General features: G+C 35.9%; 5 pseudogenes; all 5 read left to right on the forward strand.

Annotated features, from left to right (window-relative positions):
• Window positions 1-24,208: 24,208 nt before the first annotated feature.
• Window positions 24,209-25,102, forward strand: LOC125136908 (olfactory receptor 4L1-like; annotated as a pseudogene).
• Window positions 25,103-32,857: 7,755 nt separating this feature from the next.
• LOC125136432 (olfactory receptor 4N5-like) lies at window positions 32,858-33,799 on the forward strand (annotated as a pseudogene).
• Window positions 33,800-44,137: 10,338 nt separating this feature from the next.
• LOC125136718 (olfactory receptor 4K13-like) lies at window positions 44,138-45,116 on the forward strand (annotated as a pseudogene).
• A 4,552-nt stretch (window positions 45,117-49,668) lies between these two features.
• Window positions 49,669-51,953, forward strand: LOC125136719 (olfactory receptor 4L1-like; annotated as a pseudogene).
• Window positions 51,954-60,814: 8,861 nt separating this feature from the next.
• LOC125136720 (olfactory receptor 4K17-like) lies at window positions 60,815-67,394 on the forward strand (annotated as a pseudogene).
• The last annotated feature ends 4,695 nt before the right edge of the window (window positions 67,395-72,089 follow it).

Here is a 72,089-nt window from a genome sequence, read left to right on the forward strand (position 1 = left end):
AACACACATGAATCTTGAAAACTTTCAGCTCAGTTAAAGAAATGGGTCACTAAATACTGCACATTGTATGAGTCCATTTGTATGAAATGTCCTGAATAGGCAAATCTTTACAGGTAGAAAGTAGATTAATGGTTTCCTAGGTCCATGGGGTGGGAGGGGAATGAGGATGTCATTTTTTGAGGCTGGCTTCTTGTTTAATGTTTTCAAGATTCATCCACATTGCAACATGTATCAATACTTGATGCTAGGAGTGACGTGACATCAGCAACATGGGAGAGGAGGAATCCCTGGACTCTCCTTCCTCCACAAACACAACAATTCAGCAACAATTCATGGACAAATTTTCTTCATGAGAAATCAGAAAATAATGGAACTTCTCCTGCATTCCAGGAGAATGAAAAATCAGACTCACCAAGGCAGGTAAGGAGACTGAAGTCTTGCTGGTCTTGGAGCTCTGGCAGATCTGTCACCGTCTAGCTGCTTGAGTCAACATATGTCACTGATCCTCCATAACTCAGTGCAGAGTGAGTGGATAAAAAATTCCAACTCTCAGCTTCACCCTGTAAAGGAAAAGAGTCAATTTATGCATCTAGTACCCCAATTTCCAAGAGGCTTCCCAAAGAACTAGCACTCATCTCACCAATCCTGGAGTTCTGACAGCTCTGGCACAGTCTAGATGTTGGAGGGAAATGGAGATGGCAGCTTGGACCCCCAGATACCATAGCTCTACCTCCACACCCCATCATGAGCTCAGCACAGCATGTAAAAGTGAAAACCATTGCCCAGAGGCTGTCTGCTTCCTGATGGGGAGGAAAAACATTGACAAAGGACCTTGAAACTCAGGCCAGACTTATTACTGAGGACCTTTTCCAGTACAAAGCCAATCTGTGAAGACTGGGAGGCTGCACTGTCTAATGGGTAGAAATGAACACAGAGTATCAAGGAAACAGAGAACTAGCCAAAGATGTTTTAAACAGAGGAACCAGAGAAATTTCTAGAAACTGACCCTAATGAAACAGTCATATGATTTCTTTGACAGAGAATTAAAAATAGCTACCATAAAGATGTCCACCAAGGTCAAGAGAACAGTGCATGATGAAGGAAACCTCAACACTCCCTTCAACAATAGTCCCATGGTTCCTGCCAGAACATGCAAGTGAAATCTTACAATTATGTTAGTATAAAATCTCTTTCCTTCCTGATCAGCCCCCAAGTGGCCTAGGGGTTATTCTGGGGCTCTACTCTATTTATCACCTGGAGGGGAAGTTAGGCCAGGCCTAAAATGTTATGTCCTGCCTTGCAGAAGAGAAGTCTCTGAAGCTCCTAGAGTAGGAGAAAGTTCGAGCTCTTACTAAGGTGAAGAAGTCTGAAGAACCAAAGTCTGCAGAGACAATTATCCAGATATACCTATATCATATTTCAGGGTTTTAGATTTTCCCTGTCAGTGCCCTGACCATAGCTTAATACACATGCTTTGACTAAGTGTTTGCATCTCTCTGGAGCTGTGTAACTCTGCTCGATCTTTAGTCTCCTACTTGTCTACTTACCACAGGAGACAAGAGACTCTTCTTCAACTACCAAGGAGTTCATAAATCCTTAAACTTAACTTTTAACTGTTAGTCACTTTCCACTGTTACTTCAAGGCACCACTACAACTTATGACAAACAAACAACTCTACTCATTGTAGGAATTTGTCTCCCCTTATCCTCCTTTTTTTTGTCTTTATTTTTGCCATTTCTTTGGGCCGCTCCCATGGCATATGGAGGTTCCCAGGCTAGGGGTTGAATTGGAGCTGTAGCCACCGGCCTATGCCAGAGCCACAGCAACGCGGGATCCGAGCCACGTCTGTAACCTACACCACAGCTCACAGCAACGCCGGATCGTTAACCCACTGAGCAAGGCCAGGGACCGAACCTGCAACCTCATGGTTCCTAGTCGGATTTGTTAACCACTGCACCACGATGGGAACTCCCTCCCCTTATCTTTCAAATGACTGAATCATTCACCTGCAGTAGCCTTCCTTTCCAACAGGATGTATTCCTACATCACCGCCTGTGAAATCTTCAGCAAATACTATGCCACATATACTATGTATACACATATACTATGTGTATACACATATACACATATACTATGCCAGAGCTCATCTGTGTCCTATCTACCACATGCAACAGGGTCCTATTTATCCATAAAGGTAGTGAGTGAGCCAGCTACAAATTCTCATTAACCATCTGATTCTCAGACCACTCCCAGTACCAATTAAGTTAGTTTAGGTCAACTGAGAAGTAGGCATTAAGATGGGGTTAGAGGACATTTACTCAGTGAAATTCTACCCAGTAATCAAATTTTAAAAAATAAATAAATTTGTACATGAAACAAATGGCATCTATTTCTCAAGGACAGTGATTTTAGGGGGAAGATAATCAAAAGAGTACATATTATAAGATTTTATTTAAATGAAATTCAGCAATAGATAAAACTGATATTTTGTGAGAGAAATGAGAATAGTCCTTATTTCTGCTGGTGAATGTTTACTGAAAAGAAGCCCAAGGGAAAATTTTGGTGTAAGAGAAATATTTTGCAATTTGACAAGGGTGATGGTTTCATAGATGCATACACAAGGAAAACAAAATTTTCAGTCTATATGTTTTAAGATTTGTCCATCCTAACATCTATAATGTCTCATATAGTTAATGGAATTAAAAAGATGAATTAAAAATGAATGGCAAAAACATCAGAGTTGTTTGAAGTTATTTGGGATGGTATCCTTTCAGCAGTAATGGCAATAAAATAAAACTTTTGGGTGCATTGTGTTAATAATATTAATAATAATAATAAAGCAATATCTTGGTTTGTTTTCTTACAGGAAACCTCCTTTTTCCCCTTCCCTTGGGGAGACAGCTATATGTTCTTATAGCAATGTCTAATTACATTCTCCAAGGTAAAAGTAGGCCTTAAGGAGAGGAATTCTAAGTTGGCTGGCCTTAACAGATACCTTATTATTTCTTTGTTTTTTAATTCTAGCTTTTTGGTATGTTTGTGTGCTGTATTTGTCTCTAATTTTTTCTCATGCAGTAAATTTAAGTAGCAATGCATTTTAATTAATAGTATTTTCAAATTTTCTATTTTCCTTTCAGTGAAATAGGTGTGATTCACTAGTAAATTATCTATCACCTAATTCTTTCTTTTTTCCTGGCACTAAGACCTCTATAAATGAGTATATTTTATAAATTAAAATGAGGTTTAGAACATTTGACTCACAGTCTATATTTGCATAATATATATATTACATATATATGCATATATATATGTAAAATTCTCAGTTCAAACTGAGGAACATTAGTCATCAAAGGTATAGATCATTTCATAGGATGTGATAGAGCTTCAGTTTTCTTATTTGACAAGGTAATTTGTCAAGCTTCTGAGAAAAACAGATTCTTGGACCACAATTTTATTAGAAATAAATATGAATGGATAATAAGAATCCAGAGGTTCTATTTATCTTAAAATATTCAAATTATTAATTGATAACATAGTTGGCAATCAAGGTCCAACATGGAATGGTGGCAGATAGAGTTTTTTCTTTCATACTGATTTATCTTCTATGATGAGCTGATTTTTTCTTTAATACTAAGGTGACTTTTAAGAATTTGAATGTCAGTTTTGAGTTATAACTTCAGAATATTGAACTGACTTCTCTTTACCTGGAAATGATTAAAAAAAATTGACTTATCCATAGGATTAAACATTTATCTAATAAGGAGAAATAAAGAATGAAAGAATGTATACATATATACACAAAAAATGAAATTACATCATACTTGTAATGATATTCAATATGAGAGCCTCTATCTAAACAAGACTACTTATTTTGTTGCCCTATATATATATATATGTATGTGTATATATATATATGTATGTATATATATATATATTTATGTATGTGTGTATATATAAATATATATATATAGTTACTTCATGAATCTAGAATTAAAGTCACTAGAAAGAGATCACTGCCTGATATGATCTCCAACATCAGTGTAATGCTACCACAGAGGGATATTTTCTTCAAAATTTTCAACTTGGATTAAACAAGAAAAAATAGAAAATTATAGGGTAATGAAGTGTTATCAAATTCTAAGTAACATGAATATATAGGAACTAAAATAGAAAGAAGAGAAAGAAACTTCTGGAATGCTAGAAAGCAATGAGCTAGGCTGAATTATGAAGAACCTGGCTGTTGCAGAAGCTTTTAAAAGGCTGGGTAGTGCAGGAGAAACAAGTTTCAGAGAACAGCCTCACAGTTATCCATTATTTTGCTTGTTGCCTCCAAGTCAGCCAGTAAAAACTTGCTAGTGAAACACCAAACTTATAAATTACCACCACTGTCTCCTCCTGAAATCTTTTTAGGTTTCTTCTATCTTTTATTTTCTAAACTGCTGATTATCTTCTGATCTCATATCAGCAACTTATGATTAAGTAAGATTTTTAAGTCACAGATTGTTGTACACTGTCAAAAATTCTATGACTTGCCTAAAATATTATCTTTGCAATTTTTTAACCTGAATATAAACAAGTGTTTGCAATTATATCTTATAAAAATGAAGATAAATTATTTTTAAAAATAGAAATACTTATCTTAAAGCACAGGATACAATAACTCATCTTAGTAAAACTGAAAACATGAAAATGATAAAGAAGAAAATAAATACCATTCCATAGAAAGGGATTTTTTCCCCCCAGATTTGGAGAAGTGTAATCTACACAGTTCCCACTGATTAACAATCTAGTTGAATACTCATGTGTTGCTCCAGTAACTAATTAACCATTGTTAAATAAATGGAAGTGGAGAAAAACTAAAAAACTTTCTAAGGCAAGAAAACATAACCCAAAGATTTCACATCTGGGAAAATAGCCACTTAGAATTGAAAAATAAACATTTTTTTTCTAATGAAATAACTCATTAAGAATTATTTCTTAGGAAGCTGTTAGAAGAAATTAAGGAGAGGTGGATCAAGATGGTGGAGGAGTACGACTTGGAGCTCAGCTTCTGCCACAAACACATCCAAAAAACACATCTACATGTAAAACGACTCATACAGAGCATCTACTCAATGCTGGCAGAAGAACTTAAACTTTCAAAATGGGCAAGAAACCCTTGACATAACTGGGTAGAACAAAAGAAAAAGAGAGAGAGAGAAAGGGAATCAGGATGGGACTAGCATTCCTGAGAGGGAGCTCTGAAGATTAAAAAGAACACACATTCTGGGAAGCCACCCAACCTACCAGGAGATCAGCCCGGACAGAGGGACCTCAGAGTCATGGAGAAAAGTGCAGCAGCTGGACTGAGGTCAAAGCAGAGTGAGAGCCGCACAGATCATCTGCACCACCGCCTGGACATCGCAGCCTGAGATGCTTGGGCGGGGGCTGGGCACTGAGAGTTAGGCTCCAGAGGTCAGTCCCAGGGACAGGACTGGGGCTGGCTGTGTGGGGACAGCCTAAGGGGCTAGGGAGCAGTGCGCCATGGCGGGAGCAGTGTGCTACCGGCTGGGGGGTGGAATGCCATGGCAGAGGGAACCTGGGAGAAGGTCTGAGGCTACAGGAGAAGTGAGGCCGCCATTGTTGGGGAGGGTGAGAGGAAGAGGAGTGGGCCGCATGCGCACTAGGGCTCTCAGAGGGTGGAGCGCCTCTGGCTCAGGCTATGAGTGGCCAGAAGCCACGTGTTCTGGCTATGGGAGACCAGGTGTTTCTGATGGAGACTACAGGTGGCTGGGAACCTCTTGTGTGGGCTAAGGGCAGCATGGGGCTAAGTGCAATGTGGTGCCTCTTGCGTGATCTACAGGCAGCGGGAACGGACCATGGTAGTGGTCTTGGAGGCCAGAGGGAGGCATGGCCTGCCACCACTGGGGGCCTGTGAGTGGGCTCTGCCTACGGCCCCAGTCACCTCAGGAGTGGGCAAAAAAAAAAAAAAAAAAGAGAGGGCACTGCAACCAGGCACCACACGTTATTGCTCTCGCCCTTCTGGGAACATACCTGCCCTGCAGCTGCCACTGCTTAACGCTCTGGGCAGAGCTCAAACACTCGATCACTGTCCTTTCCCAAGACCTTACAACTAGGGGAAGCTGATGCAGCACCCCCTGTGTGGGCTAAGTGAGATGGGGTGCTTAATGCATGGTCTTCAGGTGGGCAGGGGCAAAACACAGCAGTTATCTCTGGCTCCAGACATGGGCATGGCCTGCCACCACTAGGGGTCCGTGAACAGGAACCACTTGTGGCCCCAGTCATCTCAAGGGTACAACAGAGGAGGGCACTGTGACCAAACACCACCTGTTGTTGCTCTCCAATCCCTGGGAGCACACCCGCCCTATTGCTGCCACTGCTGAATGCTCTGGGCAGTGCCCACACCCTTGATCTCAGTCACTTCTCAGGGTCACTTCTCAGGGTCCCACAACTAGGAGCAGCCTGTGCTGCACCTCCTTTTTGGGCTAAGTGAGACAGAATGCTTCTTGCAAGGTCTACAGGTGGTGGGGGCAAACCACTGCAGTCATCACTGACTCCAGAGGTGGGTGTGGCCCGCTACCATTAGGGGTCCCTGAACAGGCACCACTTGTGGCTCCAGTCACCTCAGAAGAGAGCATTGCAATCAACACTGCATGTTGTTGCTCTCATTCCCCTGGGAACTCACACAGCCTGCTGCTGCCACTGCCACACGCTCTAGGCACCTTATAAATCTGCCTAGGCTCATTACTAATTCCCAGGGCCCTGCAACTAGGAGGAGCCTGCACCACCTTCCTGAAGGTCCTTGCTGCTCTTAAGAGCCCCAAACCAGGCACTGACTACTAGCCCTACCCACTGCCTCCTCCCTGGAAACACATTCAGCACCCTGGGGATAACAGCCTGCTCACACCAAAGAAAGAGACAGCAAATATTCAAACTCCGAAATAATTTATCGAAATAAATAGTAACCCCCTTCAAAATGCAAAGGGGAGCTCTTTCATAGAAGTAGCCCTCCAACACTATAGTTTGGCTTCCCTAAACTCACAGAAAGAGAAAACCAGAAACAAAGTGAAGAAGCTCAGGAACAATTCCCAGTGAAAAGAACAGAATTCGCATGAAGCAGCAAACGATGAAACAGACCTCTGCAGTCTGACAGACACTGAGTTCAAAAGGGAGGTAGTGAAAATACTGAAGGAATTAAGGCTGAATATCAAGGAATTAATAGCAGATATGACCAGTAATGCAGATTCCTTTAGAAAGGAACTAGTAAATATAAGGAGGAACATAGAAAAATTATAAAATTCATTTGCAGAAATGCAAATTGAGCTAAAGGCACTACATAGCAGAATGAATAACGCACAGGAATTAGTGACTTGGAAGATAGAATAATGGAAATCACACAATCAGGACAGCAGACAGAAAACCAAATGAATAAACATGAGAGCAATATAAGAGATCTATGGGTTAATATAAAGTGGAATAGGAATAGGAATTTCAGAAAGAGAAGAAAAAAAAGGGGGATTGAAAATATATTTGAAGAATATAAAATTGTCACTCTATGCAGATGACATGATACTATATATAGAAAACCCGAAGGACTCAACCCAAAAACTATTTGAACTGATCAACAGATTCAGCAAACTATCAGGATATCAGATTAACATTCAGAAATCAGTTACAGGTGTTGCTGGGAAAACTAGACAGCTCCATGTAAATCAATGAAACTGGAACACACCCTCACACCATGCACAAAAATAAACTCGAAATGGCTTAAAGACTTAAATGTAAGGCAAGACACCATTAGCCTCCTAGAAGGGAACACAGGCAAAACATTCCAATATCAACTTTATGAATGTTTTCTCAGGTCAGTCTCCCAAAGAACAGAAATAAAAGCAAAAATAATCCAATGGGAACTAATCAAACTGACAAGCTTTTGCACAGCAAAGGAAACCATTAAAAAAACCCAAAAAGACAACTTACACAATGGGAGAAAATAGTTTCAAATGATGCAACGGACAAGGGCTTAATCTGTAAAATATACAAACAACTTGTACAACTCAACACCAAAAAAGCCAACAACCCAATTAAAAGATGGGCAAAGGACCTGAATAGACATTCCTCCAAAGAAGATATACTGATGGCCAACAAGAACATGAAAAAATGCTCAACATCCCTGATTGGTAGAGAAACGGAAATCAAAATTACCATGAGATACCACCTCACACCAGTCAGAATGGCCATCATTCATAAGTCCACAAATAGCAAGTGCTGGAGGGGGTGTGGAGAAAAGGAACCCTCCTGCACTGCTGGTGGGAATGTAAATTGGTACAGCCACTATGGAGAACAGTATGGAGGTACCTTAGAAAATTATACATAGAACTACTATATGACACATTAATCCTACTCTTGGGCATACATCCAGACAAAACTTTACTTGAAAAAGACACATGCACCTGCACATTCATTACAGCACTATTCATTTATTTATTTATTTTCCACTGTACAGCATGGGGACCAAGTTACACATACATGTATACATACTTTTTCCTCCCATTGTCATGTTGCAATGTAAGTATCTAGACATAGTTCTCAATGCTACACAGCAGGATCTCATTGTAAATCCATTCCAAGAGCAATAGTTTGCATCTGTTAACCCCAGGCTCCCAATCCCTCCAACTCCCTCCCTCTCCCCCACCCTGGGAAGCCACAAGTCTATTCTCCAAGTCCACAATTTTCTTTTCTGTGGAAATGTTCATTTGTTCTCTGTATTAAATTCTAGATGTAAGTGATATTATATGGTATTTGTCTTTCTCTTTCTGACTTATTTCACTATGAGAGTCTCTAGTTCATCCATGTTGCTGCAAATGGCATTATATCATTCTTTTTTATGGCTGAGTAGTATTCCATTGTGTATACATATATATACCACCTCTTCCTAATGCAACTGTCTGTCAATAATTGGATAGAGCTGCAATGAACATGTGGGTGCATGTGTGTTTTTTAAGGAAAGTTTTGCCTGGATATATTCCCAAGAATGGGACTGCTGGGTCATATGGTAGTTCTATGTATAGATTTCTAAGGTACCTCCATACTGTTCTCCATAGTGGCTGTACCAATTTACATTCCCACCAGCAGTGCAGGAGGGTTCCTTTTCTCCACACCCCCTCCAGCACTTGCTATTTGTGGACTTATGAATGATGGCCATTCTGACTGGTGTGAGGTGGTATCTCATGGTAGTTTTGATTTCCATTTCTCTACCAATCAGGGATGTTGAGCATTTTTTCATGTGCTTGTTGGCCATCATTACACCACTAGTCACAATAGTCAAGACATGGGAACAACCCAAATGTCCATTGACAGATGATTGGATTAAGAAGAGGTGGTATATATACACAATGGAATATTACTCAGCCATAAAAAGAACAAAATAATGCCATTTGCAGCATCATAGATGAAACTAGAGACTCATACTAAGTGAAGTAAGTCAGAAAGAGAAAGACAAATGCCATATGATATCACTTATATCTGGAATCTAGTATAGAGCACAAATGAACATTTCCACAGAAAAGGAAATCATGGACATGGAGAACAGACTTGTGGTTGCCAAGGGGCAGGGGTAGGGAGTGGGAGGGACTGGGAATTTGGGGTTAATATATGCAGACTATTGCCTTTGGAAGGGATAAGCAATGAGATCCTGCTGTATAGTGCTGGGAACTATAGCTAGTCATTTATGATGGAGCATGATAATGTGAGAAAAAAGAATGTATACATGTATATGTAACTGGGTCACCTTGCTATACAGTAGATAAATGACAGAATATTGCTATAATGGAAAAAATAAAAATAATTAAAAATTAAAAATTAAAAAAAGACAAGAAATTAAGAAGAAACTGCATCTAATGGTGGTAGGTTGAAAAAAGATGACTACATTTCTTTGAAGCTACTTCCATAGGGTCCATATTCTCTGTTTTGCATCTTGTCTGTTTCTTTCTTTCTTTCTTTCAATTGAAGTATAATTTATTATAATGTCATGTTTAGTTTCAAGTATACAGCAAAGTGATTTGTTTGTACATACATACATACATATCTATTTTTTCAGACTGTTTTCCCTTGCAGGTTATTACAAAATATTGAGTATAATTCCCTATGTTATACATGAGATCCTTGTTGGTTATTTTATACATAGCAATATGTATAAAATTCTTTATTTATTCTGCCTCCCCTCATCTGGTCTGTTTTTGCAACATAAATCACAAAACCATTAATTAGAGCAATGGAATTCAACCGAAGAGTTTTTACAACAAATTTCTCTCCCTCTCTGCATGAGTTTTTCTTTGCAATGTGGCTTTGCCATTCCTGTATTAAAAAGGTGGATTCTGGAGTTCCTGCCATGGCACAGTTGGTTAAGAATCTGACTGTAGAAGCTCAGGTTGCTGTGGAGGTACAGGTTCAATTTCCAGCCTGGCACAGTGGGTTAAAGGATCTAGCATTGCCACAGCTGCAATGCAGTTCTCACCTGAAGCTCATATTTAATCCCTGACCCAGGAACTTCCATATTCCACAGGTGTGGCCACAATTTTTTTCTTTTACAGGTGGATTGTATTTCTCTATGTCCTTGAATTTGGACTGCCTTAAGGACTCCTTTGATTAATAGAATTTAGTGGAAGTAGTATTCTGGAATTTCCAAGATTAGGCATTAAGGATAATTGAAACTACTTCTTCATACCCTTAAAAATCTGAAAACACCAAGGCTATAATGAATCTCCTTTCAATTTTTATTAAAATGAGAGTCCACAAGTAGATAGAGTTTCTGAATGAAGAAAGAACACGTAGAGTAAGAGGCCCAGTTGATGTGCAGGGCATGAGGGTAGCCATTTTTTAAAAAATCTTTTTAGGGCCGCATCCATGGCATATGGGAGCTTCCAGATAGGGGCTGAATCGGAGTTGCAGCCACCAGCCTATGCCATAGTCACAGCAATGCCAGAACTGATCTGAGATGTGTCTGTGACCTACACCACAGCTCACAGCAGTGCTGGATCCTTAACCCACTGAGTGAGTCCAGGAATTGAACCCACATCCTCATGGATACTAGTTGGGTTTGTTATTGCTGAGCCACAATGGGAACTCCAGAACACTGAGGGTAGCCATCTTTAAATTGTGCTCAGTTGCTCAACCTAGTCAACACCACCTGAAAAAGACTCGAATGCCCATGCTGAAACCCTGCCACATCCCAGAATCATGAACGTCAACAATAACAAATTATCATTTTTTAAAACACTAACTTATGGCATAATCTTTATGCAGTTAAAACTTGCTGTTCTGGGAATCTGTCCTTCATATCTATGCATTCAAAAATGATGCATTTAGGTTTAATTATTGCAGAATGGATATCTCCCCAAAATTTTAAATTCTCTTTATGTTTCTCACAAGTTTTTAAAAAATGTTTTTGTCTTTTTAGGGTTGCACCCATGGCATATGGAGTTTCCCAGGCTAGAGGTCGAATCAGAGCTATAGCCACTGGCCTATGCCACTGCCACAGCAATGCCAGATCCGAGCCTCGTCTATGACCTACATCACATTTTATGGCAACACCAGATCCTTAACCCACTGAATGAGGCCTGGGATCTAACCTGTACCCTTATGGATATTAGTCAGATTTGTTTCCATTGAGCCATGATGGTAACTCCCCATATGAACTTCATATAAAGAGTGAGGAACTCTTTACATAGAAAATTCCCCAATATGTATTGTAAGTTAAAAATGAAATACAAGATATTGTATATGATATATTTCAAATGTATGTTGAAAAGAAGAAAAAAATGCTAGGTTTCGATCAAGAAGTTGGTGTAGGAAAATCCTGAGATTACCTCCTCCCACAGACACACCAGGACTACAATTACATATTATCAATACATAAAAGTATCTTTTAAGTATCTCCAGGAATGACCAGAAGACTAGCAGAACAGATTTTCCACAACTAAAGATATAAAGCAAAGGCCACATTGCAGAGGGTAAGAAGAGCAGAGAGGCAGTCTAGGCAGAACTCACACTCCCAGTGTGATGACACACAAGTAAGAGGAATATCACAACTGCGGAGGACCCCCTTGAGGAGCAAGTGTTCTCTGCCCCATGTTGGGCTCCCCAGAGTGGGAGACCTATACTTTGAAGATGAGACCCCATAAGTCTGGCTTTGAATATCAGTGGCACTTAAATCCAGGAGACCAGAGGGCTATAGGAAACTGAAACTGCTTTTGAAGGGCTCATGCACAAACTTACCCACTATAAGTTCTTGCTCAGAGGCAGAAGCTTTAAAAATATCTGGGTCACGCAAGAAGGAGATTCTTTGACTAATTTTAGTAGGGGCAGAGGTATGGTAGAACTTCTTGTGGGGATAAGAATGCTGGAGGGCACCGATTTTTTTTATTCTCCTTTGACTAGATGGACTGGACCAGTACTAACAGGTACTATTTATATTAGTCTTCATCAACCTAGCTAACACTGTGCCTATCCCTGTGTTCTCTTGAGGACCAGCCTTGTCCAACTTGGCAGGCTGTCTTGATCAGCACCAGCTTCCCTCCAAAGTTACTCCTGCCCGACACAATGGATGGCCCTAGCTGAAACAGCATCCTTGCAAAATGGTTTCCACTCCAAGTAGTTAACTCTGCACACAAGTGCGTCCACAGTAGCCATAAGCAGACCTCTCAGCTAGCCAGGGCAATGGCTACCCCTGACCACAAGTGTACCTGTAGCAGTTATGGCCAGGCCTTATATATAGCTGGACTGAAAACCAGACTGCCCACCAGGATGTCCAAAGAAGTCATATCTAAGCAATGCACACACTAAGCTTGGGGACAAACTCCTTCCAGTGGTGCACCTGCAGAAACTGTGACCCAAATACAATAGGAGGGTTCACACAGCCCACACAGAAGTTACCCTAGGAGCACCTGGACCGGGTGTCCACAGGGAATGTGCCACTGGGCCCCATAGGATACCTTCTTTATAAAGTCACTCTTTGAAGACTGAAAGGTGTGGTTGGTGTACCTAATAAAGAGAAATAAACCCAGAGAGTTAGGCAAAATGAAGAGACAAAGCATTATCTTCCAAATGAAAGAACAAGATAAACCTCAGAGAAGTGAATAAACAAAACAAAGATAAGGATTTTACCAGATAAGGAATTTAAAGTAGTAGTCATTAAGATGCTCACCAAGCTCAAAAGAAGAATGGATAATCTCAGACAGGACTTCAACAAAAAGATAAAAAATATAAAAAAGGACCAATGAGGACAGAAAAATACAAGAGAAATAAATAATACACTAGAGGGAAGATGAAAAGATGCAGATGAATGGATCAGCAATATCAAAGACTAGGTACTGGAAATCACCAGTCAGAGCAGCAAAAATAAAAAAATAATTTTTAAAAATGAAGATAGTTTAAGGAACTTCTGGGATAACTCAAGCTTACTAACATTCACATTATAGGAGCCCAAGAAGGAGAAGAGAAAGAGAAATGTACCAAAAAACCATTTGAAGAAATAATGGACTAAAACTTCTTTAACCCAGTGAAGGAAATATATATCCAAATTCAGGAATCACAGAGTCTCAAAGAAGATGAACCTACCTCATCAGATATTTTAATTGAAATATCCAAAATTAAAGATAAATAGATAAAAGTAGCAAGTGGAAAACAACTAATTATACACAAATGAATTCCCATCTGTATGTCAGCTGACTTTTTAGCAGAAATTTTGCAGATCAGAATTGATTGGCAAGATGTATTCAAAGCACTGAAAAAATGAAACAAAACAAAACTTACAACCAAAGTTATTCTACCTGGCAAGTTTATCACCCAGAATTGAAGGACAGATACAGTTTACTAATAAGCAACAGTAAAAGGTGTTTATTATCACTAAACTACCCTTTAAAATGTTAAATTCTTTAAATGGAGAAGAAAAGGTCATAACTTGAAATAAGAAAATTATGAAAAAAAAAGTCTCACTGAAATTCAAATATATAGTAAAGGTACTAGATCAACCATCTATAAAGCTGGTATGAAGGTGAAAATACAAAAGTGCTAAAATCATCTATTTCTAAAGTAATTAAATAAGCAATACACACAACAATATGTAATGTATGAAAACAAAAACATAAAATATGGGCTAGGGTCAGTAAAAATATAGTGCTTTTAAAATGTGTTCAAACATCAACTATAACAGAATTCTCTCTCTCTGGTATGATGTATAAACCTCATGGTGACCACAAGCAAAAAACTTGTAAAAGAGAAGTAAAAAAATAAAGAGAAAGGAATATAAACAAAAATGAAGAAAATGGTCAAACCACAAATGAAAGAAAAACAAACAATGATAGGACTCAAAGAAGAACTACCAAAACAAGAAACAATGAAATGGCCATAAATAGAGACCTATCAACAATTACTTTAAATGCAAATGAACTAATGCTTCAATCAAAAGACATGAGGTCAGATTTAAAAAAAAAAAAAGAAAAAGGCCCATACATATGTTGCCTACAAGAGACTTATTTCAGATTAAAACAAGCCACTGAAATTAAAATGAAAAAGACATTCTATTCAAATGGAAAGGAGATGAAAAAGCTGTGGTAGCAATACTTCTATCGGGCAAAACAGAGTTTAAAACAAAGACTAGGAGTTTCTGCTGATGGCTCAGTCAGTTAGGAACCCAACATAGTGTCCATGAGGACACAGGTTCATTTCCTCACCTTGCTTACTTAAGGATCTAGCATTGGTGGACATTGAAGTGTGGGTCACAGATGCTACTTGGATCTTGTGTTGCTGTGGCTGTGGTGTAGCTGCATCTCCAATTCAACCCCTAACCCAGGAATTTCCATATGCCACAGATGCAGGTTTAAAAAATACATATAATTGACAGGTTAATATCCCCGATGAATATAAATGTACATTCCTCAACAAAATATTAGCTTACAAAATTTAACAATACAATGAAAGGACGCTACAGCATGATAAAGTGGGATTTGTTTCAGGGATGCAAGGATGGTTATGAACCAATCACTCATATGCAAATCAATCAGTATGATATACCATATTTAAAAAATGAAAGATAAATGTCATCTGATCATCTCAATAGATGTATAGAAAGCATTTGGAAAAATTCAACATTCATTTATGAAAAAAAAAAACTGACAGCAAAGTGGGTATAGAAGCATGTAGCTCAAAATAAGGAAAGCTATATATGACAAGACCACACATAGCATACTCAATGGTGAAAAACTGAAAACTTTGCTTCTAAGATCAGTAAAAAGACAAGGTTGCTAACTTTCACCACTTTTACACAACATAGTATAGGAATTATTAGCCATAGTAGTAAATAGGCAAGAAAAGAGATTAAAAAGTTATTCAAATTGGAAAAAAAGAAGTGAAACTGTCACTATTTGAAAATGACATTATTTTGTATATAGAAAACCCTAAAGACTTCATCACAAAACTGTTAGAATAAAAAAATTCAGTAAAGTTGCAAGGTACAAAATCAATTGCATGTCTATAAACCACCAACAAACTATAAGAAACAAAAAATTTTTTAAATATTACAATTGCATCAAAAAGAATAAACTACCCAGAAAGAAATTTAACCAAGGAGGTAAAAGTCTTGTACACAGAAAACGTTAGGACACTGTTTAAATATGAACACACATAAAAAGAAATATACTGTATGCTCATGGGTTGGAAGAATTAATATTGTTAAAATGTCTATATAAAACAAAGCAATCTGCAGATTCAGTGTACTCCCTATGAAAATTCCAACAGCATTCTTCACAGATATATAACTAACAATTCTAACATTTGTAAGGAACCACAAAAAACACCACATAGTAAAAGGAATCTTCAGATGAAAAATAAAGCTAGAAGCATCATGATCCCTTTCTTCACACTATTGTAAAGCTGTAGTAATCAAAAAGTATGGTATCGTCATAGAAACAGACATGTAGATAACTGGAACAAAACAGTTCAGATATAAACATATGCATATGAGATCAATTAATTTAGGACAAAGGAGGCTGGAATATATAATGGTGAAAGGACACTTGAGTAAACTGTGTTGGTAAAACTGGACAGCCACATGAAAAAGAACTAAACTACACAACTTTTCGATCATACTCAAAAACTAACTCAAAATGAGTTAAAGATTTGAATATAAGACATGAAATCATAAAACTCCTAGAAAAAAACATAGATGGTAATCTCCTTATCACTAACATGTGGGACAACATCAAATGAAAAAAGCTTTTGTATAGTAAAAGAAACTCAGTAACAAAATGAAAAGACAATTTACTGACTAGGAGAAAATAATTTCAAATCATTTATCTGACAAAATGTTAAAATCAAATCTATATTTAAAAACAGATACACTAAAAAGGAAAAAAAAAAACCTTTAAAATCTAACTTAAGAAAAAGATAGTGAACCCAAAGCCTTTTTCCAGTGAAAACAAACAGATGGCCAACATAAGATAAGATGTTCAACATCACTAATTATCAGGGAAGTGCAAATCGAAACCACAATGAGAAATGACCTCACATTATCAGAATGGGTATAATCAAGATGACAAGAAATAACCAGTTTTGGTGAGGATGTGGGAAAAAAGGGTACTCTTGCTGGGAATGTAAATTGCTACAGCCACTATGGAAAACATTACGGAAAAAATTAACATTAAAAATAGAACTACCTATATTATCTAGAAATTCCACTCTGGTTAAAACAAAAAAAATAATTAAAAAATACATATGTCCTTATGTACATTGTACCATTATTTCCAATAACCATGATAAGGAAAGAACCTAAGTGTCCATCAATGTACGAATGAATAAAGAAGGTGACATTATATATATACACACACACATACACTCGGCCATAAAAAAGAATGTAATCTTACAATTTGCTGTATGGTTGGGCCTGGAGTGTATTATGCTGAGGGAAATATGTCAGCCAGAGAAAGACAAATACAGTACCATTTCACTCATATGTGGAATCCAAAACAAACACACACATAAAACTTACAGATATAGAAAACAAAATGGTGATGAACAGTGGGGAGGGGGTTAGGGAATGGATGATATTGGTGAAGAGAGTGAATAGATATAAATTCCCATCTAAAATAAATAGGTCATGGGGATACAGTGTACATCATGGCAAATATAGATAATAATATTGCATTGTATATTTGAAAGTTTCCAAGATAGACTATCTTAAAAGTTCTGTTAAAAAAAAATAGGGATTTACAATTGTGGTGCAGTAGAAAAGAATCTGACTAGTATCCATGAGGATGCGGTTCCATCCCTGGCCTTGCTCAGTGGGTCGAGGATCCAGAGTTGCCTTGAGCTGTGGTACAGGTTGCAGATGAAGCTTGGAGCCCACGTTGCTGTGGCTGTGGTGTAGGCCGGTGGCTAGAGCTCCAATTTGGCCCCTAGCCTAGAAACTTCCATATGCCACAGGTGTGGCCCTAAAAGGAAAAAAAAGATAGATAGATAGATAGATAGATAGATAGATAGATAGATAGATGATAGACAGATAGATAGATAGCTTGCATAGTGAAAGATGGTAACTAAACTCACTTTGGTGGTCATTTCACAGTGCATACAAATATCGAATCATTATGTTGTTCACCATGAAGCTAATGCAATCTTATATAAGCTATACCCAAATAGAAAAAAAAAAAAACAATTAAAAATAACTTATTGGAGTTATCATCATGGCTCAGCAGTTAACAAAACCGACTAGCATCCATGAGGATGTGGGTTCGATCCCTAGTCTTGCTCATTGGGTTAATGATCCAGCGTTCCTGTGAGCTGTGCTGTAGGTTGCAGATGTGGCTTGGATCCCTCATTGCTATGGCTCTGGCACAGGCTGGTGGCTACAGCTCTAATTGGACCCCTAGCTGGGAACCTCCATATGCCACAGATGCGGCCCTAAAAAGACAAAAAGACATAAAAAAGTTATTAAACCTATTGTCTCAAAGGAGGGGAAATACATTTTAAGCTACCTAAAACCAATGAATGAGTCATGGTGAAAAATGAGAATATCCATGTATGTGTCTTTTAAATAGAAAATATAAATTAAATAATCTGTAGTAATATTTAGTACACATATTATTTTATACTCTAAATTAATATGTACAGTACCTGGCCATGTTACATATGGCATTTAAAGCTTCCTGAAGGTGTGAGTTAAGCAAGAGATGTTGAGAGCAGTTCTGTTTGTGGTCATATACTTGAACATATTCTTATGCATAAAAGCTTAGTTTTGCCAAAGTAAGGGGGAGGGAAGACTTACATTATAGTATGTTAATTCATCTTCCAACACTTCATATGGGGCTTGAAACTACTTTTGCAAATAAACTTTGGACTGATGATCATTATAATTATTAAAACTCATGTAAACAATTATAAAATGGCAGAGTTGACAATTCTACTCATAAAATGAAGTCTTAGGCAAGTAAATCACAAAGAACAATAATCTATCATAATTGAAAATTAGGCAAAAAGCATTTTAAGTTATTACAAAACATTATTTTACAATATAAATTTACTTCCATCATTATTAACAATGAATTGACAGTCTATAATGTACCATGATATACTAGCTTCTGCTCACAATTAGCAAAACATTTGAAACATAAATATGTAAAGCATAAAATAATTTTTATAATTTTCTTTGAAATATTAACATGGTAATCACTGGAAGCCTCTAAATTTTTCACTTGATGTAGTAAAAAGTGTTCTTTTTTTTTAATGTCTTTTTAGGGCTGCACCTGCAACATATGGACGTTTCCAGGCTAGGGGTCTAATTGGAGCTGTAACCACCTGCTATGCCAGAGCCACAGCAACTCAGGATGTGAGCCACATCTGTGACCTACACCACAGCTCACAGCAACTCTGGATCCTTAACCCACTGAGCGAGGCCAGGGATTGAACCCACAACCTCATGGTTCCTAGTCAGATTTGTTTCCGCTGCGCCACAACAGGAACTCCCCCAGTAAAATGTGTTTTTGAATGTTTCTCACTAATAGCAAAGAACAACAAAAGCCATGTTCCACAGAGAAAATACTTATTTTTTGCCGTTCTATAAAAAATGTCTAAGATGAGCAATGTAACAATAAATAAAATACATTCCTAATCAGCAAATAGTATTGAAAAATACATAGAAACCGTTTATGAAGCTTTCCAAATATAGTGATAGAAAATATTAGGTCTTTTGGGCAGGAGTTTTGCCTTATATAAGAGTATGGAAGATTTTAACATTTGTATATAAAAATTCTCAACTATAATGACTCTTGTAATAAAAGAAATGTTAATGAAAAAAAATTGACATGAAGCCATAGGTTAAATGATGAAACTGACTTGAATTAATAAGGATTTGGAGAAAAGGAACAGAGATGTCAACTTATTTGAAAGTTACTCATGACAAGTTATTGAAAAAGACTTTGAAGGCTATGGTACAAACTATACCAGAATCATCAATACAATAAATTTAGTAAAGGTATCACCTCATAAAAGAAGAATTTATTGTAATATTTTATAGTAAAAGGAATACTGATTATGAAATTTTATAACCTTTGAAAATCTCATAGCAAGACACCTGAATTTAAAAAATATTTATTATATCTTTAGTTAGCATTAAAGAGCTGTACCATTAATGATATCAAGTTTAAATGACTTGACATATTTTACTTCAATTTTGTTTTAAAATTTCTACTTCCAGAATATAAATATATGTTTTGAGGAACAAATTTATAACATGCATAGATCAATTCTTAGGTTAAAGTTGTAATGCACAGAAAAGTTTGGAGATTATTCATCTAAAAAAATTACCACAAAGTTATTGGAAGGAAGGTAAGAAAGTAACTTGGGAGTAACATATTAAGAAAGGAAGTGCCCATTAAATCAAAGATGTCTGCACTAACTGTATCACAGCCAGTCAACCAACACTCTCATGCCTATTTTAATCATTTTTCTGTTCAAGGAGAGTGACAGCATAGCGCAGGGCCAGAAATGAACATCTCTCTGTGGCTTCAGCATTTTAACTACTCCTACTGAAATTTGGATTCCCAGAGCTGCAACAAATCTGCCTCCAAAGTGGTTCACATCTTTATAAAAGAAGCGGAAATTACTATGCAGAACCACATAAAGGATATCACAGAATGAATAGCAGATTTCTAATTTCGAGTAACTCCTTGAACATGTTGTTGCTCACAGACTGCCTTTAGAGCAAGTAAGTGAAAATTTAAGAGCACTATTTCATTAGAAGGTTAGTACACAGCAGATGGTATTTTAATTAATTCTGTGTTGGTGGGAAGGAAAAGGCTATGGCTTCTGAGACATGAAATCACATACCTATTTCACAATGAGCTATAACTAATAATTTCCTGGAAAATTTACAGGATATATGCTCTCAAATTGATATGCAGAGTAAAATTTGGCAGTAGATGATAAGTGATTAAGAATGATGAATAAAATCAACAAAAGTAAATTCTAGCATCCAGATAATTCAAACTATGGTTGAAAATAATGGAAAAGCTAGAAATTTGCATTTTTTTTTTGGCAGAATAGTGATATTGTTCTTTTAATTAGGTTTCAGATGCTGGTAGACCATGTAAATATCTGTATCATAATGGCGGTTGAAGCAGGAGTTGGCAAGGAAGAATTAATGACCAAAACAAGATATTTAGAAAATCTCTGTGTAAACCTTACTGTTAGACCATATGTACAAATGAGGTCATAAAGGGATAAAGAGGGAGAAGTCCTTACGGGATGTTCACATACAAGAGAATGGAGGAAAATGTCAATACTTCAGTGAAAGCCTTATGGGTATTCGAAATATTAGGCAAAGTATCACAAAAACAATTTAACAAAAACAGAGAAGCGCAGATTTCCAAATATAAAAGGCAGTCAAAACTATAAATTCAAATAGAGAACATAAATACATTTATTTATAGCTAGACTGGATTGTATTGTGGTATGTTAGTAATTATCTCATAATGAAATATTTGAGTACAAACATCTGGAGAGTTCTAGGAAAAAGTACTTTGAGATGGTAAATTAATATATTAAATATAATTTTTAATTAAGAATAAGGTAAATGTATAATAATTTAAGTTTTATTGAATATAATTCACCTACTATAAAAATCACCCATTTTAGGTACACATTTCAAAGATTATTTGTATACTCACATTTTTGTGTACCTATCACTACAATCTGATTTTTTAAATTTAAATTATTAGCATCACCAGTGCTCATTTTCACTCAATTCCCCACTCAAGGTAACTGCTAATAAACCTTCTGTCTATATAGACTTATGTTTACTAAATACTTCATAGAATGAAATTATACATGTGGATTTTTTTTTTTTTTTTGCATTTTAGAGCCATACCTATGGTATGTGGAAGTTCCCAGGCTAGGGGTTGAAGTGGAGCTGCAGCTGCCAGCCTACACCACAGCCACAGCAATGTGGGAGCGAGCTGCGACTATGACCTACACCACAGCCATGGCAATGCCAGATCCTTAACCCACTGAACAAGGACAGGCATCGAACCCGCATCCTCATGGTTCCTCGTCGTGTTCATTAACCACTGATTCGTGAAGGGAACTCCCAACATGTGGTCTTTGTGTTAGGCCTTTTTCTTCAATTGTTTTTGAGGTCCATTTGTATTTTAGGATAAGTATGTATAGTTTTTGAAAAACAATCAATATTGAAATCATGTTTATTTTCTTAAAATGTCTATAATGAAAGGGGAAGAAAGTATTTCCTTAAATTAATTATGTTTATATTAAATGATGTGTATTGTATACATATGAGCAAGAGCAGAAATATTCACACCCAATAAATTAATGGAACTAGTCTTGGCTCCTTACTTTCCTAATAGGTATTGATATAAATAATTCTCAGGGTTGTAATCTTGAATAACTAAGATTCAACACATGCTTTCTCAGTGCTTGTTCTGTGCCCAGCCAGGAGCTTATACCTACAGCATCTCAACTAGTACTTACCACATATCCTTGGGGTGGTCCTGCTTCTAGGACTTGAGGAGATTTACTTAATTGTGCACATCTCAATTTTTCACTTACTAAATAGGATGTGGAGAATGATTATAAAGATCCCTCATATCTCTCACATATTATTATTTTACCTTCAATTTCCTCTGGAGTCCATCATCTACTGAGTGAAAACAATTAAATGAATGGGAGTTTTACATAAACTATATGATAATTTCTTTCCTTTCATTTGTATTGCTTTTGTACTCTCATAATATATAAGACCAGGTGTATTAAGTGCAGGCCAAATAAATATTTTGAGGAAGCTTGCATAGAAAGGCAGGAGAGGGATAAGAGAAAAAAATGCTGTGTAAATAAAAAACATAAAAGAATGCCAGTTTTCCCTCTGAGAGAAAACAAGAGGCCCAAATAAACCTCTCTCAACCAATTTATGCTTAACTGAATTAATTTCATATGCAGGGTTTTCTGTTGTTACTTGTATTTTGGGTCATAAAATTCCATGTAGCATAGGAACTATGTGACAAATACAGTCCCTTTTTCATTAATAGGAGCAATTACAATAAAAACTTTTCTCAAAGATTAATAACAAGTTAGAAAATAAAATTTTGGAAATTAAAAAGAAATCCATGCAAAAAAGGTAATTTTCCCCAAGTTATATCTGGCACATTCATTCTAATAGTTATCAAGCTGAGTCATTTTTCCAAGATGCATTTAATTATAGCAGTTACTGTCATGAAGATGTCACCATCAATATTTCTGCCCACTCACATGATAATCACCTGACACCACCCTCCATAGAAGACATGGTTTGGTGCTGTCCTATGTGTCCCCTCCAGGTCCACTGTCCACGGTTTACACCCATGCTGTACACTCCTGGAGGTTGACCTATAGGAACTACACCATTTTCATTTTTATCTCCCCTAATTGGTAGGCACTAGCCATTTCTTGACAATTTCTAAGAAAGCAATTCAGGGAATTAAGGTTGGATAATAGTGATATGGTATTTTGACAAGACACTGAGCAGAACTGAAAATGAGAAGAGAAGTACAGGTCACTAGAGAAAAGAAAACAGACACTTCCTAAACATTTTAAAACTTTAATTCAGTTAACTCCTCCAAATATACCACTCTTTCTATTCCCTGAGATTAATTATTTTCTTCTTATAAATGTTCACACATTCTCTAAGACTCGCCCTTTTTGTTTACTGACCAGGAGCACTCTACTTACTTTTTAAGTGGTTTGATGATAGGAACAACCAAGCTTGAAGCTGTATCTAGAAAGTAATACATGGAATTGGTCTCCATTTTTAAAAATTCTTAACATTTTTCATACAACATGTGCTAAGCTAAATATTTTCTTATATATTTTATTGCTTGTTTTTCTTCTATAATCTCTCTAGATAATAAATTCTCTAGATACAGAGGATTGATTCATTCCATATAAAGAAAAAGTACAGTTAATTACACACAGGGATTCCAACATATTTGTTGAATAATATCTTCCATGTTCTATATGAATAGGACATATTAATTTGATCAATACTAATAACTTGACCAAATATATATTCCTTTAATTTTGCAGACAACATGGTGTATTGATGTAAACAGGGACACTGGTCAGATAGATGGGTATTGAGTACCAGTTGTGGTCCTTGTTGGCTCTGCAATCATGAGTTAGTCATTTAATACATCCATGCTAAGTTTTCTTATGTGCAAAATTAGGATAATTATAAGACTTCATAGGATTGTTATGAACACTAAGTGTGTTAACACATGCAAAACACAAGAGATCTTATCACATAGTAATCACATAATTACTATATATTGTTTTTAATCACAACACTCTAAATCTTATGAATATGTCTAAAAAGGAAAGACGATTTACATAATAAATTACAACTAAAGCAAAATCCATATGTTAAGATTGAATCATATCAATATTTATTTCTAGACCACAATATCTATATTTACAGAAAACACACAAACTCTTCACTGTGAAAAACACTAATGCAAGGATTTGCCTCAAAAGAGCTGAGATTTAAGATCATATGCTCTCATATCACCAACTATTATTCATCAAATAGAAATCAGAAAGCATCGGTGCTAATAGTGGCTTTTTAAAAAAGATCTCTTTGTATGTAAAGAACTTCTGGAATCTTTTTGAGTTGAGTAAATGGATCTGAAAAATGGATCTGTAGTGACAGAGTTTATTTTACTAGGATTTTCTGTAGGATGGGAACTTCAGTTTGTCTTCTTGGTGACATTCTCCTTGATCTATGGTGCTACTGTGTTGGGAAACGTTCTCATCATGGTCACGGTGACATTCAGTTACACCCTTCACTCTCCCATGTACTTCCTCCTTGGAAACCTCTCCTTCCTGGACATGTGTCTCTCCACAGTCACCACACCCAAGATGATCAGAGATTTGCTCACAAGGTCATCTCCATGTGGGGCTGCATGGCTCAGATGTTCTTTGTGCACTGCTTTGGAGGTGCTGAGGAGACTCTTTTGATAGCCATGGCTTTTGACAGATATGAGCCATATGTAAACCCTTGCACTACAGGACAATCATGAGCCACAAGTTGCTGAAAGGGTTTGTTATACTTTCGTGGACAATTGGCTTTATACACACCATGAGTCAGATGGTATTAACAGTGAACTTGCCTTTCTGTGGCCCCCACATCATAGACAATATATTTTGTGACCTTCCCCTTGTGATTAAGCTTGCCTGTATGGAGACCTACACCCTGGAATTATTTGTCATTGCTGACAGTGGACTGCTCTCATTTATCTGTTTCCTCCTGCTGCTTGTCTCCTATACTGTCATCCTGGTCACTGTGCAACAAAGATCATCTGGAGGGCTCTCCAAGGCCCTGTCCACGTTGTCTGCCCACATCACTGTGGTCACTCTGTTCTTTGGGCCATGTATCTTTATCTATGCCTGCCATTCAGTAGTTTTGCAGGCAATAAAATCCTTTCTGTATTTTACACTGTTATCACACCCTTACTCAATCCTATTATTTACACTTTGAGAAGTGAGAAAATGCAAGAGGCCATGAGAAAATGATGGTTCCAAAATGTTATCTCCACACAGAACCTCTAGATTTTAACACTGTATAACCGACACAGCTTTCAAATATTATGCTAAGAGAATTTGAATACATTATGTGTATTACATGGTTTCACTCTCTTTTTTCAGATTACAACAGGTTCAGAATAAATTAATAATAAAATGCTTTAAATTTACATTTAATGCTATTATAACACATAGGAAAATTAGTGACCTTTAGCAAAATAGACATATGAAGTATTAAATACTTTATAAGTCAATTTTTATATATTATTAAAGAAATAAATATAAAAATATGTGCTATACTATTAGAGATTATGTTAGCAAATACTGATTGTTAATGATAGTCATAACCTTATACTATCATAAGTGAAGTAACCTGAGCAACTCTTGACTGAAACAATGTTTACAACAATGGGAAAAATATAATTCTAAACTCCTGAACCAACAAGATGAAAAATAAGAATAAATTTGATAGTATAGTGATTATAAGATGCAAGAGTGAATATAAGATATCAGAGGGGGAAAAAAGTCAATGGAAGCACAGTTTCAATAGAAGTATAAAGGATCAATCAGCCTTGAAACCACATGCTCTGAGAAGTATCATGAGTGTGGAGGCATCAATGAAAAATTGAAGCATACTTTTAAAATTTTGAATTATACCACAATTTAAAAATATTTGCCATAGTAATTCTATTCGGTTTTATTTCTACATAATTTAAAAATCTCAGTCTCACAATATAGCACTCCCTGTATTAAAGGAATCCTAGCCAGTTTTAAGGTAAATTATACATTCAGTGGTGGATAGAATTACACATCATTTGGTAAAATATTATGTATGATTTTTGTGTCAGTAAGTGGACTCGAGCTCCCCCCCCCCTTGGGTTACAAAATATACACAATCTCTAAAATCATTTAAAATAATTTTTAAATCAACAAACAAAGTAAAAAGATCACACTTGAGTCCCAGTTTGAACCTTGAACTCCATTCCAGGAAAATAAACCAGCATTGAACCACTGACTACTGTGAGAACATCTACAGAATACCATTGCCTTGAGAGCTGCTAATAGAACTTTGAATCTGAGAGAGCATTGTGGACAAGGCTTTGTGCCTGAATAAGGATGGGGACTGATTGGCCACCAGGCTGAGACCTCAGATTTTGAAAAAAAAAATAGATAATTAGAAGACAGCCTGATCAACAGAAGCGGACAAAAAGAAAAAAATGCGTCTCAAATTTGATTTTTCGTGGAAATGAAAATAAATGCTTCCCTAACTGTTGTTTGGTTTGTAATCAAATTCTTATATGTCCCAAATCTCAAGTGAGAATTTTCTTTTAACTCGCAATTTCAAGGTGTTATGTTTAGGTATTTGGCAGAAGTAAACACAATTTTCAGTGAAAAAAAATTGTAACTTGAGAACAGATGTTAAAAAACAAAATTCAACTGAGTAAATTTGAAGATCTACTTGGCATTATCAAACAATTCATGTCAGGCAGAATCTTAGCTGACAGAGAGGAACTCTAAGGAGTTCCATAACATGGAAGCTTTTATAGTAAGGAGAATGGGACAAGGAAAGTAATATGCAAGTAAAAATGAAAGCTAACTAGAGGACAGTAAAAGTTGAGGTGAAGTCTGAGCTTAGGCACTTTCCACTGGCTGAGCCTGCTGCTGGACAAGAAGAAAATATTCCTTCCTCTTTTTAGGACAATAAAGTGATTCCCCTTCCTGTTTGTTTATTTGTTTGGATTTTTTGTTTTGCTGCAACCCGCAGCATATGGAAGTTCCGGGGCCAGAGACAGAACCTGAGCCACATGTGGCAACACCATGTGCTTAAACAACTGGTAATACAACCCATGCCTCCGCAGAGACAAGTCTGGATCCTTAACCCACTGAGCCACAAAAGGAACCCCTCCCCTTCCTGTTTGTGAGAACAAGGTACATCTCCTTCCACCCAGGTGAGTACCTGATGACTTCCTCTTTGGGTAATTGAGGATGTGTGGTAGGCAGGAGAGCTCCCTTTACAGTACTTCCCAACTCCAATTTTAGTTGAGGTTTTCTTTCATTAATTTTCAGACAGACTACACACTCTCACAGAAACATTTTAAAAGTGAAAACTCAAAATCAAAAAAAAAAAAAAGACAAACAAACAAAAATATCCCCAGCATAAATGAGAGAAGGAGAAAGGGAAAAGACAATGCACAAAATGGTAGAAGATGTTTATATATTAGGCATATGATTAGGGACTGTATCCAGAATACAAGAACACATAATTCCAGAATAAAAAGACAATTTGACTAAAAATGGCAAAAGACCTAAATAAATAAGTCTCCATAAAAGATATACAAATGGCCAATATGCATCTGGAAAGATGCTGAAAATCATTAGTCAAGAGGGAAACACAATTCCAATTCACAATAAGAAACCGTGTCACACCCATGAAGATGGCTATAGTTAAAAAGACAGATAATAACAACGCCAACAGGAACACATATGTTGCTGGTGGAATATAAAATGATGCAACCACTTTGAAGAAAATTTTGGCAGTTTATCAAAATGTTAAACATAGAGTTAACACATGACCCAGTAATTTCACTCCAAATATTTATACAAAAAAATGAAAACATATCCACAAAATAAATTGTACATGAATGATTATGGTAGCTTTAACCATAATAATAACAATTTAAAACATCCCTAACTCATTCACAGCAACATGTATACAACTAGAGATTATCATATTAAGTGAGGTAAGTCGGAAAGAGGAAGACAAATATTGTACCAATCACTTACATGTGGAATCTAAAATATGGCAAAAATGAACCTATCTATAAAACAGAAACAGACTCACAGACATAGAGAACAGACTTGTGGGGAGGAAGTGGATGGACTGGGCATTTGGGGTTAGTAGGTGTAAACTATTACATTTAGAATGGATAAACAACAAGGTCCCACTGTACAGCACAGGGAACCTTATCTAATATCCTAGAAATGACCAGGATGGAAAAGAATATTTTAAAAAAGAATGTGAAATTGGCATGCATTTTAAATCAACTATACTTTAATTTAAAAAAATTCCCAAATGTTCATGAATGGATAAAACTAAAATATGTTATATCCATACAATAGAACATCACTCAGCAATTAAAAATTCCAACTCAGTTTCTCCTTGGGGAGGGAAAGAACTGATCCATGCTTCCAGCACTACAACTTCCCTGAGGCCTCTCAAAAGACTAAAATTTATCTCACACATCACTTCTGAGAAGTGAGATCCCTGTGAAGTCTGTAATTATATAAAACACAATAAAAACAGAAAGCAAAAACAAAAGACTTTGCGTTTCCAGCTTTCTCATCTCTTCCCCTTCCCTGCTCTACCCTTCTCTATATCTGCATACATCCCTTTGTGGTACATGGATCTTTGTGGGCATCGATTCTCTGTGTCAACTTCTTTCTCCAATTTTTTTTTCCATTACGTCTTTCCATTTTTCTCCCTTTGTTCTCTCTTTTCCAACTATCATATTTCCAGCTGTCTGTCCTCCTGGGAATTTATACCACAGATAAGCTTTCACACAAACAAAATGTTGTATATTCAAAGTCATTTATTTTCAGCACAGATTATAACAGGAAAAAAACTGTAAATGACATTATTTTCATCTCTTTACCTCTTTCTTCCACTTTTCAACACTTCCTACTACTTCTGTGGCTGAACTGGATACAAATTTGAATAAAAGCATACTTGATCATATATCATGTACTGCATTTCTTTTGTAAAAGTTTTTTATTTTAATCTTAATGTGACAGATTATTTTGCTTTCTTTTTAATGTATAGTGAAAAAACTAAGTTGGTTTTTTGTACAATTAAATATTTTTTAATCCATGTAACATTATTTAATTGAAAAACAAAAAAAGATCTACATTCTACTATAGCAGAACGCAGGAACTACACATTCAAAAAATGAATAACCATATATACCAAGATCACAATAGAGAAATTCTTTTATTTAAGAGGGCATGTCCCTAGACAGACTATTCTGTAAGACATCAGGAAGATCTCTTATTTAAGGAGAATCATTCCTGAACAATTTTGAGTATAATATAGTCTCTAACTCTTCTGCACAAAAATATGCAGTTAGTAACATAGTCGCCACTTGACTTAGTGTTGCAACTTAACTTCTTACTAAATATCAATGCCTTCTCATCACTTCTATGAATTTTATAAGATTCTAAAATAACCTCCCCAGGTTCTCTACTTTCACTGTGCTTAATAAACATATGTTCCATTCCATTGTCACTGTCACTGATGAAATGTCAAATTCTAAAACCTAATAAGACCTGTGTGGCCTTAGCTGGCTTTGAACATTTAATGCTTAAACTATTTGAGTCTTTTCCTTTGTCTAGTTCTAGGCTGACATTCTAATAATCCCCACTGGAAGCACTCTGCAGGCTTAAGGTAGCTATAAAACCCCAAAGCATATCCCCTATTGCATCACAACTTGTAGAGCAGATTTCAGAATTTATGTTGTTTCACCAAAAGAACACATATTTAAGATAACATTCCAGACTAATTAATCTCCTTTTCATCAGAAGGAAGATAATAGCTGCTTGTTTGTGAGTAGCACTGTTCCCCAGTGAGGTGAAAATTTTCTCTTTCTTTATATTTGAAAGAAATTGAGAGGAAGAAGAAATAGAAAAAATACTGTATTTGTTTCAGACATTTGCTGCCTTAAAAATGCATGAGAATAGAATAATGTGGCAGGGACAGAGAAAATGTGAGCTCTAAAATTCAAATATATATAGCACTTTCTATCCTATCACTCAAATATATCACTTTCCATAACATTATCTTAAAGGAGCTGTAATATTTAATTCAACTATTACAAAAGAAGTAAAAATGTGAATAGATTTAGGTGATTCACCACCTGGATTTAAATTGGGGTATCATACAAATGATTTTTCCCCTGACTTCACAAGTTTACAAATCTTTTGGTTTCCACAATCAGTGAGCATAAATGTTTTCTTTTGTATATAGTCCTAACATGAACCAATATAAGGCTCATAGTTAGGGATGTTAAAAAAGAAAGACTTGATTTACAAGCCATAGCTGAATTAGATAAGAAAACTTTACATGGACACTTCTTTGAAACTCCGCAATTTCATATCATGAAATGATTCAGATTTAAGCAGCCACCATCTCTTGTGGAATTACCTTCAGGGCAGTTCCTAAAGATCTACTGACATGGTGTCCACTTTATAATTTTTTACTAGCATGTGTCTAGTCACTGAATGTTTCTATTCAGCTTAAGTAGATGTATACTGGCCACTAACTATCTCATTTGATCTTCCTATCAACCATGTGGAGCAGAAGGTGGCTCTATCATTTCTACTTTAAAGGTTAAAAAAAATTAAAAACTAAATGAGTTCCCCAAAGGTAATACAGTTACCATACTGCAGAAATAGTAACTTAATAGGCAGAATAATTCATGGCCAGGGCTCTTCATATAATATTGATGATACTGTCTAAAATCTTGGAATATTAAGGACAGTAGCAATGTGTATTACCTAATTTAACTATTCCATTTAATGTGTAAGTTATTATCTGACTGAAGATTTGTGCAACGGAATAAAGTTGAACACACAACTTTAGTATCAATTAAATATTTTTGGTCCTTCAGCCTGATCCATATTTTTCAAAACTTATAAAATAGGTAATAGTTTAGTATAATGACTTAAAATACAGAATCAATACAGTATCATAAACCAAACTGTCATTTTTGAATTTTCATTAAATATATTTACATTAGCAAGTGTGGTGTTGAGATTTATTTTAGAGCACAAAGATAAATCATTTCATTTTTATCAGAATGAGTTAAAAGCAGACAAAATATGTGAGAGAATGTGAAGTAACTAATGAGTGATTGAGACCAAGTAAATTTCAATGGGGATAATATTCAGAAAAGGCTTAGAACTGAAGGCCTGGTTAAGCATTTTCAGTCTGCAGAAAAATCCATTCTAAGGGAATACTTAGAAAGCACCTACCATGCTAGCTCTACTATGGAATGAGAAGAAAAATATGTTATCTCAGAATTAATGGAAAGACAGGTATTGGATATAATGAAGTAGTATGTAAACAGAGAGAACAAAACAGAAAAAAAAATGTTAAGACTGAAAGAATGTGACAAAAAAGAAGTAAGAGAATGAAAAGGAAGCAAGCAATACGGAAGGAAGAGCAAGGGATATGAAAAGGAAGAGAAATTGCAAGAAAAAAATAAAAGAATAAAATTTAATAATAAAAGTATATCTTGGTGTAAGTATTTGGGTTTAACTTGTTTGGGGTCCTCTACACTTCCTGTATCTGGATATCTATTTCCTTTTTTTAGATTTGAAAAGTTTTCAGCCATAATTTCTTCAAATATATTTTCAGTCTCCTGTTCTTTTTCTTCCCTTTCTGGAATCCCTATTATATGTAGATTGGCATGCTTTATATTATCCCATCAAAGAAACTAAAGAAAATATAAAAAAAGAATCATTGAGAAAATGAGTGTATTAAGGTAGAATTAGAAGGAAGAGAATAGGAAATTATAAAAAAATAAAAAAAAACAAACAAGAGTAAATGAACTAGGAAAGATTAAGGAGTGAGATACTAGGATGGTGATCAGGTCTCCAAAGAGGAACTAGTCTGAGAGCAATCAGAATCTAGGCTTGCTCCCTGTCACCTGAGGATGGATGCTGTGTGTCTGCACTCTGAGAAAGAGAGGAGGGATATAGGTACCCTCTCTACTCATGCATCTTCAGTGCCAGATGTGTTCTTGCATCAGTTGAAAAAAGAAGGAAGGTTAGAGATGATGAAACATTCAGTTCTCTATCCTTGCCTACACTGACAATCCTCCTTTGCCTTATCGGACTAGAACAAAAGGCTGTCCCTGTAAGATCCATTGTTTGGGGCTATTTTAGGAATTCATTTTATAAAGAGAAATATCCTTCTGAGGCACACCTATCATCTATCTCTGTGATGAGCACCATTTGAGAATCATTAGAATAGAAGGTATGTACATGAGAATGGGAGAAAAGAAATAAACATATAATGTTAAGTGGCATGGATTTCAGGGAGTTCCCTGATAGTCCAGTGGTTAAGCCCAGGTTCAATTCCTTATCTAGGAACTGAGATCCTACATCAAGCTGCTATTTGCCACAGCCAAAACATACAAACAAATGAACAAACAAAGCGGCATGGAAAACAAGATGCATATCTTCAAACCAAGAACTCAGGATTCTATGGGAATGGAAAGAAAGAAGCATATGCAAAATTTCTTTGCTTTATGGAGATGAAGAAGGGGACCAAATCCCAGCAACCAAACTAAGCAATAGAGACAGTGCCCCACTAACAAGAAGAACAATGGGAACTTTACACAGTTAATAATTATTTGTTTTGTTTTAACTAGGAGATCCTTAACATACTTAGCAAAAATAGCTAAGATTCCTATAGGAGCACAATTACATACAAGCACATGGTTAAACAGGAATGCAAGTGTGGTGATAAAAACAGTTTCTTAGGGAATCAGGAAATAGAAGAGTAGAAAGTTAACTAAAAGCATAGGAGAGTTATGGAGCATAAGTTGTTTTCAGCTAGCAAACTGTTGGCTGTGGAAAACATTGTTTTTATTTGGAGAGGAGCTATGGAATAGACAACAAGGTGGTTATAATGCTTTGTATTATAAATATATATTCGCTCCTTGTTCTTTTGCAGACTGATCAGTGATGGAGAGGGAGAACAGCACAGTAGTAACCGAATTCATCCTCCTTGGTCTGACTCAGTCTCAAGGTACTCAACTACTAGTCTTCACTCTAGTCTTAATTTTCTACCTCATTATCCTCCCCGGAAACTTCCTCATCATCCTCACCATCAGGTCAGACCCTGGCCTCCCAGCTCCACTCTACTTCTTTCTGGGGAATTTGGCCTTCCTGGATGCATCCTACTCCTTCACTGTGGCTCCTAGGATGCTGGTGGACTTCCTCTCTGAGAAGAAGGTGATCTCCTACAGAGGCTGCATCACTCAGCTCTTTTTCTTGCATTTCCTTGGAGCTGGGGGAGATGTTCCTTCTTGTTGTGATGGCCTTTGACCGCTACATTGCCATCTGTCGTCCTTTACATTCATTACTCAACTGTCATGAACCCCAGGGCCTGCTAGTGCCTTGCTCATGGCTCTGTGGCTTGGAGGCTTTACTCATTCCATTGTACAAGTGGCTCTTATTCTTTACCTGCCCTTCTGTGGCCCAAACCAGCTGGACAACTTCTTCTGTGATGTGCCACAGGTCATCAAGCTGGCCTGCACCGACACCTTTGTGGTGGAGTTCCTGATGGTTTCCAACAGTGGCCTGCTCACCCTCCTTTGCTTTCTTGGGCTTCTGGCCTCCTATGCAGTCATCCTCTGCCATGTAAAGGGACACTCCTCTGAAGGGAAGAACAAGGCTCTTTCCACATGCACCACACACATTATCATTGTGTTTCTCATGTTTGGACCTGCCATCTTCATCTACACTCGCCCTTTCAGAGCCTCTCCAGCTGACAAAGTGGTTTCTCTCTTTCACACTGTAATCTTTCCTCTGATGAATCCTGTAATTTATACTCTTCGCAACCAGGAAGTAAAAGCTTCCATGAGGAGGTTATTGAGTCAGCATATGGTTTGCTGGATGCAATAGAAGGATGAGAAAAGCAAGAAGGGAGAAAGTTCATTTGGAATTATTTATCTATTTATTACAGAATCAGTCAATCATTTAGCAAATAATGTATTTACCAATCATCCCCAGGCACTATTCTAGGTATATGAATGAAACAGGTAGAATTCCAGGTCTCGTGGCATTTCATTCAAGTGGATAAAAATAGGTTAAACTATTAATTGAAAAAAAAACATAATATATGAAGAGAGCACTCTGAGGCAAATAAACATAATGTTATAATAGAGCTGGATTGGTAGTTACTTTATGTTTGCTTGTTGGGCAAAATCTTATCAAGTGATTTTAACTGATACTCAGATGACTTGAAAGAGACAACCATGCAATTATCTGAGGACAGAAAAGTCTAGGTAGAGAGGATGATGTACACAGATGCAAAGATCTTATGAATTTGGTATATTTGAAGACCCTAAAAAATTGTGTAGCTGTAGTGTAATTAGTGAGTGCAAAAGTGGGAGGAACTGAAGCTGGAGATATTGGTAGATGAAAAAATTCATGTATTTTAGATGATGCCAATAATTTCAATTTATTCAAATTTCAAAGAGAGACTATTCAAAGATATTAAGTAAAAGAGTAACCAATGTTTCCTATCTGACTTACAGCAAGAGCCTCAAGATTCTGAATAAAGGGCTGTGTACAGTAAAATATCATTAAGTAGAAAGATTCATTCTGTTAAATATTTTTATGACATTGAAGACCTAAATCTTGTTCTTAATTTGCTGGAGGGAAGAAAAGAAAGGTGTCATATTCCCTTGAAAATTTCATGAAACTATTTAACTTGATATTGCAAAGTTTTGGCGAGTTTTGTTGTGATTTCTAGTTGTTATTTTTTAAATCTTAGAGACAAGTTTCAGTTCACTCAAAAATCTTTTCACTCTGAATGCAATAATGTTTGTGTTTGGCGTGCCAATAATTACTGGACTAGTAACTAAACTGTCCTGATTATTATTTTTATTAAATGAGAGTACTATAAGGCATTGGGTGTTTACAAAATCATGGAAAGTACTGTAAGGGTCAAATTTGATGTGGTGCCCAGTAGCAAATTCAAAAACATTACCAACAAACTGGTATATAAAAGGAATTACTGTCCTCCTAGCAATTATGAAGTTGGAAGATACAGAAGTCACTTTTCTGACTGCTGGTTCCAGGATCCCATCACTTGAAACATGGCCTATGATGGTAATAACAGTCCAGAGCTGCTCTAGTATAACCAGATATCTCCATGCAAAATGGAAGCCTTACACTCTGTTGTCTCTATGTCCACTTCCATTATTTCTAAAGTTAAATCTTACATAAATGAATGAGAAGTCTAGAGAATATGTCAGGGTTCAATTTTAATACTGGAGGTCTATGAAAGAACCATAGATAGTCTTAGTGTTATGAGGGCTGAAAATCAGCTTAAACACAAAAAAATCCATTTGGATTAAAGCAGGGTTTCTCAACCTTGATGTTATTGACATTTGGTGATATATAGTTCTTCGTTGTTGAAGGTTTCCTATGCACTAGAGATTGTTCAGCAGTACCTTGACCTCTTCTTACTATGAGCTAGTAGCATCTCCTCAGTTGTAAACAATCAAAAATATCTCCATTTTTGCCTAATGTCCTCTGGAGGGTGAATGTGCCCCTACTGGAGACACAGTGGATTAAGAGAATTAACCTCCACTATATTGATCTAATAGTGAGATAGATGAATCTACCTTGAGGAAAGTAACATGATCTGGGGCCTGTATAAAATAATTTTAATAAAAAAGTATGTATAATTTAATAAAAAACTCACTACAAATATAAAAGCATAAAATAGATTATCAAAATATAAAAAATAGAAAACTAAAGATAAGCAGAGATTTTGCAGAATATGAATATAAATAAAACATTACAATTATAGCTATTAGTATGTTCAAGATTATAGAAAACAATGCAGTAAATACATTAAACAAAAGTGTGAGAGTAAGAGAGAGAAAGAGAATTTCAATTGGAATCCATAAAAGGAATTAAAAGGAAATTCTAGAATTAAAAAAATCTGAAATTTAGAAAAATTGTTAAGTGTGTTTAAAAACAGATCAAATAGAGAAGAATACAAAAAGGTGAACTGGAAGTTAAGTCTATACAAAACACACAAATTGAAATGCAAATGCAAATTTGAAGTCTGAAAAATATAGAAAGGGGCCTTAGAGATATGTGAGATACAATGAACATATCTTACAAAGGTGAAAAACAAGTCCAAATGGTAAAAGGAAAGGAAAGAATGGGAAAGATGCAATATTTGAAGAGATAAATACCAAGATTGTTTACAAATTGATGAAAGACATCAATCCACATACACAAAACCTCTATAACCCACAAGCAGAATAAAGACCAAGAAAACACCCAAACATGTAAATATATGACAGATTAAAATAAAAGACTCTTAAATGTCTCTAGGTGAGGAAATGCATGTTGATTTGAAAAGAACAAGACTGACAGCTTTTCCCATAACAGAAACATGGCATCCAGAAGACAGTGGTGTGATGTCTTTAATGTGCTGAAAGAAAATAATACCAAGCTAAAAGTCTAAATGAGATTAATTCATAGTCTTTTGGTGAAAGTGAAATAAAAATATATTCATTAAAAAATGAGCAAATCTGTTGTCTAAGAGTTTGCACTAAATAAATATTAATGTCAGTTCTTCAGGTGAAAGAAAATAGTCCTTTGGAGAAGAGACTTGTGGCTACCTGATGGGAGGGATCAGGAGCTTGGGCTTATCAGACACAACTTAGAATAGATTTACAAGGAGATCCTGCTGAATGGCATTGAGAACTTTGTCTAGATACTCATGTTGCAACAGAAGAAAGGCTGGGGGAAAAATGTAATTGTAATGTATACATGTAAGGATAACCTGACCCCCTTGCTGTACAGTGGGAAAATAAATAAAATAAAATAAAATAAATGGTACCACCGTGTTAAAATAAAATAAAATAGATAACCAAAAAAAAAAAGAAAAAAAAGAAAATAGTCCTGGAGGGGAATACTAATTTGAAGGAAAGAATAAATAATTTTTCAAATATGCTTATACATGTAAAGGAGTACACACTGAATATGACTGTACAAAAAACAGGTATCTTGTGAGATTTGTCATATATATATATATAATATATATACACATCATTTATCAATGTCATAAATGTGTGACAATAGTTGTGAAAAATGAAAGACATTTTACATTTAATGAGGTTATCATTACAGTTAAACTAAGATTTGCTTTCTTGCCAGACATCATATATTTATATATTCCACTTTTTCTGCTTTTTTTGGTTTAATTGAAAATGGCAAGGAAACGGATTCTCTCCAAAGCCTACAGAAAGGAGTGCAACTCTGCCAACATTATGACTTTAGCCCAGTGAGACTTGCATCAGACTTCTCACTCAAAACTAAATTTTTACTATTTTAAGTCACTAAGTTTGTAGAAATTTGTTACAGCAGCTATATAAGATAATACATCACAGATCAGTGAAACAACAACATATTAGCATAATTTTTCTTTTTATATCCTTTTACTTTTAATCTCTGTAACTCTTTTAATTTTTAATAATGGCTTCTTATGAAGAGTTCAATTCCACGTTTCAATTTGTATTTTTTTTTTTTACATCTTCCATGACTCCACTTAAGCACTGAAAGTAGCAGTACTAGCCTCTTCTCCTGATGATCAAGGTAAATTTCTCTTTACAAGGTAGACTTTTGGAAAGAAAAACACAATGATTGAGAGACAGAAATGGCTTGAGGTTAATGGAAATAGTAATGAATTTCCGGGTGAAAGCATGTCTCAGAACTTCCAAGAACTAAAGAGTATAAAGTTGTGAGAAAAGAAAGCACTAATTCTATACAAGTGACTTGTAAGGATCGATGATACATAGGGAATAACCTTGTTCCCAAGCCTATAGATTCTTTTGTTAGAGACAAAATGACCTATGATAGTCATGGTATAAGAGTGTAGGAGTTCTCTGGTGGCTTAGGAGATAAGGATCTGGCATTGTCGTGGCTGTGGCTTCAGATGCTGATGTTGCATGGTTTCGATCTCTGCTATGGGAACTTCTGCATGCTGCAGGTACAGCCAAAAAATTTAAAAGATAAAAAACAGTGTATATTATACCCTAAAGGATGCTACCCCAAGAGATCAGGACACAATCTAAAAAGTGATCCTTTAGCTGTGATATCAGATGATTACTCTAATGCTCTATAATCTAGCTCCATATCTTCTCCATTATACAGTAAATTATACGGTCAGTAGATATCTGTTCATTGGACAACTACTGAATTTCTTTTGCTGAAAAGTAAGTTTAACTAATTAAGTTATAAGAAAACTCTTCTTAGATTAAATATTTTATATGTCCTCAGAGAGTAATGATGGTCAAAGACCTGTGGACATGGAAAGCAAACTTGTGCCAGTGTATGTGTTGATTATACCAGTGCCACAAAATCAGCAGGAACTCCAAAACATCTTCTCTGAATGGTTCTCTTAGCCTGATGGTCCTGTAAATTCAAACACTTCATTACTATATTAAAATTAAGAAGAGAAACATACAAACAAACAAACAAAAAGGGTTATTTACTTCCTAACATCCCTTGCCCACATTTTATGGTTTTGATGACTTTTTTATTTTTTTCTTTTTAATTTTATTTTGTTTGAAGCATGTTCATGATTAAATCTGTATGCTGGCTTATTTGAGTGACTGCTCTCTGATTGCGGTTTCCTCAGTCCTAGTTCTTCCTCTTCTTCTTTTTTTTTTCTTTTATTTTTTCTTCCCTTTCCTTCCTTTATTTTTGGTTTAGAGAAGCCCTTTCAATATTTCCTTTAACCTGGGTTTTGTGTGGCTGTATTCTTTAAGTTTTTGTGTGTTGGAAAAAAAAAAATTATTTCCCCTTCTACTTTAAATGATATTCTTGCTGGATAGAGTATTCTAGGTTGCATATTTTTTCCTTTTAGCACTTTAAATATCTCTTGCCATTCCCTCCTGGCCTGTACTGTTTCTGTAGAGAAGTCAGCTGATATTCTTATGGGGGTTCCCTTGTAGGTAACATTCTGCTTTTCTCTTGCTGCCTTTAGGATCCTCTCTTTATCACTAACTTTTGCCATTTTTATTATGATGTGTCTTGGTGTGGGTCTATTTGGGTTCAGTTTGTTTGGGGCCCTCTGTGCTTCTTGTATCTTGAACCCAGCATCCTTTAGATTTGGGAAGTTTCCATCGATAATTTCTTCAAATATATTTTCCATCCCCTTATCTTTTTCTACTCCTTATGGAATTCCTATTATGGGTAGATTGGCCTGCTTTATATTATCCCATAGGTCTCTTATATTGCTTTCCAGTTTTTTGATTCGGTTTTCTGTCTGCTGACCGGATTGAGTGATTTCCATTATTCTATCTTCCATATCACTGATTCGATCTTCTGCATTATTCATTCTGTTTTTTTCTGCCCTTAGTTCCGTTTGCATCTCTGCAAATGAATGTTCTAGTTTTTCTTGGCTCCTCCTTATATGTTCTAGTTCCTTTCTGAGGGTATCTGCATTACTGTTCCTATCTTCTCTTAATTCCTTCAGTATTTTCACTATTTCTCTTTGAAGTCCAGGTCTGTCAGACTGCAGAGATCTGTTTCATTGTTGACTGTTTTAGGTGAGTTCTCCTGTTGGTTTGACTGGGGGTGGTTTCTCAGCTTCTTCATCTTGCTTGTTGTTTTCTTTCTCCTGAGGGAGTTGTACTCTCTGTTATCGGGCAGTGTTTGCCTTGTCACTGCCGTGGAATATTTCCTGAGGGCTGGCGTTGTTGGTCAATCTTTTTGAGGCAGTGTGGCTTTTCTGGAGTGTTTGATGGGGCTAGCCGTGTTTCTTTGAAGCAAAGGAGGACTTTCTGAGGGCAGACAGGACTGGGAGGTCCACACCACGATGGGTAGCAGATTTCAGTTGGTCATGGTAGAGCTTGCTCTGGTGTTTTTAGGCTGTGGGCTTCTTGCAGGGTGTTGGCGGTGTTGGGCAGCTGTTCCTCAGGAGTGCAGCATCCCCTGGGGGCTGGAGCAGCTATCTGGGTCACTGAGAACCTAAGAGGCTCTTCCCTAGGGCAGCCCAACTCAGAAGGATGGCCTGAGAATGTAGGTGGATCTTTTCACAGTCTGGCCAAGCTTGTTGCAGCTTTTCTGGGCTGCAGGGGGTCTTCTAGGGGGCTGGTGGTGCTGAGCAGCTATTCCGTGGGAGTGGGGCATCCCTGGGGGCTTGGGCTGGTAGCAGGGCTGCTGGAAACACAAGAGGCTCCTCCTTGGGGCAGCCTGACTCAGAAAACCATCTGAGATCTTTTCCTGACTGGGCGAAGCTTGTTGCAGCTTTTCTGGGCTATAGGGGGTCCTGCCTGGAGCTGGCAGTCCTATGCAGCTGATCCACTAGGGCACCCCCTGGGGGCTTGGGCGGGTAGCAGGGCCACTGGAAACTGAAGAGGCTCCTCCCCGGGGCAGCCCAACTCAGAAAAACCATCTGAGAATTAGGCAGATCTATTCCCGGCCTGGCTAGGCTTGTTCTAGCTTTTCTGGGCTGCAGGCCTTTTCTTGGGGGCTCATGGTGTTTGATGCTGCTCTGCGGAAGTGTAGCCCCTCCAAAGGGCAAAAAGGCCTGTGCAGGGACAGCCCCTGCGGTGGTAGGCTTCAGGCAATTGTTGAGGCCAGCCCTCCTGGATGGCAGGCAGCCCCAAGTTCAGCGAGAGCATCGGGGGTGGCGGGGGTGGGGAGAGGGGATGCACTGGGAAGCACAGCTTTCAGGTACCTAGCGGGCCTATAAGCTTGCTGTGGCATGGGGGGTATTCTATGGGGACCCACCCCTTCTTCTCTCCCCTCCCCAGCAAGGGCGCAGACCAGGCTCTTCTCCCAGGTTCCCTCTGATGTGGCTTTCCACTTCCCCGCCCCTAGAGTATTGCTCCCTTTCTCTGTGACAGCTTTGTTTTCTAGTCTCCCAGGCAGTCTCTGCCCCATCAAATGGTTTCTAGACCTCCCAAGCAGTTTCCGCTCTGCCTTGCCCCCCCCAGCCCCTTCTCGCGGACTAACCTCTGGAGCCGAGTTCTCGGTGCCCAGCCCCCACCCAGGTGTCTCCATTTTTGGTGACTGTGCCCATAGTTCAGATGGTCCGTTCGGTTCTTGATTGGCTTTTCCGTACTCCAACTTACTGCTACACTCTTCTCTGCATCTGGAGATTCCTCCGGTTTGTTTGATCTTTCTCCCGTGTAGGTGACTTTCCAGGGTGCAGGATCCCTTTCTCCTCCACGGTTCCCTTTCAGGAGCGCCCGTCCCACTCGGATTCACCTTCTCTCACTCTCCTCTTTTCTCCCGTTCTGCCCCGTAATCTCACGAACTTCTTGCCGTTATTGGAGTTTAGGTTCCTCTGCCAGCGATTGGTTGCTGTTCTGTGCGAGTCATTTATTCTGTATATGTGCTTTTTCTGTTGTGTTTGTGAGAGAGGTTGAGCGTGTCCCCCTACTCCTCTGCCATCTTGTCCTCTCTCCCAGATTTGAATTTAAATGTGAAAATTTTGACTTTAACAAAGTTCAGTTAAAATAATCTTGAATGTTAATATTTGTCTAAATATAACATTTCTCAATGCTTGCTTTAAAAATTAAACTACAACAAAACAAAAAACATTATACAAAACTCCCATAATGCACCACTAGTGACATCTTCCAACACCTTCTTCATTATTGACTGTTGCATTTAGGGTATCGTCAATTTGAGAAGTGAAAAATGGAGTCTCATTTTCTGCAATGGCAAAAACTCTTTTAACAATCCCAATTACTTTGTACTGCCAGTCTCTGAGGACTTAAAACAGTCAAATGAATTTTCTCCTTTATTCCTCCTGTCAAGGGATACCTTTTTATACTCTTGTCTTTTGAAGTTCAGAGCAGAAAATGAAATTACTGGATGATGAAGACCAAGTATCTAGGACTTCATATTGATGTTATTTCTGAAGTCCAAGTGCAACTGGTCAGGTTACACAATCCTGACATGTTACCCTACCCATATACCACATCTATCACACTGGTTTCATCTACAATGTAAGTGTGTCCATACTGATAAAATTCAAATGCCAAAATAATAACTGAGAGGAGGGCTGCAAAGAGGAAATTATCCTGGAGAAAACTGATTTTTATACAAATGGAAAACAGATACAAAAATCACTGTAATTGTGATCACTGTGAATTAAAATAATGATACAGTAATCCAGGGCAAATAAATTATGCTTAGGGAAAAGGATATGTTTTCAAGGTGCTTTAATTGTTTCCTTATACTGATCAGGTTGAATGACTTTATTCTTTAAGTTATTGCAAAATGTAGAGGAAGTTTCATATTTGTTTCTAGTGATGCAGTTATTTTTAGAGAGAGATAATAGATATAAGGATAAAATATTAGATTCATGGCTTAGAGAATCAGAATTCTCTTACAAAATATTGATGCTATCATTACACTTGATAGGAATTATGAAAAGGAATATACGGTGAACTATCTTATGACAATAGTCTGAATATAGCCATATTTAAACAAACAATAATCTGCTAAAAAAAAGTTTTGAGAGAAATCATCTTGTCTAGGACTTCACCTTTGCTAAGTCCATGAACACCTACAAATCTACTTACTTGCACACTTTAGAAAAACACATAAGGTCTAAGGGTTGTAGCTTAGATAAAAACAATTGTCTTGCATTGAGAGTACAAAGCACTAAGAAGAAATGAAGATTCACATGCAAAGACTTCCATTTTCCATTCTATTAGTATGTGAAAGAAGGAAGTTTTATGCTACTCTGAGTGATAGTGTCAAATATCATGGTTAGAGTATGGGCCACTTACAATAAAATGTGTGTCTTACTGATAGCAACCTTACATATCCGAGTTCATATAATTAAATATTCTTCATGGTTAAGTAGATATATTGTATCTTTATATATTGTGTGATTAAAATATTAAAGGCACATAAATAATCAAATATATGCTATTTTCTTTTCTCATTTTGGCATTAAGTCTGACTCTAGGCTTTGAAGAAAGTTAAAAAAAAAGACTGGAGATGATCATGGAGCCTGGAATAAGAGTTGAACAACAGAGCAAAAATAGATAAACAAGGGAAGTACTGAAAGAAGTGGACTTATGTCCATCAAGGACTGACTTAATTCCCTTTATGTATATTTTTTAAAATTTGGTTTAGTTAGGTGAGTCCACCTCAGTATGTAAGACAATATCTGTGAATTATTTCCATTCTTGAAAAAGTTAAAGGTCAAAAGTACATTAAGGAAAAATGCAGAGAAGTAACTATCCAGAGATGCTACATAAATATTACATCATTCCCTTTCTTTCTTTGGGTTCATGATGGTAAATGATTCATTCATTTTATTACTTATATCTCTTTAAGAGAGAAAAGTTGAACAAGACTACTTTGGTAACCTTACTAGTTCATAATCTTAACTATAGTGCTTTATTTCTACACACTCATGACATAAATGAAAATGTGTCAATTAAAACAAAATATCAAATAGAAATTATCATTTCATCCAATTTTGCAAAAGTAGGATAAGAATGCATAGATGCGATACACTCACTTATCTAATCCCAAAACAGAAGAGTAAGGCCAATGGTAAAGTGAACATCTCTAGTTATCAGAGTCAATCTGGGTCATTCAAGTCGAAAACCTCAGTAATTTGATTTGATCTCAGTAAACTACTTAGGTCTCTCAACATTCAACTTTGAATAATATGGGTCTTTAATTTGTTCATTTCAGGAAGCATAATGCACATCATGTGATTTCAGCAATATTTTTTTTTTTTTGGTATGGCAAATGTTTTTTTAGGGCATCCTGAGGATGTCACAAAATTGTGTTAGTAGTGTACTTCCTGAGTCCCACGAAAGATAAAAACCTATTTCCCTGATGCTTTTGAAAACTTTTTTCTGTAACTCTACTAATCTAAATATTCCCTCATATATTGATATCTGGAGCTGAACACGAAGGAAGACAAGTTTTCTCAAATGTTTAATGACTTCACCTTGTACTAATCAAGACACTAATTTGATTTAGTTGGCTCCAAAACCATCACATTTTTACAGTCCTGTGGTTCTGAGGAATATCTACAACTTCAAAATACCTACACGCAAGTTGCATGACTACAAGGGCTGCTTCCTTGAATTAAAAAAAAAAATAGAAAAAGAAAAAAAAAAGGCGGCTTAAGAAAGATTAGGTTCCCTGACCTGTTAGCCCCTGTGACTTCCTGTGTGTTTTCCCCTTTCAGACAACTTCTGACAAACTCATGCAGAGGGATGAATGGATCTCCTGAATAACACATCGAGTGTTTCTGAGTTCATCTTGCTGGGACTTTCCAGTGCTCAAGACATTCAAATGTTCTTTTTTGCAATCTTCACTCTTGTCTATGTGCGGCTCAAGTTGGGAAACCTCCTCATTGTGATCTCTGGTGATATCGATATCTCCGTCATGTATTTCTTTCTGGCATATTTATCATTCTGTGATCTTAGTCTTTCCTCCACTGCATTCCCAATGTGATTTTGGACTTCCTTAGAGAACGTAAGACCATCTCCTGGTGGGGCTGTATGACCCAGATGTTCTTTATGCATTTCTTTGGGAGTGGAGAGATATCTCTTCTGATAGCTATAGCCATTGACAGGTATGTCGCCATATGCAAACCCTTACACTACAAGACTATCATGAGTCATAAGGTGCTCATTGTGTTTCTACTGCTCTCCTGGGCAGTTGGGTTCATACATACCACAAGCCAGATGGTTTTCACAGTGGGCTTACCTTTCTGTGGTCCCAATACTGTGGACAGCATTTTCTGTGACCTTCCCGTGGTCATCAGGCTTGCCTGCACTGATACCTACATCCTAGAGCTCCTGGTGATTGTGAACAGTGGGCTCCTGTCCCTGGTATGCTTTGTTCTCTTGCTCATGTCCCTACACTGTCATGCTGGTCACCATCTGGCAGCACTCCTCCAGTGCATCTCCAAGGCTCTGTCCACACTCTCTGGCCCACATCACTGTGGTCACGCTCTTCTTTGGTCCCGCTAGCTTCATCTATGCCTTCCCGTTTAATAGTTATTTCTGTAGATAAGTTTCTTTCAGTGTTTTACTCTATGATCACCCCTCTCCTTAATCCCATTATTTATACTCTGAGAAATCAGGAAATGAAAGCAGCCATCAGAATATTGATTCCTATCTCACCCACTAAACATTGTCTGGAGCAAATGATTGTTTTGTGTTTTCTGCTATCAAGGAGGGTTGAGTCTTAAGTTTATTCAAATGATTGAAATCAAGTGTTTAATAATAAAAATTTTCTTTCTTAAAATGTGTGGAATTATTAAGATATTTTTGATATAAAATACTAATAGAAAATGTTCTTATTATAGGTGTAATACATCAGTAGGTTTTCATTAATTATCTCCATTACTTCCTTATCATAAAATTCAGGGAAACCTTGAATGTTTAAAAAGGATTGGCCACTAAAAATAAAATAAGAATGTACATAAGCATAATATCCTCTTACAAATATTGTATAATATTCCAGTGAATGAACTTGTTAAAATAACTCATAAGATGGCACAGTACAGTTTTTACCATAAATTTTCAGTTTTGATTATATGTAGTAACTTAAGAGGTATTTAAAATATTTCAACTATACGGAGTCTTCAGAGAGAAGTTTGGATTTAAATCAGTATTTGAAGAATATTTTTGCACTGTATGGCCTCAATTATCCTTAGGATAATGTTAAAATACTCCTAGAAATGAATATTTCAAACATACATTTGATTATCCAAATAGCTTTTTTTAAGAATCAATAAAACTGTAGCAGTGAAGAGTCAGTCCATAAAGTACTTATTGTATCTTGCTGCAGCAGGCAGTATGTTCTTTTAACTGAATTCTGTCATTTATAAGACACTTAAAAATATTTACTAGTTAGAAAATACTTCCCAAAGCAACAGAGATAAGTGGTTTATCACACAGACCTGTTCTCTGCCCTGGAGAGAATTAGGAGGAGGCATCTAGGTTAGGTCTGATGCTGTCAGAAAACCACTTAAGAAGGAGATATTTACATCAAAACATTAAGAAAGTAAAAAAAAAAAAAAAAAGGAGAGCTTTGAGTGGAAAAAGCCTTCCAGGCAGAAGGGCCAGTGTATACAGACATTGTTAAGTAAGAAAAAACTTGTACATACTCAAGACAGACCTTTAATGAGGAAGGTTGATGAATAAAAAGAAGAAAGACCTGTGCTGATACTGTGTATAAAGGAAGAGGCCCGTGTGTTCAGGCCTAATGAATCCTGGATAAAGAGCCCTTAAAGGATTTTGACAATGAGTAGGAATAGATTCAATATACTTTTAAAGTCTGATGTAGGTCTCCTAAGTGCAGAATAAATTGTAACAAAAGTGAAAGCAGTGAGAATAACTGGTAGGCTGTTTGAGAGAGTAAGCCCAAATTGATGAAATGATCCCAGCTGGGAGTGTGTGGAAACACCTCAAAGAGACCTTCCAATGACAGAAAAAATTCCATAGGTATGCAAATATCTTGGGAACCATCTCTTTCAATGTCTTTCACTTTACAAAACAATGTACCTAGTATATCAAACTTACATATTTTTTGTTCTTACCCCCTGGTTTTTGTTTTTCCCTAGTTTAGTTTGGCCTTAGAAAATATGTTCCCAACATTTCATCTTTATTCTGAAAAATTCTAAGTCCACCATCCTTACCAACTGGATGGGTAACAGGTGCTCATATTATCTAATTTCATTTTTTTTTAGGGCTGCATCTGCAGCATATGGAGGTTCCCAGGCTAGGGGTCAAATTGGAGATGCAGCTGCAGGCCTACACCACAGCCCACAGCAATGCCAGATCAGAACTTCATCTGCAACCTACATCCTCATGGATACTAGTCAGGATCTTAACCACCTGAGCGACAACAAGAGCTCCTAATTTCAATTTTTAAAGAATCCTTTCCTCTCTTTCAAACAGTTCCAGTCCACATGGCTGATACACTAGGTGAACTCACAGTCTACTTAAATAATGAGAGAATAAGTCCCTTCCTTGAACTCTAGGGATAACTATCGAGAGTGTTTATTTTAATAACTCCCTCTGGGGGTTAATCAACAGTCTAAATTTTATGTATATGTTTCTTGTCCTTTTTTTTTTCCTGAACTGCAAATGACTTATGCAAATCTGTCAATATAAAAAAAAGAGAAACAATATATATTCAGAATCTCACTGTGTCTACATATCTTTGAAGAGGCCACTCCTCAGCCAGATCTGGTAGGTTTAAATAGCAGTGCTAATAATAAGCAGAAATTGTATACTTTAATAAAAGAGGAGACTTTGTACAATAGCCTGAGAAATGAATGAAAACCCTATTGTTGTGATCATAAGGGCAACAGAAAAAGATAATTTGTGTCAGCTATCATCTGGACAGATGTATCTAGTTTTAGTAAGCAGTGCAGTCTGTGACTGCTAAATACAGAGCACTGACATTCCTAATCTGAGAGACCAGTTTTATCATTGGAGCTTGTGTTTTTGGAATACAAACTTGAGTTTGTTTAATCCCTATGGGATAAAAAGACAAAAAATGTGGAACTTGGTTAACTAATTTCATCCTTGGCTGTATTTAGCAGCTGTGGCAATTCTGAAATGTGTTCTAATAAAAATCTCATATCAAGCAAGTGGAAAACATTGACTTATTTTATTTCAAGTTAATTTACTAATCCATATTTTTACTTTCCTACATTGAATATTTATTTCAACTTAGAAAATGCTTATGGAATGTTAAGTAAAATAATGATTAATTTAAATGAATATTTAAAAACATTTCCCCCTCAAATCTACATTTATTTTCTTGAATGAAGTTATATAACCTCTACAATTGCTTAATTATACTGCTGACATATACATTTTGGTAATTTTGCAAACCAAGAACTATTTCCTATTTTCTAAACCCATCACCTTTTCCTACCTACATTTCAAAACAAATACTTTTCCTGGGATAGATCATGATGATAAATAATGTTTTTTTAAAAATGTATATATACATTTTTTAATGTGTATACATATTTGCTTGAGTCATTTTGCTGTATATCAGAAATTGGCATGACATCATAAATCAACCATAAGAAAAAATAAAAAGAAAAAATACAAATACCTTAATATTTAAAAATGATAAATATATGAGAATCAAGTCCTTTGGGCACTTACAATGTTGGACCTTTCCTATCAAATTTGTAAGTTTATTTTTTAATTAGGAAGATATTTATAATGGTTATTTTGGCAGCAAATCTGCTTTTTCACATGCCAAACATTTTCCATGTTAAGTGAATATTACTCGTGGTTTATCTAATCCATACATGGCTTTAAGTAACTCATGTCACAAAAATCATTAAAAAGACTCTTCAAGATCAATAGAAATTTCACAGTCTTTTTTCTTATCAATAGAACCACCAGTTACATATGTCCATATACACTATTTAAGTGATTTTGTGAAAATATACAGGAAAGACTATTACTGAATAGGTACACAAAGTATTAAACATCCTACAGCTTTCTTTCTTCAAGCAAGGGTTACAGTTGAAAAGAATACAGTAATATTTCTTCATTTAGTCACCTGAATGGCACAGAAAAAGCTAGGTTCCCCAGTCACAAGCCATTTATCCTATTCGTAGAAGTTCCCACTAGAGAAAACCTAAACCTTGCCTGAATCAGTTTTATTCAATTTCTTTTCATTCCTTTGCAATTCAATATTATTTGTACAACATACAGCACTCAAAAATTTCTATCTTTCACATGTATTATTATTTTTTTGGCTGCACCTATGGCATGTGGAAGTTCTGGCAGTCAGGAAGCAAACCCACACCTCAGCAGTGACCTGAACTACTGCAGTGACAAGGGATCCTTAACCCACTGTGCCACAAGGGAACTCCTCATGTGAGTTTTAGCCATGCCTCAAGTTAAGAACTGTTTTCTTTTTCTAATTCCAACTTATTTTTATCTGTGTCTGAGTAAAAAAAGTAGGTATTTTAAAGATATTTCCTATTTGATCATATGTACAAACTGTCATAATGAATGATTTCACTTACCATAACAAATTTGAGTCCAACTTCATTTAAATTTACCTGGATATATTTTATAAATATGCTTGTGAATTAAAAAAAAACTAAATTAATAAATGTTATTTTTGCTTTTAATTTTCCAACTTTAAATATTAAACTATAAACAAAATTTTCTTCTGTTAGTTTTTGAGACTGAGGACTGCATAATCTTGAAAACAATTTCACAACTAGTACGTAGACTCAATTACTGATTGAAATATGATACCAATGATGATGACAATAATTCCTTATAAAGAAGACAACTAGGCAATCTTATCATTTATAATTAATAAGGAAAAAATATTTTCATTTATAGTACATCTTCTTTACCAAATCTTCCATAGTAAAATTCTCCTGTGGTCCATATATCCACCAGAAAATGAGATAATGATAAAGAAAAAATTGTGTGAATGCACATACTTACATAGCACCTATGTAGACAATGAAATATACAAACAAATTCCATATATGTTACCCTTTGGAGTCTCATATCAATCTGGGACATTGAAGAGTTGAGAGTCTATTTCCATAGTAAATGTTTGATTATTGACCCTTGCTTCATTTGTTTATTTGTTTTTTAATTCTGAAAGTTGGGCCAAATAAAAATTTCTGAATATTTTGTGAATTATAAATCAAAGAAAGAAGGAAATGCTTGTAGATTTTTTTAAAATATTGATAATGTATAGATTTTCCACTTTCCATCCTGTTACTCAGAACCAGAATGTGGTATAAGTGAGTGTATATGTGTGATTCTATATCTGTGTCAGTATGGTTGATGTATACCATTAATAGCTTTAAAAAAAAAAGAAAGAAAAAGAAAGCTGGGACCAAAAGATCTAAATCAAAATAAAAAAGGAGATACAAGTGAGCCAACAGTGTTAGCTCAATGTGGAAAAACATATAAAATACAAATATCAAGGACATATGAGCCAGGGTAAAATTGCCAAAAGTCAGTCTGCACACAAATGTAGTAATTCAGAGGAAAGCAATCGTTACAAAAAGGTAAGCAATTAGGCTCCAAGGAAACACAAATGCTCCTTGTAAAAGATCTGGTTGTTGTTCAGATATCATCTATATACTGAATGAAGACTACTTCAGCTAGGAACCCAGCAAAAATAGATTCTGAGAAATAGGCAAAAAGTAGAGGTCAGTTTTATTTAGGAACCTGTAGGAGATACAGAACGCTATTGAAAAAACAGGGGAAAAAGGAAAGAAAGAGAGGGAAGGAGGGAGGGAAGAGGGAAGAAAGGAAGGAAGAAGGAAGGGGGAAGGGGAGAGACAGGGAAGAAGGGAGAGATGAAGAAAGGGACAAAAAAAGAGAAGAAGGAAGGAAAAAAACCTGGACATTGAGAAATATTTATGTACTTGTCCAGAAACTTCACAGGAAGCTTATTTAATTATAATTTTGGGGTGGGGAAGAACATATAACAGACTATACCTAGATTAAAGCTTCAGGGATAAGTGAAATCATCAGCATATCCCTTTAGGTTGAAAGGAAACCTGAGAATATAGAATAGCTAATAAAATACCCTAAAGTAATTTCCTAAATGGGTATACAATTCAACTCACATGCACATATCTAAATATTTCAAATTAGGGTGGTGCAAAGGGTGAAGGATTGAATACTAGAAACCAGAACTTTATTTGACTATATTCCAATCCACTTGAACTGACTCATGACCAATAGTTATTTGACTGTTTTATTTCTCATGCATTGAACTTGTGCTTCACAAATTCATGAAATTATGAGAGAAACAAAAAATGAAAGTGAAGACAAAATCTATGACTGGAAACCACATTTATAAAATTTTACAGTAAATTCCCTATATTTTTGCCTTTCTGTCTGAAAATAAATGCAGTAATGTGAATGTGTATACAAGTAATGTGCTTGCATTAAATCAATTAAAATGTATTATTCAGAAATATCCATCTCTTCTCTTTCTATAGGAATCAAATACTATTTTCTATATGTCCATATCATCAACATTATCACAGATAAAATCATCACTTTTTCAAGTTTATCTTCATTTTAAAGATTTTCTGAAAACTCCTATACAGACTCGATCAAAGTGAACAATAGCTCAGTAATATCTGAGTTAGTTTTGTTAGGACTCACCAACACTTGGGAACTTGAAATTTTCTTTTTTTTTAATATTTTTGTTGGCATATGCAGCAATTATGGCAGGAAATCTTCTCATTGTGGTCACTGTCACTTTTCACTCTCATCTGCACTTGATACCAATGTACTTCCTCCTTGGAAATCTCTCCTTTCTTGATATGTCTCTCTCTACAATCACAACCCCTAAGATGGTTGCCGATTTTCTCAAGGAGAATAAAACAATTTCTCTGTGGGGCTGTATGGCTCAGATGTTCTTCCTTCACTTTTTAGGGGGCAGTGAGATGACTCTCCTCATAGTTATGGCTGTTGATCGGTACATTGCAATATGCAGACCTCTTCATTACACAACCATCATGAACCACCGGATGCTCATGGGCTCTGTGCTGCTGTCATGGGCTGTTGGTTTTGTGCATACGATGAGCCAGATGGTTTTTACCATCACCTTGCCCTTCTGTGGCCCCAATGTAGTGGACAATATTTTTTGTGACCTTCCTCTAGTTCTAAAGCTTGCCTGCACTGACACCTATGTTCTGGAGTTGCTGGTGATTGCTGACAGTGGACTACTGCCTTTCATTTGCTTCATACTCTTACTCATTTCCTACACTGTCATTCTGGTAACTGTCCGACATCGATCCTCTGGTGGCCTCTCTAAGGCTCTGTCCACACTGTCTGCTCATATTACTGTTGTCATTCTGGTCTTTGGGCCATGTATCTTCATTTACATTTGGCCACTTAGTAGCTTTTCAGTGGATAAATTTCTTTCTGTGTTTTATGCAGTTATCGCACCATTATTGAACCCCATTATTTACACTCTGAGGAATCAGGAAATGAGAGCCGCCATGAGTAGGCTGAGGACTCAACATGTAAGCTCCAGACAGAATTACTAGGCAAGACCATGGTGAAGATTTTTAGAGCAAAAATCATATATATATTACACCTCAAAACAAGCTGGTATTAATTTTTGTTTGTATATATTTAAAATATTCACACTGTATATTAAAATTGCCAAATGTTCCATCATCATATCTCTATGACATTTTTGGCTTATTGGAAGAATAGTTTTTAATTGAAATTCAATTTAGTTGGGGTTAGCTTTTATAAATGTAATAAATAATTAAATAGGGGAGTTCCCATCATAGTACAGTGGAAATGAATATGACTAGGAACCATGAGGTTGCAGGTTTGATCCCTGGCCTCGCTCAGTGGGTTAAGGATCCAGTGTTGCCATGAGCTGTGGTACAGATTGCAGATGCAGCTCAGCTCTGGTGTTGCTGTGGCTGTGGTATATGCTGGTGGCTACAGCTCCAACTGGACCCCTAGCCTGGGAACCTCCATGTGGTGTGGTAACGGCCCTAAAAAAACAAAAAGACAAAATAATAATAATAAATAGGAAAAAAACCTGGCTCATGAGCAAAGAGAAATCAAATATGAATTTTTCTACATTAAATTCAAAATTAGAGATCTTTCAGCTAAATTTTCCATTTGATAAATTCACATAAAAAGTATTAACTACAGTGAAAAACACACACACATAAGTTTATACTTCTGTGGATCATAAGAGGTATAAAAATTATTAATTTTAAACAAGACAAACAGGCAAGTTTCTATGTTCAGATAGATTCACTACTATCATGGCAAGAAGGCACATGTTTATTTATTAAGTAAATAGAAGTTCCACCTGACATATAAATTTCATGCACATAACCTCCTTTATTCCATCATTTATGTTTGTATTCATAGTTGTTCTCATATACCTTTCAAGAAGCAAGTAAAAGCATTACTGTTGGGTCAGTCCTCAGGGACAGGGAGTAAACTACCCCTTATACATTCAGTCATTCACTTCACGACAAAACAGTAATACAATCTGCTTACATTGCATAAACTGTGTTAAATTACAAAGTTTGATATATGGTTCATGGACATTAGAATAGATAGACATGCTATGAGTTCTTTGGCATCAAACTTATGCACTGTTTTCCCAAAAACATTCAGTGATAATTTTATGGGCTTCTATCCAATACTTTTCTTCACTATCTCTAAACAATATGTGTAATATACCAGCTATAGGTTAAAGGGTGCTTTAACAATGTATCTCTGGCCATATCTGCATGACATTTAACCTAATTCTTATTTTAAAATATGCTTTGAGGAGGGTAGGAATTGGATCCCTGAGGATGATCAATGGACATACTTGCATCTTTCCTTTTTTTAACCTGTTTTTTTTTTTTTTTTTTTTTTTTTGCTTGTTAGGGCTGAACCTGCAGCATATGGAAGTCCCCAAGCTAGGATTCCAATTGCAGCTGCAGCTGCTGGCCTGTGCCACAGCCATAGCAATGCTAGATCTGAACTGAATTGGCTACCTACACTGCAACTTGCAGAAATGCAGGATCCTTAACTCACTGAGTGAGGCCAGGGAATGAACCCTCATCCTCAGGGATACCAGTTGGGTTCTTAACACTTTAAGCCACAATGGGAACCTCCTACTTGTATCTTTCTTACAAACTATTTCAAGCACAAAGTTTAGGGTAGACAATAACATAACATGTAGTTTTGTCAAATTTTGAACATCTTGCCTCATTTATTTCTTATTATCTTTTACTAAAATTAAAATGGATTATTAGAAATAATAAAGACTTCTAAGCAACCTCCACATACAATTATTTGATCATATCAAATAAAATCATTATCATCTCTGTAGCATACCTTTGTATATTTTAAAAAAATTTTCTCACATTTTGTACATTGTGCATAAAACTATTTTGCATAGTTTTACCTTGATATAAATGGTATCTATATAAATGCCATTATTACAACATTTATTTGTTTCATTCAATTTAATGTTTTAAAGATTAGTCTGTTTAAATATATACTGCTCTAGTCCATCCTTTTTTTAAGTGGTAAAAAAATAACATCTTAATAATTTTTAAGTATACAGGAGTGTTAACTATATGTACCTTGTTATGCAACAGATTTTAGACTTTTTCATCTTGCAAAGTCGAAATTCTATATTCACTGTACAAATTCCCTTTTCACCTTCTCCTAGTCTCTGGCAACCACCAGTCTCCTTTCTGCTTCTAAGGGTTTGACAACTTTAGATACCACATATAAATGAATCATGCAGTATCTGTCTTTTGGGGACTGGCTGGTTTCACTTAGCATAATGTCCTCAAAGTTCAACTATGTTGTAACATATGATAGGATTTCGTTCTTTTTTAAGACTGGATAGTATTCCATTGTATGTATATGACTCATTTCCTTTATCCAGTGGACATTCCTTTATCAATGGACATTTAGGTGCTTCCACCTCTTGGCTACTGTGAATAAAGCTGCAATGAACATGGATGTGCAAACATCTCTTCAGTATCTGAATTTCAGTTATTTTGTATGTATACCCAGAAATCAAATTGTTGAATCAGATGGTAATTCTATTTTTAATTTTTGAGGAAACTCTACTTGTTTTCCAAAACAGCTGAAATATTTTATATACCTAACAATGCAAAGGGACCCCATTTCTCTGCATCTCTATATCCTCACCAGTACTTGTTATTTTCTGGGTTTTGTTTCTTTTGAAAAAGGTCACCTTAATAAGTATAAGGTAATATCTCATTGTGGTTTTGATTCGCAGTTCCCTGATTAGTGATGTTAAATATGTTTTTCACATGCTTGCTGGCTATTGTGAATTTTCTTTGAATAAATATCTATTCAAGTCCCTTCCCCATTTTTCATTGGGCTATTTGATTTTGTATTGTTAAGTTGTAAGGATTCTTTACATATGCTATATATTAACTCCTTATCAGATATATGATTTGCAAACATTTTCTTTCATTCTGTAGTTTGCCTTTTCACTCTGTTTCTTTTGCTACACAAAGGTTTTCAACTTTTTTGTAGCTCCCTTTGTCTTATTTTTGCTTTTGCTGCCTGTGCTTTTGGTGTCATATCCAATAAATAATTCCCAAATTCAACATCTTGAAAATTGTCTCCTATGTTTTCTTCAACAATTTTTACACTATTAGGTCTTATATTTAGGTGTTTAATTCACTGGAGTTAATTTTTGAATATGGTAAAAGGTAAGAATCCAACATTAACTTTTACATATCTAACTTCTCACACCATTTGTTGAATTTAGTTCTTTCATTTTAATGGCTATAGAGCCTTATATGTTATGGATCTTCTAAAATTTATTTACCTCTTCTCTTGAGAAGAGTTTATAAGAGTTTATAATTATCTAATTTTTTTGGTTATGTCATGTCTCAATTGAATATATATATATATGCTTCTTTGTGTGTAAGATAATTTTTCTAGGGTATTTATTTAGAACTGTAAGTGCTGCGTTGTAAGGTATAAGCATTCTAACTTTACTAGAAATTAAAACATTTCTTCCAAAATTGTAGATGTTTCTACTCTATGAAGGACCCTAATTTCTCCATGACTTTGTCAATAGAGGACTATGTAAATTGTTGTGTTTTTCCATTTAAATGGATAGAAAATATTTTAAGTTAAAAAATTAAATAATAACTTAAAATAGTTATTTCACTTCTTTGGTTAATAGTGAACTGGGCATAATCGAAATGTTTATTGGACATTCTCTTTTATCTTTCCAGTTTATACTTTTGCCAATTTTTCTTTGGGGATGTTATCTTTTTTATATTAAAAAAGATTATGTAAACAAAATACCTTCACTTATGTTGATTATATTAAAATCTGTGGTGTTTATAGATAAATAAAGTACAATTAAATTATTTTTATTTTTATTAATTTTTCTTTTAGATTTGTGATTTTTGTGTCTTATTTAGTATACCTTTTACAATTGATAGCCCAAAATACTTTACTGTCTTTACCTTGTTTAAAATTTAAACATTTACATTAGTCATTTAATCCAACTAGAAATTAAATTTTGTATTGTCATCCTATAGGAATCTAAATTATGTTTGTATGGATACAAACTATCGTGCAAATGTCATTTACTGAAGAGCTTTTCCTACTGATTGTAATGTCACCTTTACTATATATCAAGTATCGATGTATGCTTGGATCTCTTCCTGGCTTCCTTCATCCATTGGTCATTTCATCCATTGGTCATTTTGCCCCTCAGATACAACACTACAAAATCTTAAATATGGTCACTATTTAGCACAGTGAATTTACACTTTGAAAATTTTCTACTTTAAGTAAATATAAGTTCTTCTTGTCAATTAACTCTTCTAGATGATTTTAGGATAAGTGGTCAAATTCCACAAAAACAATCTTTGGATATCAATTGAAATTGGATACAATCTATATATTAATTCACAAATAATGGATAACTTTAATATTTTGATTATTCTAATCTATGAACCTAGTATATATATGTATTTCCTTAATTAACATTTTATTCTATAATATTTAGTGATATTTTAACTGAGTTATCAGACATCATGTTTTCTCGACATTACAATGGAATCACTCTTGCTTTATATTTTAGTAGATCACTACTGATATAGAAAAATAGTAGATTTCTGTATATCCATCATATATTCAGTAAATTTGATGAAATTTCCCATCATTCATTTTAATTTTGCCTATAGATTCCTCTCAATGTCCCAACTAGTTTATTTAGAAAAAAATAGTTATTTAATTCCTGATATTTTCCAAACCAAGTACTTGTTGTTTCTCTTAATTTTTCCATATTACATTGGATAGAATCATCAGTACAATGCTGAGGAGAAGATATCACCTTTTTTCTATATGTATATTTGTTTCTAAAATAACATCATCAATGATAACTTTAAAAAATTAAGACATGGTTCTTATATTAATAGATTTCTATTTAAAAAAACATAAATTATTGTTGATTTCATAAAATGTATATGCAAAATTGAGATAATTATCTTTACTCATTTAATCTTTTATACTAGTGAATTGAATTAATATTGCCAAAATTTATTTTTGTCCAATTTGATGAATTTTGCTTTTTAAAAATTGAAGTATAATTGGTATCCAATATTATGTTACTTTTGGATGTACAATATAGTGATTTGACATTTATATACATTAAGACTTGATCACTACAATAAATCTGTTAAATGTCTGTCACCATGCAATGTTGTTACAAAGTTATTGACTATAGTTCCCAAGTTATACATTAAATCTTCATGACTTATGTATTTTAAAAATGAAAGTTTGTGTCTCTCAATTCCCTTAACCTATTTTATCAAACCTCCCACCATATTCCAGTCTGGATATAGCAGTTAAGAATTCCTACTGTATATCTTATACCAGATGAACTTAACTGATATATACAGAACATGCAAACCCAATGCAACAGAACTTACCATCTTTTCAAGTGCTCATGGAACATTCTTCAGGACAGATCACATGATAGGCCAAAAAACAAGTCTCAATAAATTTAACATTGGAATCATATCAAGCATATTTTCTGATTACCATAGTATGAAACTAGAAATCAATTACAAGAAATAACTAGGAAAAACACAAATATGTGGAGGTGAAACAGCATGCTACTAAAAACCAATGAATCTTTGATGAAATTAAATAGAAAATCAAAATATATCTTGAAAAAATATAGAAATACAACATATTATAAACTATGGGATACAGCAATAGCAGTTCTAGGAGGAAAGTTTATAGTGATACAGGCCTATCTTAGGAAACAAACAAAAATATCAAATAATCTAAGCTTACACTTAAGGAACTAGAACACAAAGAAAAAACAAAATCAAGTGTTAATAGAAAAAGGAAGTAATAAAGATCAGAATGGAAATAAATAAAAGAGACTAAAAATAATAGAAAAGCTCATTGAAATTAATGGTTGGTTCTCCAACAAGACAAATAAAATTAATGAATCTTTAGCCAGTCTCACCAATAAAATAAAAGAGAGGGCCCAAATCAATAAAATCAGAAATGAGAAAGGAGAAGTAAATACAAACACCACAGAAATAAAAATGATTATAATATCCATTTGTTTTGTAAACAATTATGCATCAACAAATTGGACAAGAAATGGATAAATGTCTAGAAACATAATCTTCTAAGATTGAATCAGAAAGCAATAGAAAATTTAAATAGACCAATTATTAGTAATGAAATTGAAACAGTAATCAAAACTCCCAAAAAAGGCAAGTCCTGGACCCAGACAGCCACACAGGTGAATTCTACCAAATATTTAAAGAGTTATCATCTATCCTTCTCAAATTAATACCAAAAATTAGAGTATAGAACTTTTCAAATCCATTGTACCGCATCAACATATCCCTAATATAAAACCGGGAAAAAATCTCTCTTTCTCTCCCCCCCCCACACACAATTATAGGCCAGTGTTCCTGATACAAGAATCCTCAGTAAAATTTGGTGGGCCAATGATATCTGCTGGCCTCTGTATCAATTTTGCAAAGGCAGATTCAAACAATAACGGATATGTGAAATCTCTGAATACAAAGAGCTGACTATGTTCATTGTACTAAACCATTTCACATAAGGTATAATCATTTTATAGAAGGGTCTTGAACACCCATAGGTCTTGATATTCATGGATATCCTGGAATTAATCCCCAGTAGATACCAAGGGACAACTAGTAGCAAACAAAATTCAACAATGAATTAAAAGGATCATGATCAAGTCAAATTTATGCCAGGAATGCAAGGAAGGTACAAAATCTAGCAAGTCAATCAATGTATTACACTACATTAACAGAACAAAGATAAAGATCTTGATTATCTCTATAGATGCAAAATAAAATGTGACAAAATTCAACATCCACTTTGATGTCTCTAAACAAAGTGAGTATAGAGGCAGCACACCTTAACATAATAAAGGCCACACAGGAAGAACCAATAGCTAACATATGCAACTTTGAAAAGCCTAAAGTTTTTCCTCTAAGGTCAAGAAGAAGAAAAGGATGCCCATCATTACTACTTTATTTGGCATGATATTGGAAGGCCAAGCCACAGAAATCAGACCAAAAAAAAAGGTTAAAAAGTGTAGAAATTGGGAGTTCCCATCATGGCACAGTGGTTAACGAATCCGACTAGGAACCATGAGGTTGCAGTTAAATCCCTGCTCTTGCTCAGTGGGTTAAAGATCTGGCAATGCCATGAACTGTGGTGTAGGTCGCAGCTGAGACTCGGATCCCATGTTGTTGTGGCTCTGGTGTAGGCTGGCAGCTAAAGCTCCGATTGGACCTCTAGCCTGGGAACCTCCATATGCCACAGGAGCAGGCCAAGAAATGGCAAAAAGACAAAAGAAAAAAAAAGTATATGAATTGGAAGGGAAGATATAAAATTGTCACCATTTGCAGATAACACAACATTGTATGTAGAAAATCCTAAAGACACCACTACAAATATTTCAAAAACAAAATGAAGCAGAAAATATCACAATACTGTAAATCAGCTATACTTCAACAGAACTTTAAAAAATAAAAAAATAAAGAATACAACTTACAACTGCATCAAGAAAGAATAAAAAAATAAATCTAACCCAGGAGGTAAAGGACCTGTATTCTGAAAACTATAAGACACTGAGGAAAGGAATTGAAAATAATACAAATAAATAGAAAGATGTACTGTGCTCATGGATTGAAAGAATTAGTACTGTCAAAATGTCCATAATACCCAAAGCAATCTACAGATTCAATGCAACCCCTATTAGAATACAAACAGCATTTTTTTTACAAAAGTAGAACATATAATCCTGGAATTTGTATAGAAATACAAAAGATCCCAAATAGACAAAGTGATCTTAAAAAAGAACAGGGCTGGAGATATAACATTCCCAAATAACAAAGTATACTACAAAGTTACAGTAATCAAAACTACATGGTACTAGTACAAAAACAGGAACATAGATCAATGGAACAGAAAAGAGATTCCAGAAATAAAATGTTCAGTTAATTTACAACAAAAGTAGCCAATGAGTTCCCATCATGGCTCAGTGGTTAATGAATCCAACTAGGAACCATGAGGTTGCGGGTTTGATCCCTGGCCTTGCTCAGTGGGTTAAGGATCTGGCATTGCTGTGAGCTGTGGTGTAGGTTGCAGACATAGCTCGGATCCTGCATTGCTGTGGCTCTGGCATATGCTGGCAGCTGCAGCTCTGATTGGACCCCTAGCCTGGGAACCTCCATGTGTCATGGGAGCAGCCCAAGAAATGGCAAAAAAGACAAAAAAAAAAGTAGTCAAGAGTATAAAATGGGAAAGACAAGATCTTCAATAAATAAAATTAGGAAAACTGGACCACTTTCTTACAACATATACAAAAATAAACTCAAAATGGAATAAAGACATAAGGCCTAAAATCCTACAACCCCTGGAAAAAAACACAGAAAGTATAATGAGTGATATTTTTTGGCTATGTCTCCTCAGCAAGGGTAACAAAAGCAGAAATAACCATATGGGACTATGCCAAACTAAAAAGCTTTGTGCAATGAAGAAACCACCAACAAAACTAAAAAGCAACCTACTAAGTGGGAGAAGATATCTGAAGATGACATACTAATCCCTGATAAGGGATTAATATAAAATTATATAAAGAAATCATGCAATGCAATATAAAAAAATCCAATTTAAAAAACGGACAGGGGACCCAAATAAACATATTTCCCAGGAAGTCACAATGATGGCCAATAGACATGAAAATATGCTCAACATCACTAATCATAAAAGAAATGCAAATTAAAACCACAATGAGATATCACTTCATACCAATCAGAATTCCAATTATTCAAAAAAATCAACAAATAATGTGTCAGCAATGATGCAGAGAAAAGGGAATACTCCTGCCCTGTTGATGGGAAGGTAAACTGGTGCAACCACTATGGAAAGCAATATGGAGGTTCCTAAATTGAAACAGAACTACCGCATGACCCAGCAATCCCAGTCTTGCATTTATCTAAAGAAAAACAAAAACACTAATCAAAAGTTAAATGCACCCTTATGGTCATTGCAGCATTATTTACTATAACTGAGATATGGAAGCAACCTCTGTGTCCATCAGTAGATGAATGAATAAAGCTGTGGTAAATACATACAATAGAATATTACTCAGCTATAGAAGATAAAATCTTGACATTTGAAACAACATGGATAGACCTAGAGAGTACTATGCAAAGTGAAATAAGTTATACAGGAAAAGACAAGTATTATATGATCACTTATATTTGGGATCTAAAAATAAGACAGAAGTTTCTGGTCATGGCACAGTGGTTAATGAACCCATGAGGACGTGGGTTTGATCCCTGGCCTTGCTCAGTGGGTTAAGGATCCAATGCTGCAGCAAGTTGAAGCATAGGTGATAGTTGTAGCTTGGATCCGCTGTTGCTGTGGCTGTGGCACAGGCCAACAGATGCAGCTCTGACTCGACCTCTGGTACAAGAACTTCCACATGCCATAGGTATAGCCATAAAGAGAAAAAAATAAATAAAAATAAACATTCCAAACTCCCTCATGGATCTAACTTCATCTATCATGCCAAACTATCACTGTACTAAAAGACCAAATGATGATAAATCATTTTTTTTCTGAAGCACTATACCCCGAACAGACAGAATTCTCATTAGAATCTCCCCCTGAGGATTCCCAAAACTTTCTAGCATGTATTGGACACTACCTAATACTAATGAAAACTGTATTAGGAAATCCCCAGGTTGGAATTTATATACCTTAGTAACTTGTTCCTTCTTACGGGACAATGGATTCAGAGGCCTCCTCACCCAGGCCATCTATTTTTCTGTTTGAACTAATTGCTTGTAGCTGCTTCTGAAGTGGTAAGCAAAAAACACTTTGCAAAATTTATAATTAAGTCAATATATTTGCCTGTTACAGCTCACACAAAAAAGCTACTGTTAACTGAATCTTATTAATCTGCCATGAAAAGACACTATCTCAGGCTTGGAAAATGAGTCAGAGATTCTAGAAAATGGGCCAGAAATAATTAAACTCATAGTTAAGAAATTTAAGTGAAATGATTTATTTGAAGTTCCTAATACAGAGTCTGGAAAATAGCAGAACCTCAAAACCTGATTCTTATTTATTGATATTGAGGGAAGAATTTTAAGGCTCCATTGTATACCAGGCACTTTGCTAGGGGCTAAGATGACAGTAATAAAAAAAAGAATTAATAAAAGAATTAGACATAAATACATATATTTATTTAATTCTGTATTTAGAATATTTGTTAATTCTATATTTAGAATTAATAAATGAATTAAAGACAGAAATATGTATATATACACACACACACATATATATATGTATATATATACATTACATTTCAACTTAAAAGGGCAGTGCCAGGGGAAAGAGAATAGAAAGTCAAGAAGATTCATTTAGGCCGATGTATGCATTTCTTAATAGAGAATTAAATTTCCTGAAACCATCCTTCCTAGAAGCTTTTGTGGAGAGAGCCAGGCTGCTGCCAAGTTAAAACCATTAAAACAAAGAGCCAGCTCACAATAAACCATGATAATTTTAGAGAATCTAAGCATTTTTATGCTCAAACAGGTAGCTATATTTAAGCTTTTGTTTTGGTGTTGTTGCTTAGGCTCCAAACAGTTCTAGGAATGAAACTGCTAGTGCTAGAGTTGCTGATCTCTGGGCTCTTGCTGAGAGTCTGGGAAGAGTAAAAAGAGATTAGAAAATATAAATATGTTTTAAATAAAAAGTACAGCCTTGTCCTCTACACATCCCATTAGCTGCATAAACTCCAAAAATAAAGGAATCACTTGGGTTCAGAGACTCCAGTGACTCCTGCCTGTAATTACCCCTTCCTTCTTCTTCCTGAGCTCCCTGTGTGATCTACTCAGCAGGCCTGTGTAATTCCTCTCTGCAGTGAGAAGGGCAAAAACTCAATACCCAATTTCTCTTCAGTGTAAGTCAGACTGGTAAACAAAAGAAAGAAATGGAGCCCTGGAAAGGCTGGCTAAACCCAAGTAAGGAACCAATGCAGATGTTACCATTTATTCAGCAAGTGAGGAAGACCATGGGAGGTAAGGATTCAGTAAGAGTCAGAATGTTTGTAGTGTTGTGTTAGGCAGGGTGGGGGTGGGAGTGGAGTCCTAGAGGGGACAGGGATTGAAGATTCCTAGAAGCTGAGAGTGAATTGTGAAACTAAAATGTTAACCATTGCTTTAAAAAAAATCCATTATAAAATACTTATTCTTGAGGGGCTGAACAGGTTCACCTAACTGACCAGAATCAGGGCAGAGTCAGTGTCCTCACCTGAGAGCAATATAGAAAGGACATTTGATCAGGAAAGCAGACTCTTTTTTAACAAAGCACAAATCTTTAGCCCCTCTGCTCAGAAATCTTTAGTTTATGTCCCAGAATTTGTGGAGGATTGAAACACAAACAAAAGGCAGAAGAGGCAGCTGGATTCAGAGCTCCACAGATGTACCTGATAGTACAGAGCAGTATATTCAGAGTTATGAAAAGGGTTATAGAGTCAGAATCCAGAAAAGTACTGGTATTCTGCTTGAGGACAAACTTGTTAAGTGAAGCCCTAATACCCAGACCAGGGAATTAACTAAATTAAATGTGGAGATCAGTTGTCTAAAGTCAGAGCAGACCAGAGCACCAGCTCAAGTCCTTGAATGAGAAGTAATTTTCATTCCTAGAAAAGGTTTACAAAATACTTCTGCTGCAGCAAGACACAGCAGGCCAGAGTAGGTGAGTTTGGTGTTCTGGTGTGAGAAATATGGGGAAAGTGAGAGGCAACAGCTTAACTTTATTAGCTTTTCCCCTGAATTTCAAAGCATTTCAGATATACTACAAAGGTATGAAACTGTCCAAATTTATGGCTGAAAATATGAATACTATGATATAATAATGAAAATATTCTGAAGCTTCTGTTATACAAAACTGCTCAAGGCATGCAGGGGTTTTCCGTTCTTGTCCTATGGTCCTAATGTCAACTATCAAATTCAGATTAATGTTAAAAGTCATTTTTATACAACTACTGAAATGTATAAAAATGACTTTTAACATTAACATTAGTGAAGGCTTTAGAGTAGAATATAACTTGTGAATAAGGAGCAAATAAGCATGGAATAACTATCAGTCCCATGCCAAGGGGAGATTACATATAAACCAGGTCATGAAAGAATTTTGCTCCAGGGAACCAGACTGTTCTACTCAAATAACAACTACAATACAAAAAAAGACTGAATGTACTAGTGTGATTATAGTGCAGTTTTTCAACATTTTATTTTCAAAATGTGCATGTACCTATTAATTCTAGTAAGTGCATTATCAAAAATTATAGTATTTAAAAACTTGAAATGGTGAGTTCCCACTGTGGCTCAGTGGAAACGAATCTGACCAGCATCCACGAGGACACAGGTTTTGATTCCTGGCCTCGCTCATTGGGTTAAGGATCTGGCGTTGCCATGAGCTGTGGTGTAGGTCACAGCCACAGCTCAGAGCTGCCATTGCTGTGGCTGTGATGTACAACAGCAGCTACAGCTCCAATTTGACCCCTAGCCTGGGAACCTCCATATGCCATGGGTGCAGCCTTTAACAAACAAACAAACAAACAAAATTCAAAACACAACACCTGAAATGGCATGCAAGAATATGCTAAAGTTAAGACTTAACTCTCTGGTTAGGGACATAGCTTTGGTGTCATGAAATTCTGAGTTTGAATTCCAGTTGTTTAAATTATCTATTTAAACTTGAGGAAGTTCAAAACAGAAATAGTGGTGATAACTAACATTTCTATGTGAACTATATGCCAGATTATGTGCCAAGTGCTTTGCATACAATATTTCAATTAAAAACTCAAGCTGTCTATATCTTACACTTCATAATTATTAATTTTGATATATAATTTCTCACAAGAATGTCTACTATAAAAAGTAGTAACAAGTAGGTTTTGATGGCCCAGAAAGTCTTGAAACCAGCTGCTCTTCCCTCCAACCTCTCCAAGAATCTTTTGCAGTATCTTCATTTACCACTTATTCCACTATTTCACCTGAAATACTTGCTTTCATTGAGGTTTGCTCCGCTCGTCCTCTTCTTGTACTCTATATAATCTCTCTTTGTTATAGTCCCCACCCCCAAAGCCTGCATTACTGGCCTCTGTTCCTCTACTCTTGCTTTCTCCACCACCTAAAGGATTACTTGCTTCTCTTCTTCCATTCAATAACATCTCTGCTTTGTAAAGAGAATGACCAGTTCTATCAGCCTAGAGATCTAATATGAACACTGTTTATATTAGCCTAACAGTTTAATATTTCATTATTAAAACCTCCCTTACTCTTGATTTATCTAAGAACTAAGGAGACTTAATAAAACATGATCAAACTGTTTCCAAGCACAGACAAATAAAGCACTGCAATGGCCATCAGCCCAGTTGCTTTTGCTATTGCCATGCTGGCTTAATAGTGAAAATTTATACAAGTAAAGAATGACAAATTAAAGTCTTGCTTGTTAAAATCTCTAATGGTTTCAAAGTGAAGTCTCATGCCTGGGCTCTAATGGTACACAGGTGTTTTCTTCATGCTCACCTCCTGACTCACTTATCAGACAGGCTTGGAATCCAAGGAGCCAGTTCCACTTATGCAATGCTCAAACAAGCTGCCTTCTATAAACATTTAGAACGCAGCATCTTTCTTACTCCCTCTATAATGTGTGGCCTTTCTTAGGATATGAAAGTGTTACACAGGAACTCAGAATATTCACCTCTGCTGCCTAACCACAGCTGCCTTTGCAAATTAAAGACATTTAAGACCTCTCCGGGAATGTGAGTTTCCACCACAGCAGGCCATAGGTAGTGATAATTACATTAGGAAATAGAGTCTGTGCCAGAAAGGCTTCCCAAAAATGTGAAGAGATTAGAAGCTCACTTAGGAATCTGGGGAAAAGAGAGCAGTCTGATTCACTCCAAATCTCACTGACTCAGCTCAGGTTTATAGCTGTTGGATCACAGACCATTCAAAACTCTTGGACTAAAATACAATTTCTTAATATAGTTGTGGGAATACAGTAACTCCCAGCTGTATTTAAAGTTTGAACTTTAAAGAGATTGCTCAAGAGTGCCAAGCCCCTCTGTCCTCCGAGGAAGTTAGATGAAGGGATCTCATCTCCCATAAAATCACAAAGTTCTGAAAGATGACAATATTTCCTCTTATCTATAAAGACAAAGCATATGCCTCTGAGTTATGAATTGCTTAGGGGAATCAAGAGATATGAACAGGTTGTTGTTATAAGTTGGGGTTAAAAGTTGACGGTTTATATGTCCTACTTCTCAGCGGTAACAGAATAACATGAAAAATGTCAAAGTCAAATGAGATTTGACCCAAAGGAATAAAAAGTCTGGCAATCTCCATGGTATTAGTGCTTTCTTCTTTCTTTATACAGGTCATCCTGTGCAGAACAATCCATACAATTGGAGACCATGGAGAAATTAAATCAGTCAAAATTTCAGAATTTATTTTTCTGGGACTGACCAGTTCCCAGGATATACAATTTCTCCTTTTTGTGCTTGTCTCCATTATCTATATGGCCACAGTTTTGGGTAACCTTGTCATTGTCGTTACAGTGTTTTACATCCCAAACCTGAAGACTCCCATGCACTTTCTCCTGGGGAACCTCTCCTTTGTGGACATGATCCTTGCTTCATTGGTCAGCTCTAAGATAATTGTGAACTTTGTAAAAAAGCACAAGACCATTTCCTTTGCTGAATGCTTCACACAGATCTTTCTCCTCCACTTATTGGGTAGAGTCGAAATGGTGCTTTTAGTTTCCATGGCTTATGACAGATACGTGGCTATTTGTAAGCCACTACGTTACACGACCATCATGTACAAGAAGGTGTGCCTTTTGCTGATAGTGACCTATGGTTCTTAGGTCTCCTTCACTCGGGGCTTCAGATACCTTTTTGTTGTGAACTTGCCTTTCTGTGGTTCCAACGTAGTGGACAGCGTTTTCTGTGATCTCCCCCTGGTGGCTAAGCTTGCCTGCATAGATTCTTACATTGTACAGATAGTCATTGTGGCCAACAGTGGAATGACCTCTCTGAGCTGTTTCATCATTTTGCTTATTTCCTACAGTCTGATTCTCATAACGATTAGGAGCCATTCTTCTGCTGGGCAGTCCAAAGCCCATTCCACTTTGAGTGCTCACATCACAGTGGTGGTTCTTTCCTTTGGCCCATGCATCTTCATCTATATCTGGCCCTTCAGCAACCACTCTGTGGATAAGTTTCTTGTAGGTAGTTTTACACTGTTATCACCCCTATCTGAACCCAATTATCTAATACTCTGCGAAACAAAGAAATGAAGACAGCCATGAAGAAATTCTGGGGTGCTTTTGTGAGTTCTAGACATGATACTTAGATTAAAAATACAATTTACATAGAAACAGGGTATTTTTAAAGTTTTTTTAAAGGTATTCTTTTAAAAGTTGTTATTGATCCACACAGAGTAAGTCAATAAAACATGGAAAAATTATGAAAGTCAGACATTCAAGGATATTTTGGATGCAGTACCAACAAAAAAATTAAAAAGCCATTAGAATTTTTTAAATGAAGCTGACTGAATAATAAGTTTTCAACTAAAAACTCACTAGTATTTAAGAGGAGTTGGTAAATACATGCTTTTTCAAAGTATTACAATAGTACTGATTGAAAGGAAATAATAAAGTGACTCCTTAGAAAGTCTACCACAGAAAGTCTATTCAATCAGAATTATTTGATACACACTGTAGGCCCAAAATTGGTTCTCTCTCTTCTTAACAATATTAAACTCTGAGTCAAAACTCACCTATGGTACCTCCTAAGAAAACAGTAACGCTGATTTTCAGAATCTACTTACGCTACCAAAATAATTCATTTTTCTTTTTGCCCCCAAAATGAGAGTTCTTAGAGATGCTTTTAAGGTTGCTAATATTATCAAATCTTACTCCTATCTTCCTATTCCAAAATTTCTCAATTTCAGAAACTCTGTTCCTAACTCCAAAAATAAGATCTCAAAATTTAGAAAAAAAAAAAAAACCTGCTTTTTTTTCCTTAAGAGTAATTTGAATTAAAAATATATTATTTAGGACTTCCCATCGTGGCTCAGTAGTTAACAGATCCAACTAGGAACCACGAGGTTGCAGGTTCAATCCCTGGCCTCACTCAGTGGGTTAAGGATCCAGCATTGCAGTGAGCTGCAGTGTAGGTCGCAGACATGGCTCAGATCCTGCATTGCTGTGGCTGTTGTGTAGGCCAGTGGCTATAGCTTCCACTCGACCTGTAGCCTGGGAACCTCCATATGCCTCGGGTGTGGCCTTAGAAAAGACAAAAAGACCAAAATAAAATAAAATAAATGTTATTTAATAATAAATTACATTCTGCATGCTATTATTTTACAGGGAATTAATGCAATGACATTTGGATACCACCACATCACTACTAATTCCCATTAATAAAACACCATTCAATGTAGGTTCTTTAGCTGTAAATTCAAATAGATTTATTTACAACTTGTCATATTGTACTTCCTGTAGTATATGGCATTGCTATATGAAATGAAAATCAGCAGGTATAGGAAGTGGTATTTTATGTTTTTAACACATCTAATTTTTTGAAAAGTGCAATAAAAGATAAATACATATTTTTGGAAAGTTATTGCTATATATCATTTGATCATAATCATAAAACTAGAATTTAATGATTACAGCAAACCTTGAAATTTTAAGGAAGAAATTACAGAGACAAAAGAAAGTAGGCAAATAATCCTCCGTATTCACTCAATGAAAACAATCTGAATAACACAAAAACAGGCAAATGTTTTGATTAACAAATGGCAAAGTTGAGAACTAAATGACTTTGTATTGGATAAGTCTTCATGTTATGATCAAGCTGTCTCAGAATGCATTGCTAATAAATTCCAAATTCTTTTTTAATCTCCCCACAGCATATGGAGTTCCAGGGCCAGGGACTGAACCCAAGCTGGAGTTGTGACCTATGCTACAGCGACATCAATGATGGATCCTTTAACCCACTGTGCTAGGCTGCAGAATCTAACCTGCATCATGGCACTGCAGAGACACCGCCAATCCCATTGCACCATAGCAGGAACTCCAAATTCCAAATTCTTTAGAGATCATTCCTATGATCCACGAAAAAAAAAAAAGAAGAAATATTCCCATCCTACAGAGTAAATCAAAAGTTTGTGGACAATGAACGATAACTGAAATAAGAGCATAATAACAGAGAATAACATGTTGATTCTACTCTAAGTGCACACACTCAATATCTCCACTACTACCCTGACAGTCAAAAGATAATTTGATATTTTTAAAATGTTTAAGAATAGCTAGGGAGGAGTTCCTCCTATGTTGCAATGGGCTAAGAATCTGCCTGCAGTGGCTCAGGTTGCCATGGAGGTGCAATTTCAATTCCAGGCCTGACTCAGCGGGTTAAAGGATCCAACATTGCTGCAGCTGCTATACAGTTCCCAAATGAGTCTCAGATTCATTTCCTGGCCCAGGAACTTCCATATGCATTGGGTGCAGCCACAAAATTCAGCAAACAAACAAACAGAAAAATAGGTAGAGAACAGTGATAGGAGTTTTTCTGGGTCAACCCAACTATCAGAGAGTAGGAAAGAAGCCATGGCATTTAGAGAATTTATCTTGTCCCACAAAGGTCAGAGTTCTATTTGACATGTCCACAGCAGATATTCTTACCCATTTCCAGAAGAGGAAGCACAGGGATAGCTTTATGCATAGACCACATACAGATATGTGGATATTTGGTGATGTTCAGTAGTGGAAGACTCCCTTCCCCCAAATTTTCACTCAGTTATAGTCTGCCACATGACTGGAAATTCCACTACTTTTTGTCATTATTTTAGTGACATTTCCTTTTGAAAAAAATAAAATAGTATTTAAACATACAAAATTACAAATGGCAACGTTTACTTGTCTTCAGTCATGCATATCACATCATGAGTCATTTTACTCCTTTTTTCTATGACAACAAACTGACAAAGACCTAGGAAAGCAGTGTCCACTGGGTGAAGAGAAAAGATAGGAGAAAATGTAGAGATGCACTGAAAAAAAAAAAAACAATAAACAAAAAAACATAGGAGACATAGTTCAACTTGTGTAACTGGAAAGCAGGTCTAACTATATGACACTGCACCTGGAAATTTGGGGTTCTTGTTGGAGTCCCAGCATCTGCAGGCACTGCTATTCAGTGTTAGCACTTTCTGAAAGGAACAAATTATTATCTCTTACTCCACAAAAAGGCTTTGCAAATATTCATAGCAGATCAATTCATAATTACCAACACTTGAAACAACCCAAATGGGTCAGAAAATTGTGATACATCCATATGTTGAGCAATAAAAGGAATAAACAGAGACAGAACATCCAGAATGGCTGTGTAAGAAGTTTGGAACATCACCTCCAACAAAAACAGCAATAAAACCCAACAAAATTTTCAGGCAAAAACAAAAATATTTTAAAGTATCTGAAAATGACTGGAAGACATACAAGCTGAGAAATATTTTTTTTCAAGAAAATCTACTTGATTTTAGTAAGAAAGGAGGAATCTCTGACATATAAGCCAGAGTCTTCTCCTATTTCTCCCAGCTCCGTGTTGTGAAAGTTCTTTATTTTGCAGGTGAGGCATCCCAAAGGAACAGGAAGCTCACACTATTCCTTTAAGCTCCAGACCAGGAACAGAGGTTTTATTCTAGGAGAGGCCAGGGCAGTCCTTGATAACTGGTGGCTCCCTTCTCCCCTTTTGGCTCTGGCTCCATGCTATGGAAGTCTCCCCAGGGAAAGCATGTTAGACAGGAGGGCTTGGAAGCTTCATGGACCTGAAGCCTGAAGGAGCTGACTTTATTTGGAAGACATCATGGAAAATCCATATCCAGGGCCCATTATTTGAAACATGAAAATTATGATGAGAAAATATTTCCAACAACATTACTCCCCCATAAAAGCACAGGAATAGAGAATCTGAAGAGACATATAAGAACTAAAGAGATTAAATTAAAAACTTAAAAACTTCATAAAAAGAAAAGCCCAGGCCCTGATGAATTCACTGATGAATTCTATCAAATATTTAAGTAAGAAAGACATTTTCCACAAACTCTTCAAGAAAACAGAAGAGTAGGCAATGCTTCTCAACTCATTGTATGGGAGCAGCTTAACCCTGACACCAAAGCCAGACAAAGAGAGCAGCACAACATAAAGCTCATAGACATGGACTGATTATATGCCTACAAGTCAGAAACACACTTTAAAGACATGGATAGATTAAACATGAAAGGAAAAAGAAGAACAAGGTCAGAGGACTGAGATCATTCAATTTCAAAATTAACTGTAAAGTTACAGTAATCAAGACAATGTGATATTGGCAAAAGAATGGGACAATATCCATGGAACAGTATAGAAATCCCTAAAATAGACTTATATGAATATAGGCAACTGTTTTTGACAAAAGAGAAAATATTTAAGAAAAGTTGTATTGTAATTATAATAAAAAAGTCTTTTCAACAATGGTGATGGAACAACTGGACATCCATTTTCAAATCTAGACACAGACTTACACCTTCACAAAAATTAACTCAAAATGGATCACGGACTTAATGTAAAATGCAAGCAATAAATATTCTACAAGATAATTTAGGAGAAACCATACACAATCTTGAAAATAGCAATGACAATAGAAAAAAAATTACACAATGAAAGCAATTCTTTTACTGGTAAACTCAAATCAGTGATAAACACTCAATAGCAAATATTCCTATTTTCTATACTTATTTACATAAGTGACTTAAAATATTGATTTCAGGTATACGATATTACTTATTTTAAGAGGATAGTTGAATTAGTATTTTTCAGATTACTTCTAGTTATTTATTTACTTACTGCATAACCTTCATGTGTAAAGGATTATAATTTGACATCTGGATACATTACAAAGTGATCACCACCACATAAGTATATTTATCATCCACTACTGTATAATGGGTAAGCTGCTTGCCACTTAGTAACCACTAATCTGATTTCTGTACCTATGAGTTTGTATT

This window comes from Phacochoerus africanus, chromosome 9 (assembly GCF_016906955.1).
Source record: "Phacochoerus africanus isolate WHEZ1 chromosome 9, ROS_Pafr_v1, whole genome shotgun sequence".
NCBI lineage: Eukaryota > Metazoa > Chordata > Mammalia > Artiodactyla > Suidae > Phacochoerus > Phacochoerus africanus.